General features: G+C 48.0%; 3 protein-coding genes across 4 annotated transcripts; 1 reads left to right on the plus strand and 2 right to left on the minus strand.

Annotated features, from left to right (window-relative positions):
* The first annotated feature begins 1731 nt into the window (after positions 1-1731).
* On the plus strand, positions 1732-22078 carry NEMF (nuclear export mediator factor). The gene is given in 34 exon segments (XM_030949650.1): positions 1732-1907; positions 2996-3064; positions 3421-3523; positions 4973-5098; positions 5791-5939; positions 6703-6770; positions 8405-8491; positions 9185-9261; positions 9677-9747; positions 9828-9903; positions 11107-11169; positions 11381-11458; positions 11726-11934; positions 12354-12539; positions 12828-12891; positions 13343-13431; positions 14022-14125; positions 14864-14926; positions 15047-15159; positions 16036-16093; positions 16423-16481; positions 16903-17023; positions 17387-17717; positions 18211-18253; positions 18337-18386; positions 18861-19014; positions 19270-19347; positions 19420-19614; positions 20244-20276; positions 20918-21024; positions 21100-21143; positions 21238-21305; positions 21307-21318; positions 21851-22078. Coding segments are annotated over 34 exon segments (3285 nt in total). The 5' UTR covers positions 1732-1848; the 3' UTR covers positions 21929-22078.
* Positions 22079-22380: 302 nt separating this feature from the next.
* On the minus strand, positions 22381-32407 carry KLHDC2 (kelch domain containing 2). Of its 2 annotated transcripts, none has more exons than XM_030949651.1 (14): positions 32361-32407; positions 30862-31028; positions 30020-30099; positions 29103-29220; positions 27996-28111; positions 26882-26963; positions 26650-26733; positions 25699-25779; positions 25556-25614; positions 25278-25387; positions 24785-24857; positions 24064-24151; positions 23714-23766; positions 22381-23227 (listed from the first exon to the last, which is right to left on the minus strand). In XM_030949651.1, the coding sequence occupies exons 2-14, from the start codon at positions 31015-31017 to the stop codon at positions 23104-23106; spliced, it is 1224 nt and encodes a 407-aa protein (XP_030805511.1). In that variant the 5' UTR covers positions 31018-31028; positions 32361-32407; the 3' UTR covers positions 22381-23103. The 2 variants fall into 2 exon arrangements, with proteins under 2 accessions (XP_030805511.1, XP_030805512.1); XM_030949652.1 differs by lacking the exon at positions 32361-32407 and adding an exon at positions 32159-32275.
* Positions 32408-33950: 1543 nt separating this feature from the next.
* On the minus strand, positions 33951-54366 carry KLHDC1 (kelch domain containing 1). The gene is made up of 13 exons (XM_030950100.1): positions 54097-54366; positions 51719-51789; positions 50062-50179; positions 49388-49506; positions 47832-47910; positions 46864-46947; positions 45995-46078; positions 41641-41699; positions 39866-39978; positions 39352-39424; positions 35933-36017; positions 35242-35294; positions 33951-34908 (listed from the first exon to the last, which is right to left on the minus strand). Exons 1-13 carry the CDS (start codon positions 54196-54198, stop codon positions 34734-34736), a joined length of 1215 nt encoding a protein of 404 aa, XP_030805960.1. The 5' UTR covers positions 54199-54366; the 3' UTR covers positions 33951-34733.
* Between the last annotated feature and the right edge of the window lie 1734 nt (positions 54367-56100).

A 56100-nucleotide genomic window follows, 5' to 3' on the forward strand; every position in this document is an offset into this window, starting at 1 on the left:
CCTAAATCCCACTGTGAATCTCTGGGAACAACGCCCAAACTGTGTAAGAAGTGAAGTTTGTGCTAAGGATGGGGAAGGGGAGCTCTGTCCTTGGCCTGGCTGCTTGGTCAGCAGGGAAAACTAAAGTGTGTGCTGGGGGTGAGACAGGGATGGAGGGAAAAGGGAAACAGGAAGGGAAGGGGAAGGGGAAAGGGAAAAGAGAGCGAAGAAGGAGAAGGGGTAAGGATGGGAAGAAGGTGTAAGGGAAAATGGGGAAGAAGATGAAAGCAGCAAAGGGGAAAGGGGAAGGAGGAAGGAGAGGAAGGAGAATGGGAAGGGATAAGGAAAAGAAGAAGGGGGAAGAAAGGGAATGGGAAGGGAAATGGGGAAAGAAAAGGAGGAGGAGGAGAAAGGGGGGGAAAGGAAGGAGGAATGGGAAGGGGAAAAGAAAAGGGGAAAGGGGATGGGAGGAGAAGGGGGAAAGGATAAAGGGAAGGAAGGAGAAGAAGGAGGGTGAAGAAGAGAAGGAGGAGAAGGAAATTAAGGAGCATAAGAAGGAGAAAGAGGAGGACGACAAGGCAGAGAAGAAGAAGGTGGAAGAAGAGGAGAAGGAGAAGGAGCAGTACAAACAGGAGGGAGGAGGATCAGGAGGAGGATCGGGAGGAGCAGAAGGAGGATCGGGAGGCGGAGCAGCAGCCGCAGGAGGAGGAGGAGGAGCAGGAGGAGGATCAGGAGCAGCGAGGGGCGGGTCGGGGGCGGCTCCACACAAACCGTACCGCTGTCGGAGCGGGCTGCGAGCGCCGGGCGCGGTGGCGCGTGCCTGTAATCCCAGCTGCCGGGGAGGCTGAGCCCGACGGATCGCTTGAGCCCAGGAGTTCTGGGCTGCCGTGCGCTGTGCCGAGCGGGCGTCCAAGCTAAGGCCGCCATCAATATGGTGACCCGCGGGGAGCTGCGGGACACCAGGTTGACTAAGGAGGGGTGAACCGGCCCAGGTCGGAGACGGAGCAGGTCAAAGCTCCCGTGGCGGTCAGTAGCGGGATCGCGCCTGTGAATAGCCACGCCAGCGTAGCCTGGGCAATACAGAGACACGCGGGCTCCCCTTTTGCCCCACAGCGCTAACGACAAACCCCAAACCCCCCTAAAAACCCCCTTTTTGCCCCAAATACCCACTCGCAAACACCGCCTCCTACTGGACAAACACCGCAACAACCCCGCGCCGCTCAATCACTAAATTCACAGCTCCAAGCAAATTTTGAAGCCAAATCCGCCCTGAAATAATAAATGTCGATAAACACTCATTAAAGGGGTTCCGCAGATCCCTTTGCTGCCCGACACGGGCACAGGTGGGCTCCTTTGCCTTGTTCAGCACAGAGGGACGCGAGCCCTTTCGTGCCCCCCTCACTCCGGACCCTTTTCCCACACACGGGACCCTCTCGCGCCCCTTTCTGTCCCCCTTTCGCCGCCCTCTCCTGGGGCCCGTTAGTCATACACGGACCCTTTTTTGTCACCGCCAGAGTCTTTTTTGTCACTCCCGCAGTCCTTTTTGTCATTCCTGGACCCGTTTCTGTCACTCCCGGACCCTTTTCTGCCACCGCCGCGCCCCGCTCGCCGCCCGTCCCCTCAGCGCCCCCGCGCTCACAGCGCCTCCTGCTGGTCGCGCGCGGCACCGCCCCGCTTGGTTCGGCAGCTGCGCGGCCGCGGAGCGCTGGGGATTGGCAGCGGGCGCGACCCGTAGCGCCTGTGGGCGCAGGCGCGGGGCGGCCGCGGAGCGCCGGGAGCTGTGAGGGGACCGGGAGCTGTGAGGGGACCGGGAGCTGTGAGGGGCCGGAGCCGCGATCCCTGTGGGTCTCGGCGGGCGGCGCCGCCGCCATGAAGTCCCGCTTCAGCACCGTCGACATCCGCGCGGTGCTCTCCGAGCTGCGGCAGAGGTACCGGCACTCCCCGCCCGTGCGGCTCCGAGGAGTGGGGCCCGGCCCGGTGGGACCTGGTCCTGCCCCGGGTCCCGGTCCTGGTTCTGATTCTGGTTCTGGTTTTGTTTCTGTCCCCTCTCCTTCTTCTGGCCGTGGTCCTGGTCCCGGCCGTAGTCTCAGGGCTGTGGGGGCTCTGCTCCTCCGTCGTGTCCCGCTGTCACAGCTCTGCCCCTCAGCACAGAACCCCCTCAGCCCCTCCGCCATCCCATCCCGTCCCGTCCCGTCCCGTCCCACCCCACCCCTACCATGGTCAGGGACACCTCCCACTGCCCCAGGCTGCTCCACGCCCCAATGTCCAGCCTGGCCTTGGGCACTGCCAGGGATCCAGGGGCAGCCACAGCTGCTCTGGCAATTCCAGCCCAGCCAGGAATTCCCAATTCCCAATCTCCCACCCATCCCTGCCCTCTGGCACTGGGAGCCATTCCCTGGCTCCTGTCCCTCCATCCCTTGTCCCCAGTCCCTCTCCAGCTCTCCTGGAGCCCCTTCAGATGCCCTGCCAGGGGCTCTGAGCTCTCCCTGGAGCTTCTCCTCTCCAGGGGAACATTCTCAGTTTCCCATTTGAGAAACTCCTGACACATTCCTGGTGTCCAGCCCCACTCTGAAGGGACTGACTGACACCCCCAGGCCAGTTCAGTGCTCATACTGGGATTACTGGTGCTGGCCAGGAGCTCCAGTATCACCAGTTCATTTTACATCCCTGCCACAAAGAGGAGCAGGGGCAGGAACTGGCAACTTTCTCCATTTTATCCATTGATATAAATTTCTCCATCTAATTTTCTTCCTCTCTTAACTGCTGTGTCTTAAGAGCAGTTTCTCCATCTCTCCATGGTTGTTGCTTCCAGCTCATTCCATTAATCTTCCTTTGCTGCCCTTTTGGTTACTCCTTGGTAATTTATCATAACTTGGTAATTTACATAACTTGATAATTTATATAACTTGGTAATTTATCATAACTTGCCCTTCTCTCTACTTTAACTACCACTGGGATTTTTCCAGCCAGTTGTGTTTTGGGTTCTCCGGAGCATTCCTTGTTTTCCTTTTGGCAGCTTGCTGGGAATGAGAGTGAACAATGTTTATGATGTGGATAACAAGACCTATCTCATTCGCCTGCAAAAGTAAGAGCTTTCAATGGCTGTACTTACAAATTCTTTAGGAATGCTGTGTGAACATTTTTTTTAAATTGTCTGCAGTAATTTCTGACTTGTTTCCAGTGAAATTCTGCTGGTTTTTTGGTAAAATGCAGTAATTTTTACCCAAAAAGTTCTTGGGAAATGGGGAATTCTGCAGAAACCCCTGTGCAGATGGGTGGTGGTGGGGTGGCTGCTCCTGAGCCAGTGGGATCCCAGAATGTCCTCGTTTGGAGGGGGTGCTGGGGGTTTTGGGGTGCAGCTGGGGGGTTTGGGATACAGCTGGAGGTTTTTGGGGTGCAGCTGGGGGATTTTGGGGTGTGCCTGCTCTGTTTTTCCCCCAGGCCAGAGTGCAAGGCCACGCTGCTGCTGGAGTCGGGGATCCGTATCCACCTGACGGAGTTTGAGTGGCCAAAGAACATGATGCCATCCAGCTTTGCCATGAAGGTGAGCTCTGCAGGGCTTGGGTTTTAGAAAGTGTCTGCACATCTGGAAGGAGTGCTCACCTTCCGTCCTTGGAGGCAGGAAAGCAGGGAAGGGTTATCCCAGTGAATCCTGGTCCTGCAGGTGGCTGAGGACAAGGGAAGAGCAAACGTGGGCTTGGGGTCACATCACTGTGTTCAGTGCCTGAAAGAGTGAATATTTAAATTGATAAAAACTTTTCATAAACTTTATTTATAAATTCCTTCTGGAATGTTGCTCCAGTAAAATCCTTGTCATTCCAGTTGGATTGTGTGAATTTTTAGTTGCTGGATGCAGCACCCTGTGCTCCAGAGTTCTCTGTTCAGTCTGCTGAGCTCTGGGGTTCAGGCCTTGCTCCAGGCTCTTAGGCTGGGCTCCTGCAGGTGGATCCATGGGGATACAGCCTGGGATGACTCCCATGGATCTGTTTAACCTCTGGGTGCAGCCAGAAGTGTCTCAGCAGAGATTTCCAGGAAGGCTTTCCACAGCAGAGATGGATGCAGGGATAATCCCCATTTTCTTTACAAATAAACTCTTAGAATTTGAACCAGCTGCTCCCTCGAGCTAAACAAACAACATGGAAAAAATATCTTAATGTTAAGATTTGGGCTCAATTATATTTATAATTATAAAAATGAAGGTGTTACTTTGGTGAGCACCAACATTTTCGCTCTTGTGGTATTTGAGTGAAATGGGAAGTGGTTGGTGCCACAGGAGGGCTCTATAGCCAAGCCATTCCCAGGTTTTTTCAGATGTTTCCCAGACATTTTCCCCACCCCTGTGATGCTGCAGAGGCTGCCTAGAGCAGAGGCTGGACAGAGTTAAAGGATGAAGGGGAGTATTTATTGAAAGGCCTTCAAAGGGCACACCCTGGGCATGCAGGAGTCCTGCAGGGGCCACACCCAGGTGAGACAGCAATCACGGGGTTTTCAGACAGATGAAAGTTTGGTCCATTTGCATATCAGAGGTTAATTGTCCAATTATAACTTCAGGTAATGAAGTCACTTACTCCAGGTTTGCCCCCTGTCCTGGTTTAGGGCAAATCTGGGACAGAACCTCCCCAAGGTTTCTCTAGAAAGCAGATTCAATTGCAGATTCAAAAAGGAGATTCGATTCAACCCAAGTGGTTCAGGAAAAATACTTCCTTGGAGAAAACTGGAAAAAGCTGTTTATTTCACAGGCAAAGCATTCACCTGCACAAAAAAAAGAACAATATCAAACAACAAAATAATTCACTGGTTGTTATTAATTCACTGTTGGTTACATTTTTCGAGCTCTGAGCCAGTGAGGCGTGCTTGAGTTTCAGGCCTAGAGAGGAATTATTTTATCTGCATAAAACAGGAGGGAACAGCAGCTGACAGAGTTTTAGAGTTCCCCCCTGAGGCAGCCCTGATTTGAAAAGCATAAAAGCTCCAAGCTGAGCCTCCCCTGCAGTGCCGGAAGCACCTGAGGACGCGGCGCCTGGTGAGCGTGCGGCAGCTGGGCGTGGATCGCATCGTGGACCTGCAGTTCGGCAGCGAGCAGGCTGCCTACCACCTGATCCTGGAGCTCTATGACAGGGTGAGCCAGCCTGCTCTCGGCCTCTCTGGGCTCAGGAGTCTTCTGTTCTGGTTCTCAAGGTTATTTTCTGTTGTCTGTAACGTTCTTTCCCTGGCCTGCTGAGGTCCGTTCAGCAGGTCAGTCAGTGGCACGCTCCCCGCCCTTTGGGTGGTGTTGTCTTTTTATACTAAAAACTACTGAAAACTACTACTTTTTATACTAAAACGACTACTTTTTATACTAAAACTACTACTTTTTATACTAAAACTACTACTTTTTATACTAAAAACTAGGTGTACTTTATTTGCAATAATTTCCCAATACCTATGACCTATGTCAGACAGTCTGTCTCTACCCTAAACCAATCCAGAAGTGCCACCATCACCCAGAAGATGGAGGCTAGGAAGAAGGAGAAAGGACAAGGCACACCCAAATTCCTCCGTCTTGGAACCCCGATCCCCCATTCTAAAAACCCAAAAAATGTACTTCTCACTCTGTGACAAACTAACTATCAATCCACTTAAAACTTTGGTGGCTTGTAAATCTTTATATAAGGTTGGTAATTTTTTCCAAGGGCTAAATCAAAGGCACGGAGGTCTGGGGCTCGAGTCCTCCAGGGCAGCCAGAGGAATGTGCTGGGTTCCCACAGGCTGCCAGTGTCCCCTGGGGCAGGGACACCGTGCTGGCCTCGCTCAGGGTCCCTGTGCTCACAGGGCAACGTCGTCCTCACTGACCACGAGTACCTGATCCTCAACATCCTGAGGTTCCGCACTGACGGCGCCGACGACGTCCGGTTCGCTGTGAGGGAGCGGTACCCGGTGGAGAGCGCCAAAGCTGCCGTGCCCCTGCCCACCTTGGACAGGTAATTCCAATTACTGTTGGAATCTGAAATGCAGGGAATTCTCAGAGCTTTGGGCCTGTAAGGCAAAGTTTAGAATTAAACCCAGGATTTGATCTGAGACCTTGGAAAAGGCTTCCAAACTGAGGTGCTGGAAGTGAGAATGTGGATTTGTAGCAGAGACACATTAAGAAGAAGAAAGTTTAGAGTTTTAGAGTTTAAGATAGAGAAATAAAAGTAGTTCCAGAGGTAAACAAGGAGTTTAGAATGCAGCACTGTGGGTTTGTGTGCCATAACATGAGTGGCTAAGAAAGCTCTCACTGTAGCATGGGTCCATGAGATGAAATATTTAAGGATTGGGTTAAAAACATAAATATCCTTGTTGGCTGTGTATTATTGGTCAATAAATCCTTAAAAAGTCTTGTAACTGAGGGTCTTGTGACCTTCTGAGCCATGCAGTGAAGATGTGAGCCCAACTCAGCCTTCCTGTTGATGTAGAAGATAAGAAAATAAACAGCATCATCTGAAAAACTCAGAGGTCCCATCCCTAACTCATTCAAAACTCCTTCAGAAGTCCCCATGAATTTCAGAGCTCATAAGTGGTGTATTTATTGGGACAAACCCAGATTTGTCAGAGCTGTGAAAATCTTTGGGTAGTTTATTCCAGGCCATTTTTAATTTCATTTTTTAAAGGCTGGAAATGTTTTGTAGCTTCTAAGCAATGCAGTGTTGTTTTAAAACACATTATTCTTTGGAATTGCAACTTTTTGTTTTCTCCTTCCTGCAGGTTAACTGAAATCATATCAAATGCACCCAAAGGGGAGCAGCTGAAGAGGGTTCTCAACCCACTCCTTCGTAAGTGATTTGCCTTTGTCAGGAGATGCAGTGAGGTCACTCAGTGTGTGCTCTGTCATGCTGGAAAATTGGAATAACTGTCTCAGTTTGGAAAGCCAGGAGTCTGCTAAGGAAGGCAGGAGTCTCCCTGAAATGGAGAATGTGACCCCCCCCCCCCGCCCCCAGTTGCTATAAATTTTAAATTAAGGGGCTCTCAGGCAAAAATATGGGAGCAGGAATAACAGTTCTTTAATAGGGAAGAAAATAAAAGGATAAAATAAACAATGCAGTGAACTAAACCAACACTGCCAGAGTCAGAACCCAAGCTGACACCCTGTGGGTCAGGGTGCTGGCAGCAGTGCCATTGGAATTGTGGCTCAGCCCTCCTGCAGTGCCAGGGGTGGTTCTGCTGGAGCAGGGATCCTGGAGAAGGGTGCAGTCTCTGCCTCTGAAGATCCAGGGGAAGGAGAGGCAGCTGCTGTTCCTCTGGGAAATCCAGTGGAGAAGCCGTGCTGGTGTTCCAGAATCTCCAGATTATATCCAGGTAGGAATGCTTGGCTCCTCCCTCTGGGCTCACATCTCCCAGTGGGAGGCTGTAGTTCTTATCAGCCATGCAGGGACATTCCATGGCTGTTATCAGCAGGTGTCTCCCTGAGGGAGGAGTGGGTGTGGAAGAGATAAGGAAAACAGAAGATAACTGCCATACAGCTGGCAAATAGAATACATCTTGCCTTGCAATCTCAGACAATAACATATCACAGAACCCTGGAGTGGTTTGGATTGGGGTTTGGAACCTTAAATCCCATCTCATCCCTCCCCCTGCCTTGGGCAGGAACACCTTCCACCCTGCCAGGCTGCCTTGGGAAACAGGGATTTGGTGATTCCCAGGCATCTGCACATAGCTGAGCCTGCCCCTGGTGCAGCAGTGATGAGCCCTGGCAGTGGCTCTGCTGGAGCTCTGCCTTGGGGCATTTTGTACCATCCTGGTACCAGATAGGAGCTGTAAGTGCAAAGTTAGGTTTTCCTGAGCACAGAACCAAATTTGTCACGTTTGAGGTCATCAGAACAAAATTGTTTTTCCTCCTGACCTGCCAATGCTGCTCAAGCAGAGAATTTCCTGAGCTCAAGCTGAGAATTTCCAGCTCAAATCACACCTGAGCATGACTTTCCCCATCTCTTGATTTTCTTTTTCACCACCCTTTTCTCTCTCTTTCTCTACCCTGCTCTCTTAAATAATAATAATAAAACAATATTATAATAATAATAACAATAATAATAATAATAATAACAATGATGTTGTTGTTGTACAATTGCTCATTATTGTGCCCCACTGATCCCAGTTGTGCTGTACCATGCTGGAATTTGGTGTTTCTGATCCTGTCATGTAGGAAACCTTGGCCTCACCCGGTGTTACTGATCCAGTCACCAGGCACAGCTGCTCCTCTCTAAAATCCCCAGCATTTTTCCCTTTTTGGCAATTTTGGCTGTTCCTCACCCCCTCCTCCTCACACAGCCATCCCTCCTGCCCCTTCCCTGAGTTTTGGCACTTCTCCCTCTTCTCACACTCTTGTATCCAGTTTTGTTGAGTTTTTTTAAGGCAAATTGTGAATATTTTCTGTAGATGATCCTTCACTATTTCTTTTTTTTTTTCACAGCTTATGGGGCCACTCTCATTGAGCACTGCCTTATAGAAGCTGGATTTTCTGGAGCTGTCAAAGTAGATCAACATCTGGAAAAAAAAGGTGTAATATTTTAAAGGCTGGGCCACAAACATGGGGATTTTTATGTCTCTTTAGTGTTTTTTTTTCCCAAAGAGATGAGTGAACTTGTGGTTCTGACCATGTGGTTTTATTTTTTAATGTTTTTAGCTTGGGGACCATTCTTGTTTGCATTAAAACTCTTGATTTGTGCATCAATTGGAGATAAAATGTCAGATTGTTCCTGTAGTCTAAATAATTTTATACTGACACCACCTCACCCATGAGGTGAGTTCTGGTTGTTTGACAAGAAGAATTAACATCCAAGTCTTTATTTGTAGCAAACACTGGGGATTTGGTAAAGCAGCAGCTTTACATTTACTGGGAAATTAAAGATTTGGGTAATAAAATCAGAAAATATTTTCCTGCACTCTTATTTTCCTTGTGTGTTTTATATTTGCCATAACTCCAGAGGATTTTTTCCTTCCTACTCCATTATGGTGCAGTAAAAAAATAACTTCTCACAGCTTCTGGTTTATGCTTTACCTCTGCAGCTTTAATTTCATAAAGTGCTGGTATTTGTGGGGTCTTTTTTTTCTCCTGAAACTTGAATAATTATGTGCTAAAACGCATCTAAATACATTTTTATATCAAAAATTTCCCAGATGTAAACTTAGACTCTTGTTTAAGATGAGCAATAATTGCAGGGATGAAATATTTTTGCTGTTTTCACTTCAGAAAACCTTGAAAAGGTTCTTTCAGCTCTAGAGAAAGCAGAAGAATACATGGCCCTCACTGAGAACTTCAGTGGAAAGGTGGGTCTGGGTGGGTTATCAGGGATTTGGAATTGCAGAGTCAAACTGGCAAGCAGGGATTCCTCAGGAATTCCCAATTCCTGCTCTTCCCAGCTCTGGGTTTTATTCCTGGGTGTCAGGTGCTGATGTGGAATAAAAATTGCTTCTTTCCACAAGCTGGGCAGCAATGAAATAATGCACAGGCAGATTGTGTGAATGCTGGGAGATTTGCACTTGGGGTTTAATAGGTTCTGTAATAAATCCTGCACAGAAACTCTGCATTTATGGGATAGTCCTGGGGGCTGGAAGAAGTTCACTTCTTTTTCCACAAGGAATTGGAGCCAAACCAGTGGGTCAGGCACAAGGTTCCCTGCTGGAATTATTTGTTGATACCTAAACCTTTCCACAGACAAATGATATTTTTGTTTTCTTGCAGGGTTATGTTATCCAGAAAAGGGAGAAAAAGCCAAGTCTGGAACCAGACAAACCAGCAGAAGATATCTACACGTAAATATTTGAAGTATTCCTACTAGTCTGCATAACAGAAATTAGTTTTCAGGTGATAATATCAAATGTGTATTTTACAGATATGAGGAATTTCATCCTTTCTTGTTTTCTCAACATTCAAAATGTCCCTACTTGGAATTTGACTCATTCAATAAGGTACAGTGCATTTGCTGATGCTGTACTTAAGTGCTTGAATTGATTGCTGCTAAAAAGAGTAATTAAAACATCGTGCAGGGATTGTTAATGAAAGCAGAGACCTTGGAAGGGATGAATCATTTTATGGATGAATGTTTGGTGAGAAAAAGCCAATCCCAGCAGGGCCTTTGGGCTGCAGCTGGGCAGTGCTGGCTCCTGAGCTCAGATCTGCAGTGGGGGAGGTGGAAGCTCCAGTCAGAGAATCCCAAATGTTTTGTTCTGCAGAGCTGGAACCTGAGTTGTGCTGGAGTAACAGTTGTGGCAGAAATCACATTTACTCTTCTGTTCCTGCTCTGAAAGCCTCAGGCCTCTTATTTGGTGTTTCCTTGGGTATTGTCCTTTCTGCTCCTCCACTCATTAACATCTGGAGTCATTAATTGGCCTCTTGTTCTTGAGCTTGATCTCCAGAATTCCCACTCCACACTCCTGCCCTGCTTCCTGCCTCAATTTCTGTCATCTCCCTCACTGATCACAGAGCCCCAGAGTGGTTTGGGCTGGAAGGGACTCAGAACCCCCCCAGTGCCACCCCAGCCATGGCAGGGACACTCCCACTGCCCCAGGCTGCTCCAAGCCCAGTGTCCAACCTGGGATCCAGGGGCAGCCCCAGCTGCTCTGGCAATTCCAGCCCAGCCAGGAATTCCCAATTCCCAATCTCCCACCCATCCCTGCCCTCTGGCACTGGGAGCCATTCCCTGGTCCTGTCCCTCCATCCCTTGTCCCCAGTCCCTCTGATGATCTAAACAGCCCCAAACCTTCTTCACCTTGTGCTTTAAGCACAGCTGGAACACCAGGAGCAGTTTTTGGGCACTCTGGGTCTTTGTGCTTGTTTAACTGACCAGAGAAGCAGCAGGGATTCAGGGCAGGCAGATCTGGCTTTGCAACCATTTAATCTGAACCAAATCAGCTTCTTTTCCATCATTTCTTAGCAAAAAAAGGTGAGCCATTGCTTGGCCACTTTTTCCTTCTGTGTTTGCAGTGGGACTCAGCCCTGAGTGTCCTGCTGGACTCATTTAATGGGAAGGGAAATGGGGAAAGCTCCTGGAGGTTGTCTCAGCCTCTGTCACCTCTTTTAGTGCTTTGCAGCCTTTTCTCTGCAGGGCCCCTCCTGTTCCTGCCCTGAGTCAGGCCAGCCTGGGGATTCTCCAGCCTCACTCTCTCCTGCAGGCTACAGATGAGTTCTACTCCAAGCTGGAGGGGCAGAAGATTGATCTGAAGGCCTTGCAGCAGGTGAGTCCTGATCCATGTGGATGGCTCCCACATCTCCAGAGGCTTCTCTTGCTTCTTGCAGTGATTACCTGATGCCATTTGGCAAAGGCATCAGATAATCACTGCAAGATTAAATATAAATATAAATATAACCATAACATACCTATAAATAGAAATGTATTTTTAATATAAAGTATTTTTATTTATATTTTTGACATCTTGTATTTCAAAGGAAAAACAAGCATTGAAGAAACTTGAAAACGTCCGTAGGGACCATGAGCACAGACTGGAAGCTCTCCAGCAGGCTCAGGTAAGGCAGATTTTGGGTTTTAATTAAAAAAGTGCATAATCACACCACCAGGGGATGGTTTGGTTGGGAGGGAACTTCAGTCCCACCCAGCTGCAGGGGCAGGGACTCCTTCCACCACCCCAGGGCTTGGCAGCACCGGGGTTGGATCTTCTCCCGTGCCACCCCTTCAATCCATCCTTGCATTTCTTCACCACTGCTTCCATTTCTCTAACACCTCCTGCTGAGCACGTGCTTGGCTGCACTGCTCCAAGTTCCTCCTTTCCCAAGGAAGCTGATAAGCTGAAGGGGGAGCTGATAGAGATGAACCTGGAGGTGGTGGACAGGGCCATCCAGGTGGTGCGCAGCGCCCTGGCCAACCAGATCGACTGGAGCGAGATCGGCGCCATCGTCAAGGAGGCCCAGGCCCACGGCGACCCCGTGGCCACGGCAATCAAAGAGTTAAAGCTGCAGACAAACCACATCACCATGCTGCTGAGGTGAGTGCACTGCAGCAGCAGCTCAGAGATTTAAAAATACCCCAAAATAGCTTTTCTGTACCCAGAAGTTTTGGTGTAAAAGTTGGGATGTGGCAAAGTAAATTAGTGAATTTTTGGTTATCTCGCTTTCAGAAGTGGCACTTTATAGAATAAACTTGCTTTCAGTCAGTTCCTTGGATTGGAAAAATTGGGCTTTTTATTTTCTGCTTTTGTTTTCTTTTTTCCCCCCAAATTTGGCTGACTCCAGGACAAAAAAGGGTTGGCACACGAAGCTTCCTGTGTCTCCAATTGTGAATGGTTTAGAGGCTCCTTGGGCCATTTCTAAACCTCTGAGAGAATGAAATTAAGAGCACATTGCACCAAGGATTAAAAATTAACCAGTTCTCTTATCTCAGTTTTATGGTCTCATGTGTTTTTAGGAACCCCTATGTGTTATCTGAAGAGGAAGAGGAGGAGGATGATGCTGACATAGAGAAGGAAGAAACAGAAGAACCAAAGGGAAAAAAGAAAAAGAATAAAACCAAACAGTTGAAGAAACCTCAGAAAAACAAACCCTTATTGATTGATGTTGATCTCAATTTGTCTGCCTATGCCAATGCCAAAAAGTAAGATTTTTCAGTAAATATTTAGTGTGTTTTTGTAGGATCAATTTCTCTGGGTGTGCAGGAGGAAGGGTTTTGGGATATCTTGTTAAAAATAAGAGTTAAAAGTTGAAACAGCAGCTTGTCCTGAGCTCTGGGATGGGAATTCCCTGGTGCAGAGCAGCTGCTCTGTGGCTCCCACAGGTTGAATTTTCCAGTTCTGCCCATGGAACAAAAGGCAGAGGCCTGGGATGAGTGGGGGGATGAAGGAGTGGATCTGCTGGGATTTCAGAACACACTTGTCTTTCACAGGTACTATGATCACAAAAGACATGCAGCCAAGAAAACCCAGAAGACAGTGGAAGCTGCAGAAAAGGTTTTTTTTCTCTTGTATTTTAGAAGATATTTAAAAGGAAAATCCCTGCTACTCCTCAGTGGGAAATCCTGAGCTGATCTGAGCAGCCCTAAAACAAAACATGACAGGGAAAATCAATCACCCAGAGTTGTTTTATTCTTGGCATTTGGAGCTCAGTGGAGGATTGCAGATCCCTGATGGAGCCTCCTTTTCCAGTAGCATTGGGAACACTCAGAGCAGGTGGAGGCACTGACAGACCTGGACTTAGAGGGGAAAATCAGTGGAAATCCTTCCAGTCCAGTCCTCCCTGATCATTTCAGGGAGCAGCTCTCCAGGGTGGGGGTTTAAGAGCAGGGCTGGGTGGAGCCTGCACTGTGATCAAGTCCAGGCCACTTCCTCCCAACGTTCCCAGTGTTCAGTGGGGAATTCTGTGATTCCTGCTGGATGCTGATGGTGCTTTCTGTCCAAACAGGCTTTTAAATCAGCTGAGAAGAAGACAAAGCAAACCCTGAGGGAAGTTCAGACTGTCACCACCATCCAGAAGGCCAGAAAGGTCTATTGGCAAGTACAGCTCCATTGTCCTTCTCCCATGTGTCAGGATGGATCTTCCCTGGCTTAGGAGTGCAGCTCCTTGGGATTTCTGAGCTCTGCACTTTGCATGGAGTCTCCTTAAAGAGTCAGAGAATCCCAGAATGGTTCCCAGGGACAGCAGCCCAGAGCAGCTGTGGCTGCCACGTCCCTGGAAGTGTCCAAGGCCAGGCTGGATGGGGCTTGGAGCAGCCTGGGACACTGGAAGGTGTTGTCCAGGGGAATTAGATGATCTTTAAGGTCCCTTCCAAACCAGACCATTCTGGGCTTCTGTGCTTTAAAAAGCAACAAACAAATGAAACCAAATCTCAAAGATTTTAATTATTAAAATAAAAATAAACAGTAGGACTGTGCTTCTTGTTCCATCTCCAAATCTCCCTGCCAGGAATGCTGTAGTTGTCCCATGCCTTGTTTTTATGTCCCAGGCCTGTGGATGGAAGTAAAAAGATTTTCAGTCTCATGAATTGTAGGTGCTGAGGTGGATATTCTGAGTTTGGTATCAAAACCCACCTGTGCAATGTCCTGTTAGTTACTGACACTGTGGATTTGCTGGAATTTGGCAGGTTTGAGAAGTTCCTGTGGTTCATCAGCTCTGAGAATTACCTGGTGATTGCTGGCAGGGATCAGCAGCAGAACGAGCTGATCGTGAAGCGCTACCTCAAACCAGGTGAGCCCACGGAGGCCATGTGGGGCTTTTGTCCTCTTTCCCACTTCTGTCAGTGTCCAGGAGTGACAGGGGAAGGTCCCTCTGCTTTCTCCTTGAGCTGGGCCTTGGATCCAAGGGAATTTTGGTGGTGGGAGTTCCTCTGGTGCCACGGGGCGAGAGCAGCTTGGATGGGCTCCCCTCAGGAGCAGAGGAGCTGATTCTCCCTGGGACAGGGATGGGCTGCAAGGCTTCTGTGGGGTGGTGTTCACAGGGGTCCCAGGACGAGGGAAGAGATGAGAACCTTGACTCCATGTTTCAGAAGGCTGATTTATTATTTTATGATAGATATTATATTAAAAGAAAATGCTATATTAAAACTATACTAGAAGAATAGAAGAAAGGATTCATCAGAAGGCTTGCAAGGAATGGAAAGGAATGATAATAAAATCTTGTGACTGACCAGAGAGTCTGAGACAGCTGACTGTGATTGGCCATTAATTAGAAACAACCCCATGAGACCAATCACAGATGCACCTGTTGCATTCCACAGCAGCAGATAATTATTGCTTTTCTTTTCCTCTGAGGCTTCTCAGCTTCTCAGGAGAAAAATCCTGGCAAAGGGATTTTTCAGAAAATATCGTGGCTACACTTCTGTGTCCCCACCCTGCCCCTTGCAGCCAGACCAGGCATTTCCATCTGACAGGAGAGATTCCCTGGCTGCAGGGATGTGTGGGTCTGAGGGCACTCTCTGTTTCCCAGGGGACATCTACGTGCACGCAGATCTGCACGGAGCCACCAGCTGCGTCATCAAGAACCCTTCAGGTACCTGTGGAGCCCTGGGGACAGGAGCTGGCAGTGCCTCCCCTTGGGATGGGGATCAGTCCTTGCTGGGAGGCTGCCAGGCTGGCTCAGGGCAGGATCTGAAGGCTCTGGGTGTTGCAGGTGAGCCCGTCCCGCCGCGGACGCTGACGGAGGCGGGGACCATGGCCCTGTGCTACAGCGCTGCCTGGGACGCCCGCGTGGTCACCAGCGCCTGGTGGGTGTCCCACAGCCAGGTGAGCACTGCAGGCACAGAGCCCAGGGGGCTGGCAGGGGACCCCAGACACGAGCCCATGGCTGGGGGTCAGACTTCTGTGTGAGGGTGTGGAGATCACACCAAAGCTGTGGTGGTTTTGTTCATGCCTCAGGTTCAGCTTTTCTGTTTTCACATTCTGTGCTGCTTCAGTGTGTGGGTCTGGGCTCCATATCAGGGCATGGTTCTGATCATGTGCAGTTCTGAGCTCTGAGCACAGAGCAGGGAGACAAAACAATTCCTGCTCCAGCTGGGCACCAAGGACAAATGACCCAAATCTCAGCCCAAGAGCACAAACACCGTGGGCTGGAGAGAGAAAAACAAGCAGGGTGGGACTGCCGGGGCTAAAGCTGGAATGGGACAATGAACTGCAAGGTGCAAATGGAGCAGAACTGATCCCAGGGACAGACCCTGTGCCCGGCCGTGCATTTTGGGGCCATTTTGGTTCATCTTGGGTGCAGCCCTGGCTGGGCTCTGGTGCTGCCCAAGGTGGATCCATGGAGGAGATGCTTTGAATAAATCCCTGCTTTATTCTGGAACTCCATCCAGCCTCTGCTCTAGGGCAGCCTGCACAAGGCATCACTATTCCCTGAATGCTCTTGAGTAGACCCTGGGTTTGTTTCCTGAGTTACTCACCCAGGACTCCTAAAACTCAGTGCTGGTGGGGTGTGATTGGATTGGAACATCCCTTAGGAAAATTCCCTGCAAAGGAGAGGAAGAGCCCCTTGGATATGGAGCCCTGCAGAGCTGTCCCAGGAGTTCAGCTCCTGTTGAGCCAGTCTTTCTCTTGGTGCTGTTGTCACCTGATGTTGGCCTTCTGTCACAGGGATTTTTTACAGTTTTTGTGGTTTTCTTTTAGGTTTCTAAAACTGCCCCCACAGGAGAATATCTCACCACTGGCAGCTTCATGATCCGAGGTGAGGCACAGGGGAGCAGTGGCAGTGGGATGTTTTCTCAAAGGTGCTGGGCTGTCCTGCAGTGGCAGCAGATCCCACTCTTCTCCCAGAAATCTGTTGGGAATGGCTCAGTCTGAATATCAGGCAGCTGCAGCAGCAGTTTGAGCTGAGCCCTGGGCAGAAGTTCATTAACTCAGCTGCTTTTGAGCTCTCCTGTTCTCATCCCAGAGATAAAAAAGCCCCAGTGTAATTTTTGGTAGCCTAAAGCCTCTAATAAAAATGAATTTTGGAAGTACATCCTGCAGCGTGGCTGCTAAACCCCCTCATGAGACTCTCCCTTTGTTTTTCAGGGAAAAAGAATTTCCTTCCACCTTCCTATCTGATGATGGGCTTCAGCTTCTTGTTTAAGGTACAGCTTTTCCCATGCAGCCCCTGCTGGCTTTTGTAATTTGCTTTGAGCTGCAGGAGGTTTATTTTCTGCATCTTGCTTATCAGTGTATTCCAAATTACTTCTTTTCCCACTGGGAAAAATCCCATAAAGAGCTTCTTGCTGATAATGGCTCTGGGCTGAGATGGAAATGGAAGCAGTGTGCTCTGTGTGCATTCCAGACAGACTCTGCACCTTCCTGCCTCTGCCAGGCCTGCTCTCCCAGCTCTCTTTGGAATCTGAACATTTCTGGGTGCCACCCTGACTTGTGGGCTTGGCACACTTGGGTCTGGTTTCATTTTCCTGCCTTTTGATGGCAGGAAGTGTTAAAGAGGGAAGGAAAAGCTGAGCGAGGTGGTGTGTGAGCATTGCCAGGCCTGACCCAGAGGCTCCTCATTTCCAGGTGGATGAGAGCTGTGTGTGGAGGCACCGTGAGGACAGGAAGGTCAAGGTCCAGGATGAGGAGCTGGACACGGTTTCCAGCAGTGCCAGTGAGCTGGTGGCTGAGGAGGTGGAGCTCTTAGGTACAGGGGGACACTGGGGAGCTGCTAGGGGTCCCTCAGGATCTGGGGGATCCCAGTTTGGGTCACTGGTAGGACAAAGGGGAATGGTCTCACACTGACACAGGGCAGGGATGGATGGGATATTGGGGTGGAGTTCCTGGCTGGGAGGGTGGTGGGGCCCTGGCACAGGGTGCCCAGAGCAGCTGTGGCTGCCCCTGGATCCCTGGCAGTGCTCAAGGCCAGGCTGGACAGGGCTTGGAGCACCTGGGACAGTGGGAGGTGTGGGTGGCACTGGATGGGCTTTAATGTCCCTTCCAACCCAAACCATGCTGGGATGATGGATCAGTTTGGTGTTCCTGTGTTTTCCTGCCCTGGGTGCCTCAGACGGAGGAGACAGCAGCAGTGAGGAGGAAAAAGCTGAGGCTGAGGCAGCTCCAGGGGCTGAGGAAGCTGCAGAAGGTGAGGAAGCTCCAGAGGATGTGGAAGCTCCAGAGGGTGAGGAAGCTGCAGAGGATGTGGAAGCCACAGCTGAGAGCACCCACGAGGAGGGCAGTGCTGAGCAGGGAGGAGGGAACACTCCTGCTCCAGAGGCTGACTCCGAGGAGGACGATGGAGAGTCTGAGGAGGAACATCCAGAGCCCAAGAGGGAAGTGAAGGAGGAAGAGGTGAATTATCCAGACACCACCATCGATCTGTCACATCTTCAGCCCCAGAGGTGAGAGAGGCAGCAGCTGGGGCACCTGAGGGTCTCCTAAAACACTGCCAGGACAGGGCTGGGATGTGTTGCCATTCCTTCCTTCCATGCTCAGCAGTGGGAATGCTGAGAAGCTGAGCCCTGAGCTGCCTCTGCTCTGCTCAGGCTGTGGATGAGCTCAGCTCCCTGCAGTCCCTGGGACTCCTTGGAGGCTGCAGGGAGCAGGGATTGGGTGGGTGCTCATGGGAAGCTGCACCTTGGGGCTCCCTCGGTGGCCAGGCTGTTTGTTACTTGTGTGAGAGGGGAGCCGGCAGAGAGCCAAGATTCTCTTCTAAAGTGAATCCCAGTGTTCTGCCTTTTCCAGTCACCAAAGCTGGGGTTGCCAAGCTCTGGAAAAGCTGAAAGTTAGAGCCAGGCTGCTGAAGTCTGGGCTGTGGTTGGTGTGTCCTGGTTGGTGTGTCCATGGTGAGCTGCCCTGCATCTGCTGATGAGCTCCTTTTGCATCTCCCCACAGATCCCTGCAGAAAATCATCCCCAAAGAGGAAGAGCCCAGCTTGGTAAGGTCCCAGCTGCCGTGGGTGGCCCAGAGCAGTGGGAGCTGCTGGGCAGGATCTGCCCTGAACTGCCTTTGCCTCCTCAGGGTGACAGCAGGGCCCAGGGCCGGAGGCATCTCTCTGCCAAGGAGAGGAGGTGAGAGCCAGTGGCTGTTGCAGGGAATCCCAGCATGGTTTGGCTTGGAAGGGGCCTTAAAGCCCATCCCATTCCACCCCTGCCATGGCAGGGACACCTCCCACTGGCCCAGCCTGCTCCAAGCTCTGTCCAGCCTGGCCTTGGTCTCTGCCAGGGATCCAGGGGCAGCCCCAGCTGCTCTGGGGAAATGCTTCTTCCCCATTCCCTCCCCATGCCCTGGGCACATCTGGACCCACTCCAGTCCCTGCCCATCGTCCATCCTGCATTTCCAGGGGAGCTGCTGCTCCTGGCCTTTGGCAGTGCTGGCTGGGAACAGTTTTGCTGCTGGGCTGGAGAGGTTTTTCTGAGGAGGGGCTGTGTGCAGTGTTGCTCTGGGTCCCTGTGGCAGGGAAGCAGGCTGGGAATGCTATCAGAGAGCAGCAGCCTCTCCTCTCCCATCACAACAAATGAGGGTGTTGGGATTGTTCTCCTTAGGGAAATGAAGAAAAAGAAGCAGCAGAACAACTCTGAGAGCTCGGAGCTGTCTGAAGAGAAGCAGAAGGAGGCAGAGACAGAGACCCAACCTGTGGCTGCTCCCAGCTGCCCCAAGGCAGCTCCAGCCCCTCAGCCCATCAAGAGGGGCCAGAAGGTGGGCAGGGACCAGGGGCCATGGAAACAGGGACAGTAATGCCAGGTGTCCCAGACACCCGTGGCTGCCTGGTGGTGCTTTGAGGGGTCTCAGCTGATGGTGCTGGGGGTTGGCACAGAGCTCACTGGAACCAGTGCCTTGCTTACTGCTGACCTGCTCTGAAAGTTTGGGATACTGGGAAGGAAGGAGCATCTGTGGTTGCAATACTCTGCTAAGATTTGTCATTTCTGAAGCTGTTGGTGTTTCCTCCTGCAGAGTAAAATGAAGAAGATGAAGGAGAAGTACAGGGACCAGGACGAGGAGGACAGGGAGCTCATCATGAAGCTGCTGGGGGTGAGGAGGGAGCTCTGCCTTCCCCGGGGTGGGGGCTCTGCTCACCAGCCCTGACCAGCTGTGTCACCACAGTCTGCAGGCTCCAGCAGGGAGGACAAAGGGAAAAAAGGGAAGAAGGGGAAGACGAAAGAAGAGGCAGCAAAGAAGCAGCAGCAGAAACCCAAACCCCAGCGTCGTGCAGCAGGAGGGGGCAAGGAGAGCCTGCCAGCAGGAACTGTGCTGCACGAGGCACAGGAGCCAGGCCTGGATGAGCTGCAGGAGGACAAGGTGAGGAGGGGGATGGGAAGTGGGATGGTGGAGCAGGAGGATGGGAAGGTGAGGAACAGGGTGAGAAGGTGAGCAGCTCTCTCCTCTCCTCACCTGCCCATGTGTCTGTCCTGGCTCTGTGCAGCTCTCCCACCCGGGAGGCTGAGCAGCTCCCCTTGGATTTTGGGCACTGTGGAGAGCTCTGTGTCTGCTGCCAGGGCTCAGGGAGCCCACAGGATTCCCAGAGCAGCCCAAAGCCCTGCAGCAATCCCTGTGCTCATCCTGTTGCCAGCTCAGGCAGAACTGGGGCTCGGAGCAGTCCCGAGGCTCGGGTTCACCCAGCACCTCCCCCTCAGCTGGGCGTGCCCCAGCTCCCAGCCCTGCTGCTGGGATTTGCTATCTCTGAGCCCCATCTCCCATCCCAGCTCGGCGTGTGCCAGGCAAACGAGAGGTTGGAAAGAAACCTCCACCCTCCCACCCACGGCAGTGCAGTGCTGCTCTCACCTTGGTTGTGAAACCAGCTCAGTTCTCTTTGCAGGGACAATGGGGCTTTCTGGGGCTGCTCCTTAAAGAATTTCTTGGGGCCAGGGGAGGCAGGAGCAGCTCTGTGGTTTCTGCAGGCCTGATGTGTTCTCTGTTTGTGTGTGCAGGAGGAGCAGGACCAGGAGCAGCCAGGACTGGAGGTGAATGCTCAGTTCTGTAAGGGCTGAGGTGGGGCTGTGCTCCTGCTGGGACTGGGACAGGGGGGAGCCCTCCAGGACTGTTTGAACCCACTTTAATGGTATTTTTCAAAATTAACCTCCTTAAAATTAACCTCCATGCCTGCCCTGCTCATCTCCACATCCCCCATAAACCCAGAGCTGGCTCCATGGATGTTTGCCCTTGGTTTTTGCCTTGGTGGCTCTGGGCTGGAGAATCACACAGTGAGCAGTGCAGGTTCTCCTTTAGTTTGAAGTTTATTTACATATCAAATTGCTTCAAACTTTTCTGTAATTACTTTTGTGTAATTACAGGCTGTGGGTGTTGCCCAGGGCTGGGAATAAGTGAATTCCTTTAAGTCCTCCATGGAGGAGGATAAGGGTATCTGCTGTGGGAGCTTTGGGTGACCCTTGGCCCAAAACCAAGATCCAGCCAAGGATTTGATTTTAGTGATGAAACAGATCAGTCACAAATCCTGGCTTGGGAATTCTGTGCCGGTTCCATGCTCATGGAGCCATGGAAGGGTTTGGCTTGGCAGGGCCCTTCAAGGCTGCCTGTCCCCACCCCTGCCCCGTGGCTCCAGGAGGGCTGAGCACAGGTCCCAGTGGAGCTCTCTGTGTCCCAGGAGAGCCAGGCCCTGCTGGACTCCCTGACAGGGCAGCCCCACCCCGAGGACATCCTGCTCTTTGCTGTCCCCATCTGTGCTCCCTACACAGCCATGACCAACTACAAGTGAGTGGCAGCCCCTTCCTGGGAGGGCACGTGCTGAGTTTTTGTTTTACTGACAGAAGCCTTTCCTTTGGGCAGGTACAAAGTCAAGCTCACTCCGGGCACCCAGAAGAAGGGCAAAGGTACGGTGTGAGAGCCCCGAGTCCCCTCCTGGGCTCTGCCTGCTGCAGGCTGGGTGCTTTCCAGGCTGTTTCACTCTTCCCTGGGTTTTTCCAGCTGCCAAGATTGCATTGCACAATTTCATGCAGTCCAAGGAGGCCAGTGCCCGAGAGAAGGATCTGTTCCCGCAGCGTCAAGGTGAGCCCGGCCCTGCAGGGTCTCCAATGGCCACAGGAGCCATTTTGGGAGGAAATGCTGCCAGACTGAGGCTGCTGTTGGGTTTTGTTAGCAGTGGAGTTTGTCTGTACTCCTAGGGAAGGCCAGAGAGTCCTGCAGTGGTTTGGGGTGGAAAGGATCTTAAAAATCCATGGGCAGGGACACTTCCCACTGTCCCAGGCTGCTGCAGGCCCCATCCAGCCTGGCCTTGGACACTGCCCAGCCCCTCTGGGACAGCTCTGCTGCCCAGGCTGGGAGGGACCGTGAGAACCTGAGCCTCAGTGGGAGCACTGGGCCTTCTGTTCCTGCATTGTGTCACTGTCTGACAACAGCAGCATCTCCCAGGGAACCCTCTGGGTTTGGGAGTGGGAATTCCTGGAGCAGGGGCAGGAGCTGGCACTGGGACTTGAGGCTGGAGATGTCCTGGTGCTCCCAGGGCCAAGGACAGGATCATCCCAGTGCTCCAGAAAGGCTTTCCTGCTGTGGTCACCTTCTCCTCTCCCCTGTGCCCTAGGACACAGATCTGTCAAGAAATATTCCTGGGAAGGTCAAAGTGTCTGCACCTCACCTCCAGAACATGAAGAAGAAGTGATTCCATGCTGGGGCTCTGGCCCCACACCGGACCTGGGGCTGGGACAGACGGACACAGACCCACGACCAGGACTCAATCCCTACACCCAGGGCCTGCATTCCTGGTGGTTTAGCTGGACTCTGATACAAATGGCAGATAAATATGGAATTAAATTGCTGGCACTTGGTCAGGAATGTGCTCCCCTGCTGCTGCTTCTCTGTCCAAGCGCTGGGCAAAGGCTCTGGAGTTTGGGGCAGGAAAACTCCGGGGGGGTTCAGTTCCAGAGCCTCCAGGAGGGCAGTGCCAGGGAGAACGCTTCCTTTGGGAGGGGGGAATTGTGATCCTCCCCAAACATTCCCTGGCTGTGGAGAGAGGAAGGTGCAGGCCCAGTTTCCCCAGCCCAGTGGAGGAAGAGCAGGGCTGGGAGTCAGGAAAAACCCCCGGGATCTCTCAGGAATTACAGCACAGGAATTGTTCTACAAGTCAACGTTTTTAATTAGTTTTTGAAGACAGCTTAAAACATGATCCCCTTCCTTCCCCACAGCAGCACAGCCTGGCCCTGTGCCCTGTGTCCCCTCTCCATGTCCCTGCAGCCAGGGGACATCCCTGGGGCTGCTCCAGGGGCAGGGGAGCTCCACAGGGCTGGGAACAGGCACAAACACTCTCAGTTACACTCGCAGGGCAGAATATCTGCTACCTAAGGTTCACAACTGAAGTTCCACAACATAAAAATTCAAAAAAAAACAACCAAAACCAAACTACAGCCAAGCAGAAAGTAGTGGTGCTTTAACATCTCAAGGTTTATGACAGTTTATTGACCGACAATGGGACAACTTCCACATCCTGCTCCTAACTTCCACATCCTGCTTCTCTCACCTTAAGCATCTGTGGCAAAACGTGAAGCTGTGGACTAAACACCACTACAGCAACACTCCAGAGCTGTGGTGTGCTCAGCATTCCCAGCTCTGCCCCCATGGACATCCCCCTCTCTCGGGGTCAGCCTCACCCCCTCGGGGTGCACAACCCCACAGCTGGTCACAGCTGAAGCTCAGGCTCATCTCCTCTGGCATCAAATACATTTATTGGAACATCTCACACAAAAATAGGTTCTCTCTAGGCCATTCACATGCACGGGAGGGCGAGAAGCAACTACCTACACACAGAGGGTGGAGCACACACTGTGCCGGTGCCTGGGCTCAGGAGCCCGAGGTGTTGTTGCTGCCGAAGCGCTGGTTCACGCTGTGCAGCAGGTGCTTGGGCAGGCAGTGCCACGAGCTGGCCAACAGCTCCTTGAAGCAAATCACGGCCTCCAGGCACAGCCTGCAACACAGGGCTCTGTCAGCAGGGACAGGCTGCACGGGGAGCTCCAGCACAGGGCTCTGTCAGCAGGGACAGGCTGCACGGGGAGCTCCAGCACAGGGCTCTGTCAGCAGGGACAGCCTGCACTGGGAGCCCGTGCCAGAGGTGCTGAGGGAGGGGAATGCTGCATCCTCAGCCCTGGCTGCTGCTCTGGCAGCGTTTGGTCGAGGCAGAAATGGTTTCCAGTATTTTAGGAACATGAACAGGTCTAATGGTAACTCTGCCCCACTTGTCTTAGAATCCCAGAAAGTTTTGGGTTGGAAGGACCTTAAATCCCATCCCCTTCCACCCTTTTTCTATGGGCAGGGACACCTTCCACCATCCCAGTGCTCCAAGGCCTGGCCTTGGGCACTTCCAGGGATGCAGGGGCAGCCACAGCCATTCCCCACCCTCCCAGGAATTTCCCCCGGGACACGACAGTTCCATGCTGAACTTTTGCTTTCTTACCTTACAAGAGATCTTGGCTGGAGGGAGAACACCAGGATTTCATTACTGTGAGCCTGGAGGGGGGCAGAGACAGAGAATCGGTTCTGTGGGATCTCAGCAGGAGCCAGAGCAGCCCAGGGAGCACAACCAAAGAATCCCAGAATGGTTGGGCTGGAAGGAGCTTAAAGCTCATCCCATTCCAGCCTGCCCTGGGCAGGGACACTGGAGGAAGCCTTCAGGGTTCCCAGCCTTGAGGGGCTTTGGGAAGGAGCAAAGCATTTCCCCCTCAGGCTTTGTGTGTGCACCTTTGTGATCCCCACGAGATCAGCACTGCAGATCCCACGGGAAGGGGAAGCTCAAAACCAACTCACAGCTTTGGAATGGGCCAGAAGGTTGTTGGCACAGCCCCCAAAGATGATCACCTCGCCCTCCTCGCTGGCACAGGCCGTGTGCCACAGCCTGGGAACAGAGAACAGCACTGCATTAACCCAAACCCCAGCTCTGGGAAGGTCCCTCCTCATCCCAGCCTGGCCAGAGGCAGAAAACCAGGAAGCAGCAGTGCTTTAACTCCTTAACCTGGCTCAGGTTAAGGAGCCTGGCACTCCCCTAAGCAGAGGGAGGAAGACTCGTGTTTCCCATGCCACGCTGGTGCATCACAGAGGCTGTGGGGCTTTAAATTGCAGGTCAGCAACTCCTATTTCCTCAGCAGGAAGCCAAAAACAGCCCTGGGTGTGCACAGGATGAGCCTCTGGTGACACCAGCCGTGCCTGGGTGGTGGCAGAGCAAGGACACTGGTTCCAGTTAACTCTGCTGCTGGCACTCGCAGCTCAGAGTCCTGTGCAGCCAAATCAAACCCTAAATCCCAGAACCAAACCCTAAATCCCAGAACCAAACCCTAAATCCCGAGATCAAACCCTAAATTCTGTGCATCCTGCAGTTTCACAGGCTGCCTGCCCTGTGTGGCCCTGCCCTGGAATTCTGGGAGCACACAACCACTGCACCTCTGGGACACGGGGTCCTCTCTCTGACAGCCACCACCAGGTGCTTCCACACCCCTTCTGCACCCCATTTCCAGGGAATTGTCTGCCATACCTTGGCTTTTCAGAGTAGTTATGCTCAAACTGTACCCACTCGTTCTTGCTGATACAATAAATCCAGGCATCACCTGAAAACAAGCAAAATCCCAGATAAAATCAGGATTCTGTCAGCTCTGTAAGCTGCTGCAATATACAAATACTCTGGTGTAGCACATCACATTTCTGTTCTTAGATAAATCAAATATTTTAGGAAAATCCTTATAAAACATTGGCTCCTGTTTGACAACAGGTGTTTAATGTAACAGAGATTTATGGGGGTGAAGGTGGAGAATTGTAAAGCTGTCACCAATTGCAATCTGCACTTTTAGATGCATTTTTAGAGCAGATCAGTTGCTGGAAGTTCTGGTGTCCCACACCCTCAGCAGCTCCTGCTCTGTGGAATGAGGAGTTGGAGGAATTTAAAAGGAATTCAAGGCAATCACTAAAGCTCCTGTGCAGAGCTGTTCCAGAGCACAAAGCCACCACCAAATCCCTCTGGAATGACTTACTCAGGGGCTGCTTGTTCGTGGTGAAACCTCCAAAGAGGAAGAGGTGATCCGAGGAAATCGGTGTTAAGGAATGCCACGATCGGCCCACGGGGCAGATGCCTTGGGTGAGTCTGGATTGCAAGAAAAACACCCCAAATCACCATCAGGGACAGCAAAATCCCTCTCTTTCCCCTGCCCTGATTATTTCTCAGCTGTCTGCCGGACACTGCAGTGACCCAAGGACAATGTGAATTTCTTTAGGCACAAGAATTTTAAGCAGATCAAGTCTGAGCACCCACATTTCGCTCCACTCCCACGTGTCCAGGTTCAGGTAGTAGAAGTCGTTCATTCTGGACTCCTGCAAGAGAGCAGAGCGCGGCTCAAATCTCCAATTCCTGCTCGGCTCTGGGTTTCAGCATGGCTGAAGCAGGGCTGGCCTTACCCTGTATCTGCCTCCAAACACGTAGCCCCTGTTCCCAACCGTGGCGCAGGCGTGGGCAGCTCGAGGGGACGGGGTCTTCCCCTGGCAGGGGACAGGGACAGCACAGATCAGGCACCAGAGGACAAGAGAGCCTCAGCTCAACTCAGATTTAAAGCCAGCAAGGATCAGAGTGAAAAAACACAGCCAGTAAATCACCCTGTGTGCAGTTTTCTGATGGATGGAAGGTCAGAGAACTCATTAAAAATGGGGTTTATTTCTTCCCTCTTGAAGTGCATAAATTTTGCTTTTAGCCACAGAAGACAGACTGTAAATGAGACAGTGACATAATAAATCCTTCAATTCATAAATCAAGTGTCCAAGGCTAGGTTGGACAGTCTGGAGTGACCTGGGCTACTGGAAGGTGTCCCTGCCCATGGCAGGGGTGGGACTGGATGAGTTTTAAGGTCCCTTCCCACCCAAGCCATTCTGGGATTCCAATAAACACCATTTCCACTTTTCTTGCGTTTCTGAACCACTTGAGACCCGTATGAAGCAATCAGAGCAATTCTTTGGCAATCTGGAGCTCCTTGTCTCACATTTCACTTCCTCCAACCCTGCGGCAACCCCAGCCCATTTCCCTGTTCCTGCACACCCCAAATGTGTGCATTTGCAATTAGCAGTGTTTAATTATCTCCTGAGCACAATTCAGCTCCCCAGGGACAGGAACCAAGCATGCCCTGGCACTGAGGGTGACAGCAAACCCCACTGCCCTGCAGCACCAACCAAAGCAAGTCACAGGAAAAAATGGATGAAGACAGATCAAAAGAAAAGGCAAATGTTCTCTTCTTGCAGAGTGGATCTGTCTAAATGAATGGTTTAAATTCATTTAGACAGATCTACTGTCTAAATGAACACTCCTAAATACCATTACTGAGCTGTGACTTAATTAAATGACAGCAAACCATTAATTACCGTAGTTATGGGCTGGCTCCAAGTGAAAGTTTCAAGGTCCAGAACGTGCACGTGGTCGTTCCACCCTCTAGGAAGACCTGAATTCTTAAAAAAAAAACAACACACAAACATAAAGAAGCAACAAGTTTTAACAGGCACTGATGAAATATTAAAAGGTGAAGATTAAATTATGTTATATAAATTAGAAGTTGAATATTAAATTATTGAAGAAATGGCTTCCAGGGTTACTTACCCAAAAAGAAGTTTCATCGAATTCAAATGTTCCACGTTGCTTCCCTTCAGGAAAATAGCCATAGCCTCCAAAAAATATCAGCCTGCAGGAAAACATGGAGCAAGAGCTGTGAGAAATTCTGTTATTATAAATATAAATATAATATAAACTATAAATATAAATGCTGTGCTCAGGAAACCAGGGAAGCCCCTTTGTTTTTCCAGGAGAGGGCTCTGTGTGTTGCCCCACTGACCCCCCACACACTGAATCCCCCTGGAGCAGTTTCCAGCCTCAGGCTCCCAAGCTCTGCTCCACTTGCAGATCTGAGGCTGTCAGGATGTGCAGCCTGGTCACTGCACTTTGGCCTTTACCACGTTGTTCTCCTGGGGCTGGAGTGGGAATTACCCCCAGGTTTTAGTTTTGGGGTTTAGGCTGTGTTAGGAACTGGCAGGGCTTTGCCAGGAATTCCTACAGGATTATGGAGTGCCAGAGAACCTGCAGCACCTCATGAACCACCCACAGGTGCAGCCCTGCACAGATGCACATCTCAGCTGATGCTATCAGCTGTGCTAATGAGGAGCTCACTCCCCACATCAAGGAGCTGCAAAAGCAGCACTGAGGGCAATGCCACAGAACACGGAGCATCCCCAGCTGAAGGGACACACAAGGGGCTCCCACCTCTCCTGAGACCCTGCAGCAGATCCCACAGCAAATCTCCTAACTGGGAGCACTCTAATGGAGTGGCCAAGGCAGCACAAGAGTTAAACTCCAAAATCCCAGCATGGTTTGGGTGGAAGGGACCCTAAATCCCACCCAGTGCTACCCCAGCCATGGCAGGGACACCTCCCACTGTCCCAGGGTGCCCCAATGTCCATCTTGGCCTTGGGCACTGCCAGGGATCCAGGGGCAGCCACAGCTGCTCTGGCAATTCCCAATCTCCCATCCATCCCTGCCCTCTGGCACTGGGAGCCATTCCTTGGCTCCTGTCCCTCCATGCCTTGTCCCCAGTCCCTCCCCAGCTCTCCTGGAGCCTTCTCCTCTCCAGGGGAACATTCCCAGCCAGCCCCAGGGTGAGGGAGGAGGAGGAGGAGGAGGAGGGAGAAGCCAAGAGAGCAGGGCCTCTCTGGGGCCTCACCTGTTCTTGTGCACCCACACCCCCAGCTTGTCCTTGGACGAGGGGGGCACCCCCTGGCACTCCACTCTCACCCACTGCAGCACTTTGTCCGTGCATCTGGCATTTAACATGTAGAACTGGGGAAATAAAGAGATTTTTTAAACTCACATCGTCAGCTTAAAGCTTAAATCTGCTGTTAAAACAGCAGCTTTAAATTAACATGTGTTGGTACAGAAATAGTAATAAATGAAAAGTTCTTTTCCTAGCTGAAAAGTAGAGCACTGAAAATATTTGCAACAAAAGATGGATTCACAAATCAAAAAGTTCTGACCTTTTTCAGACTCAAACACCTTTTACAGCACTAACAGGGCTCTGGGCACTGAGCTTCAGCATCCAAAAGCTGATACAATTGTGGGATACAGGTGTGTACAGAGCACAATTGTCTTACAACTAAAAAATGGTTCAGAAGTTTGCAAAGTGACATTTTTTACAGGATTACCCCTCCTCTGCATTTATATAATTGCACAGGAAGAGAAGCAGCTGCTACACTTACATACAGGAACTGAAATGAAAGAATGCCACAGCAGGAAGGGAGGAAATCACACCTTACAAATGAGGTGTGTTTCAAACTGTCTGCAAAAACTCCTTCTAGTTCATATTTACATAAGAAATATATGATCTTATATTTAAATAGATAAACTACATATTTATATAGACCAAAACAATTTAATTTAAATCATTTTGCCAGACTATCAGAAAATATAATTCTGGTTGAAGGGGTGCTGATGGCTCAGTGATCTTGGAGGACTTTTCCCACCTCAATGATTTTGGGATTCTGGGATTGCCACAGACTCCAGGGAACAGAAACACTTCAAGCCACCCCACACCAGTTCCAGATCAGTTCCTGATATTATTCAGGCAACTCTGGCAACTCCCATCGTTTAAAATCAGCAAACTCAGAGGCAGGGACACAATCCAGCTGCTGAGGGGAATTGCACAAGGACAGAATTGGTGCCAGCTCGGGGTGTTCCTGCAGTGCTGTGAAGCTTCCAGGGCACAACCCCATGGGAAAGGATTCTATTTTATTATTCTATTATTCTATGATTCTATTAGAAGGGCATTGCTGACCTTGTTGGTGTTGCCCCGGGCGTGGTGCCCCCCGAAGAGGTAAAGCACTCTGTCCACACACACGGCACAGCTGCCAGACATGGAGGGGGGAACGTCTCCCTCAGTCTTGCTCTTCTTCCTGCAAAACCAGGCTGGGATCTTTCACCTGCCCCCAGTCAGCAGGGATGGCCTTATCTGGAGGGTTTGCATCACCACAGTGGATATTCAAGTCTGTTCTTCCCACCTTTTCAGATGTAACAATTCACAAAATGACTCTGTTATGATGGAGGGGTGGGGAAGAGGCACTTTAGTTAATACACGGGGTTTTTTGGGGGGTAGGAATCCCATCTGCCCAGCTCAGGAGTTTGGAATGCTCAGAATCCTCAGGCAGAGAGGATTCACCTGTGCAAACTGCAGGTTTCCACTTTGCTCCTGGATTTTTCCTGTTGGTAAATACCATCGCCACAGAGAGGAGACTGCAGCCCGTGCCCCACCCCAGGGAGGGCTGGGAGCACACCTGAAATCCCATTTCCTGCACAGCACTGAGCAGCTCCTTCGGCTGCATCAGCCTTGAAAAACAACTCCTGACAAGGCCAAGAACTCAACAGGGATTCCCTGACCACCACTGGCATCAAAAGCCGTGCAAGCACAAATTCCAGCTGCTCTGTCCTGTCCCAGGAATCCCAAAACACCTCACACTGGTGCTCACACACTCCTATCCAGGCTGCCTGTCCCAGCTGCCTCTCCTACTTCATCCTGGAAAAACATTTTGGAGGCTTTCAGAGGAAAAAAAAAAACCCCAAACCTGAAATATTCGACCCACTTTTGCAAGAGTTTGATAGGTGGGAGCAAAGAGATCAAGGAATTCTCTCCCTGCTCAGTCCCTTTCCACACCAATTCAAGGATTTATCAGATTTCCCCCCAAATTAATGATTTACCATCTGCCAGTTTCCATGTTGTAGATCCATATTTCATCCCTAGGCAGGTAGAAGTCATAAAACCCCCGGACCTGGGCATTCTGCAGAAGGAAAAGCAGGGTTAGAAGGGTGCTTGGCACAGGAATTTCAGACTCCTGGGAATGTGTTCAGCCCCTCTGGGACCTAATCCCAGCGCAGATCACAGCAGGAGCAGTGCTGTACTTCCCACACTCCTGTGCCTCCCACCTGCACAGAGAGCAGCCATCAGCCCAATTTAGCACCTGCTGAGGACAATCAGCTCCCAGCAGAGGCAGACAGGGCTAAATGGAAGTTAAACCTCTGGTTTACAGCCTGAGCCAGGGAGCAGAAATGAGCCAAGAGCTCCTTTCTCCTTCCCCCACCCCCTCCATGACAGGAGTTTATTTACTGAGTTCACTTTGTCACTGAAATGATTTTGTGGTGCTGCACCCCCCAGTGTGGCAACAACAAACCTGGCATCCTTACCACCCCAAAAAATTATTACCACCCAAAATTACAAACTACAATTACAAAACATAATTACAAATTACCAATAACCGCCCAAAAACACAGTTGTGCAAATAAAATCACCACTCCCAGGGTGCACAGCTCCAATCAGACAATACTCCCTTCACCTTTTGCCAAAGGCAAACGACACCCCAAAAATCCGTGTTATCTGCCAAGCTTTTAACACCCGTGATTTATCCCAGCGTTGCAAAACACCCCTGAGGGCCGTGTTACAAATTTGCTCGCTGGAGCTGCTGCGTTCCGAGGGAGGAATAATTCCCCAGAGTCCCGCCCGGATGGATGGATGGGACACGGCTCCCAGGCGGGGGCAGCTGTACCTTATATCCTCCCCAGACGTACATGCAGCGCCCGTCGGTGACGGCCACGTGCCCGCTGCGCTCGGCGGGGCTGTCGTTCTCCAGCTGCTCAAAGCCCTCCTCGGCCGGCGCCGGCAGCTCCTCGTCCGCCGGCAGCTCCTCGTTCTCATCGGCCATGTCGGGACGTGCTGCGGGCACAGGGACACGCGATTCCCTCAGCGGGATCAGCCAGGGCCCGGCACAGACCCCAACAATCCCACCCTGCGCATCCCTGGCAGCCTCGGGCTGCGCCCATTCCCCGGGGAGCCTGGGCAGTGCCAGCACCCTCTGGAATAGCGGGACATTTCCCTGAAATCCTGACCCTCCCGTGACATAGTGTGGGGCATGGAAAAGCCAGGATGAGCTACACACGGCTGGAGTAAAAAATGTTCCAGGTAGGGACTCCTCAGCGGTGCACGGTTTGTAATGGTTACAGTTGCCAACGTGACTCAAAGGGTCCGTTTTAAAAAACATTTTAAATCTTGTCTATAAATACTTTGATTGGTTTGCCCAGAGAAGCTGTGGCTACCCCTGGATCCCTGGAAGTGTCCAAGGCCAGCTTGGCGCAGCCTGGGACAGTGGAAGGTGTCCCTGCCCATGGACAAGATGAGCATTAAGGTCCCTTCCAACCCACACCACATCAAAAAAACTCAAGATGTCAAAAAAAACAATCCAAAGGGGAATAAATTTGACAGCTTTGCCCACCACAGCAGCAAATCCTGGAGCATTTCAGCGTCTTCTCACAGGACAATGTCACCCATCCTACACAATACCCCACAGAGCCAATGTCCCTGCTCCAAACCCCAGACAGTGCTGGGAAAACACAGATCCAAAGCTCAGGGAAGCCAAAGAGCCCAAATTTGTGCACCCAAATCCAGGGGAAAGGACCTCAGTGGGACAATCACACCCTGCACTCCAGGCTGGATACTCTGCCGTTCCCACACACCGCTCCTGAGGGGTTTTTTTTGCTGTTTAATTTTAATCGCTCCCGCTACGGAGACGCTGCACCACCTCCGGGGGGTTATCTGTGAGCTTTAATTACGATTTCTAATTTAGATTAGCAAGCCTTGCCCACAGCCCCGTGAAACCTGCCTGCTTCGAGCTAGAGTCGTCTTCACCGCCTCGGAGAAATAACACCGATATAATATTTATCTATAATAGATATGCACAATATTCTGTTATTCATTTTGCCCCTCAGACACGCTGGGCCGTGTCCCTTCAGCCATTTCCCCCTCAGCTCCCCGCAGCCCTGCGCGCTCTGCTCACCCCCCTCACACACCGCAGCCGGGGGCTCCTCACGACACCTTCTCCTGTCGCGACATGCCTGAGCGCAGGGTGGGCCCGGCGGGCTCCTCACGACACGCTCAACTGTCGCGACATCGCGGCCGCCCGAGCGCCGCCCGCCGCCGTTACCGGCCCGGCCCGAGCCCGCCCCGCGTCCCTCAGAGCCCCCCGAGCCCCCGGGCCCGTCCCGCTCCTACCGCGGCCCCGCCGCTGCCGCTGCCGCTCCGCCGGCCCGGCCTCCCTCCCTCCCTCAGCCGCGGCCGCGCCGCAACATCCGCCGGGCGGGCGGCACCTTCCGGCGGCAGCGCGCAGGCTCCGGCACCGGCACCCTGGACTCGGCCGGGATTAACAGTGCGAGTGTCTGAACTGGCCCCAAATTCCCCCTGAGAGAATCTGAAATACCCCCGAATTCAGCCCGGGGGCACCGGGCACCCCGGGATTAACACTGCGAGCGTGTGAGGTGCCCCTCACTTCACCCTGAGATCATCTGAAATACCCCAGAATTCACCCTGAGGGTAGCGGGCACCCGGAATTAACACTGGCAGCGTCTGAGGTGCCCACAATTCACCCTGAGGGCACCGGGCACTCAGGATTCACATTGCGAGTTTCTGAAATGCTCCAAAATTCACTCTGAGAGCATCTGAAATATCCCCGAACTCACGCCGGGGGCACCCAGGCACCCCAAAATTAACACTGGGAACGTCTGAACTGCCCCAAAATTAACACTGGAGCACCCGGGCACGCTGAAATTCACCCTGAGGGCACCCGAACCGCCCCACAATTCACCCTGAGGGCACCGGCACCCCCAAATTCACCCCGGGGGTACCGGGGCACCCCAAAGTTAACACTGGGAGCACCCGAACTGCCCCAAAATTAACACTGGGAGCATCTGAAGTACCCCACAATTCACCCTGAGGACATCTGGGCACCTCAAATTTACACTGGGAGCATCTGAACTGCCCCAAAATTAACCCTGGGAGCATCTGAAATCCCCCAGAATTCACCCTGGGGGCACCAGGCACCCCGAAGTTAACACTGAAGCACCTGGGCATGCCAGAATTCACCCTGAGGGCACCTGAACCACTCCAAAAATCACCCTGAGGGCACCTGAATAACCCCAAAATTAACCCTGAGGGCACCTGAATAACCCCAGAATTCACCCTGAGGGCACCTGAATAACCCCAAAATTGACATCACGGCACCCAAACCACCCTAAATTTACACTGGGGACATCTGAACCTCCCAAAATCAACACTGGGAGCAAAACTAACCCTGAGGGCAGATGGAGCCCCCAAATTCACACTGGGAGCACCTGAACCTCCCCAAATTAACCATGAGGGCACCTGAACAACCCCAAAAATTTACCTTGGGGCATCAAAACCACCCCAAAATTAACTTCAGGGGCACTTGAACCTTGTAAATTCCCACTGGGGGCACCTGAACCCAAAATTCCCACTGGGGACATCTAAAACCCCCAAATTAACCACGGGGGACACCTCAGCCCTCCCAGAATGAACCTTGGGGGCACTTGAAGCCAACAAAATGAACCCTGGAGGCACCTGAGCCCCCCAAAATCAAACCCTGGGGTTCAGGGGGGCATCTGAACTCTCCCTCCCCCAAAAGGAGGAGGAGGAGGAGGAGTTTGTGATTGTTAAAATAACCAATCACAAAACTTCCTTTCTGAAACATATTTGCTCCCCCCAAAGCTCTTTTCCCCAAATAAGTAATTCTACAGACTTTAAAACCAAAGATGTGTCCAATCAAAGATGTGTCCAAATGCCTCTTGCTTCAACTCTCTATAAAATTTTAATGACTGTGCTCCTGTTAAGTAAATATTTGAAACAGAAAAATAACCAGTACTACATTTGCTTTTTTTTTAAAACAATAAATAAACAACTTTGTTGTTGTTGTTTTTTAACAAGAATGAAATACAAACTTTGCACATCCAAAATACAATATACAACTTATTTCCAAAAGGATTTCCTGATGGCAGAAACAGTAAAACCAGGTGATGAACTGAAGTTGTCCTATAGAGACCAGGTGGTGTTGCAGCTTTTTCTTCCAAGTTCCACAATTCCCAGGTGGATTTTCCTACTTGAAGTGGGAGATGTGAGGCTCCAGGGTTGGGTTTTGGTCAGTGCCAGGTGGAACCAACATTTGGGGGGTGGTAAATTTGTTACCTTTAAGACTGACAAGGTGTGAATGTCCCCAAGACACCGAGGTGAATTTATCTTTTTGGGAAGGCTGATGGGGGTAAGGCCAAGGAGGGTTTTTAAACTCAAACCATATTTTATCCAGCTGAATTGGATCCTTCCAAAAGAACAAAATGTCCCCTTCCAAAAGAACAAAAGGTTGTGAGGGCTGTGTGGTCAAAACCACGAGAGCAGAGGTGAACAATTATCTAGAAATGAAGTTGGATCAGTTTTCCATAACGCAGGAAACGAGAGATTCCCATCAAAAGGATTTGTTGTCAAACTTCCCTCAGGAATCCAGCAGAGCACAGAGCTGCAGGGCAGAGCACAGAGCTCTGGACAAGCCCTGGCAGGTGTCCCACAGCTCCCTGCCCTGCCTCATGTGCACTGCAGCTGGCTTTGTCTCTCAGTCTCAGCTTTCCTCTCCTGCCTGTGGGTCATGGCAGCCCAAAATGTGATTTTTTTCAGCACTTCCTGCACAAGTTTGGGTGGCAAACAGGGAATTTGCTTCTCCAGGAGAGCTGCGTTCTTCCCAATGCAGTCAAGACACAGCCTGAGGAAGGGAAATAGGAAAAAAAGAAAAAAACCATGAAGTAAATGGTTTCTATTCTAACAAATGATACCTAGCAAAAGCTGATGTGCATTAATTACAGGTGTTAATTACAGGTACAGGAATTACACAGTACCAGTGATTCAACTGCTGTGCAGCATCACACACTGAAGGGTTCAGGTATTTCCTGAGCAGGAAATTGGGAATTTCACCCAATTTCTGCAGGAGCAGGGGGCTGAAACAACACCTGGGGTAGGGGGAGGTGTCCTGCCCATGGAGCACGATGGGATTTCAGCCCAGCCTAAACCATTCTGGGATTCTGTAACTCCAACTCACCTGAGCAGGGAGTAAGGCTGAGTCTGAAATATCAACAAGTCACTGCAGTGACCCTGAGCAAGAGAAGAAAAGAACCATTAGAATGGCAAACAACTTATCCCCCTCAGCAGTTCTCTACAGTAATGTCACATTTATTACCATGAGCATCATTTAGAAATATTCTCCTTGACCCACGATTTACAAGGAACCTGAATTACAAATTCCTTTTTATTCTGTCAGTCAAGAAAGCCTCAGGTGGGGATTCCTCACTGGTGTGAAAATTATAATTAATTTATAATCTGAGGTATGTAAATTGTAATAATTTCCTCAGTGATTTGTAATTTGTAATGGTTTCAGTTACCAATTTGAGCAAATTGTTTGAGCCAAACTCAATCTGATTTGGGATTTTTAAAAAAATTAATTAAAATTATTCAATTAATATATTTATACACTGAAGTTTTCCTATAGAGACCAGGTGATGTTGCAGCTTTTTCTTCCAAGTTCAACTAATTTTCTTTAATTAATATATTTATTAATATATTTTATTTATTTATTTGCTCCGAGGTTTTGGACTCCCCATCTGTTGCAGTGTCCAAGGCCAGGCTGGGGTGGATTAAATGGACTTTAAGGCCCCTCCCAACTGAAACCATTCCATGATTTGATATTAATTATAATTATCCCAGGGATGGGATTTACTGTTCAGTTTACTGACCGTGTCCATAAAAAGCAAATCATCTTTGCTGCCCCCAAACACCATCACTTCTCCCTCCTGCCCAAGGCAGGCTGTGTGCCACAATCTGCAAATCAAACACAAACACAGTGAGTGCCCAAGGAACAAGGACTTGGCTGTTAGCAGCAAGGCAAAACCATTATTTCAGAGGTAAAAAAGAACACCTTAAAATTTATTACTTGTTTGTTTAATAATATCAAATAAGAGAGCAATGTAACTCCCCAGCTCATGAGAGTTATTTTCATACAGACCAATATATTTTGTCATTATTTGACTTTTCTGTATTCTGGGTATATCAACTTTGTCTTATTTATCACCACAGTGGAAAATTTTTTTGGCAACTCTACAAACCAAGCTTTTGCCAAGCTTTTCCTTTTGCAATTTTCCACGTTCTTTGGCTCACAAGTACAATTTTCTCGTGGCCTTCAGCCTGGGGGGTCTCAGTGCTGACACTTGGATCTCCAGTTCTCCTGTTCCAGTGTTACCCTTCCCCCAGAGATTCCTGGGGTCACTTGCTGTGAGTCAGTAACTTCCAGCACACCAAGGAAGTTTCATCATAAAGGCCCCACAAAAGCAAATCCTGACTTTAGAACTTTCAGAAAGATCCTGCCCCTTCAGCAGCCACCCCTGGTGGGGATTTTATTTTTCATGATTAGATTTTTCTGCTCTATCACCACTGCTGATGGACTTTAGAGCCACTGAAGCAAAATCAAACACACCACTGCAGTTTCATGCAAAAAAACAACGTCCCCACTTTCTCTCATGAGTCCTTAGCAGGTTCCTCACCTTTTCCCTTCCTCATACCTGTGCCAGATCAGTCTCTGCCTGCTCTGCATTAGGGAAATCTGGGCTTGGTCACGGAGAACACGGGGAAGCCTTTCCTGCCTGGGCTCTGCTGACATCCTAGCTTGAAACCTGAGGCTTTTCCTACTGCCTGAGAGCTCCTGGCCTCCCATGGGCTGCTCTAACTTATCACCTAAACATTCTAACAAAGCACGTTATTCAATCACACAGGGCTCTTCCAGCACAGCAACAGCATCACATGGCAATGAGAACATTGGCAACCCAGGGGTTAAACACTTGGGGCTCTATTCAACCCAGCATGCAAAACTGAAATTCATGGACAGAGAGAGAAACAGGATTTTCTGCCAATCATGGGAATGAAAACATTGGGAATTCAGGGGTTAAACACTTTGTTCTCTATTCAACCCAGCATGCAAAACTAAAAGTGATGGACAGAGGGAGGAACAGGATTTTCTACCAATCATGCCAAAGAAAACATTGGGAATACACGGCTTAAAATTTGTATTTGATTTCAACCCAGCATGCAAAACTAAAATTGATTGACAGAGGGAGGAACAGGATTTTCTACAATTTTGGGAATGAAAACAGGGGGAATCCAGGGGCTAAAATTTGTATTTTATTTCAACCCAGCATGCAAAATGTTGGCTGAATAAAACTGATGGACAGAAAAAGGAACAGTGTTTTCTACCAGTTTTGGGAATGAACACATTGGGAATCCAGGGGTTAAAATTTGTTCTTTATTTCAACCCAGCATGCAAAACTAAAATTGATGGACAGAGGGAGGAACAGGATTTTCTACCAGTTATGGGAAGGAATCCAAGGGTTAAACAGTTTGTTCTCTAGTTCAACCCAGCATGCAAAACTGAAATTGATGGACAGAGGGAGGAATGGTATTTTCCACAATTTTGGGAATGAAAACATTGGGAATCCAGGAGATAAAATTTGTATTTTATTTCAACCCAGCATGCAAAACTAAAATTGATGGACAGAAAAAGGAACAGTGTTTTCTACCAATTATGTGAAGGAATCCAGGGGTTAATCAACCCAGCAATCAAAACTAAAATTGACAGACAGAGGGAGGAACAGGATTTTCTACCAATTCAGGATCACCTGAGAAGGCAATTCTTTAGAAATTGCTAAAAGTGGAGGTTGAAGGAAATTATTCTCTACAGAATTTAGGGAGGGAGTCAGAGTTGCAGAAGCATCAGGAAGACACTAATAAATTTCATTACAAAGTAAAAGAAATAAATTAAAGAAGTACACAGAGATGTATTACTGCTCTGCATTTGAAGAGCAGCTGAACTGATTTAAAGCTTTTCTAGCTGCAAAAAATAAAATTCTGGTACAAATACTTGACACTTTAAGCAGTTCAGTGTGTGGAGAGGCTTTTGGTGTGGTTCTTTTTACCCACACATCCCAGTGTCACCTGCTGCAGGTGACACTGGCAGGGGGCTGAACTGGGGGATCTCCAGAGGTCCCTTCCCACCCTAACAATTCTGGGAAATGGAAAAATCCATGGTTTCCTGGAAAAATCCAGGAGGTTTTGCTTGAAGGAGGGGAGGTCCTTTAGTTCTAGGCAGATTTAGGTCCAGGGAAGCTCCTCAGCCCTAAAACCCAAACCCCAAATCCAAAACCCCCCGGGCTCAGGGGTCCCTGATTCTCCCAGCACAGAATGGAACATTCCAGCACATCCCAGGGAAAATGCCAGCACAGGGAAGGTTTGGGAGACTCAAGAGCTGAGCCCAGAGCCCTGGCTGCTCCTGCTGTGCTGTGATTAAAGACTCCTCAGTGCTGAAATAGCATAAAAATATCACAGATCATAAACTGAATATTTGGTGAGGCTGAGGGCTGAGTTTATGTGGGCTTGGAAGAGTTTGAGGGGTAAAAGGCAGAACAGTTGGTTTAGTTGTGGCTGTTGTGTTTAAGAGACAGCCCAGAACAGGATAAAACAGGAAGAAAATGAATTAATTACTTCAGTAACAAGGCAGGGAGCAGAGCAGAACTGAATATTTTTGTATCAGAAAAAAAAAAAAAAAAATTGTGATATGATATAAATATTGTAATTAAAAAAAACCCTTGTGATAGATATTATGATATAAAATTGTGCTGGGAGTTCCTGGCTGAACGCAGGGAATTAATTCAATGAAAATCTGAATATTTACTATCCAGAGCAAATCAGTTCAATAGTTTTTAACTTAGAAACACAGATCATGCTTCAATAACACTCAATTTTGCTTTTGAACACTGAAAGAGGAATCAAGTTTTTCATGGTCTCTCCTCCCCTGTTTCTAATAATTTATAAATATTAAAGAGCTTTTATTATTCTCCTTGGTTATTTATTCCTCCAATTTTTTATGGTTTGTTTATAGAGAAATAATTTGGCTACAGAGTACCAGGTCAGCTGGACACCCATATCCTTCACCACAAAATAAGAAAATAAGCATCAAATACAGAAATTAAAATGAGGTATAAAGGCAAAAAAGGTGTTAAAGCAAACTATTCAACCACACGGCATTAATATTTTAAAATATTCTTTAAAAATACTGTTCAAGAATTTCAAAACTGGTTCATTTTGAAGAAGGATTCTGTTTCTGTACCTGGGCCTGCTCTTGGGCAGGTGGGTGAGCTGCTTCCACCCGTTTGTTGCAATGCTGTGGATCCAACCATCACCTGCAATGGGAGAATTATTATAATAATTATTATAAAGCTCATTAGTGGGGTTTTTGGGATAAAAAATTAGCCTTTTATTCACACAAGCAGCTCCAAGAGCATGTTTATTTAGGTAGCAGGAACATCAGCACTTCATGAAGCTGCCTCTTTTCACTCCTTGTGATTTAATGTTGTCCCAGAACCCTCCCTGCACTGAAATCTGGAATTAAAACACACCCAATCCCTTTCTTTTGGGCAAATTGAGGAAATCATCTCCTCCCAGTGGATTTATCTGTGAAATTATTATTTATCTTCAAATTACTTTTGCTAATTTCAGGTTTTTTCATGGAAACAAGCTACCTTTTCTACAAAAGCAACTCCTGTCAATCATCCCATCCCCTGTCAGTGTGATCTGAAATGCACAAGAGAATTACAATTACTTTTTTAGTCTCCATTACTCACTCAAAGGAACATTATCAGAGCTTAGTCCTCCAAAAAGGAAAAGTCTGTCCTCCCCTATGGGGGTCAGCGTGTGCCAGGAGCGATCTCTGGGCTTCTCTCCACTGATATTAATCCTGGGGAAACAAAGAAACAAACCCCCCAAATCTTCAAACAATGCTGAAATTGTTTAATTCTTTAATTTAAATTTATTTGGCAGAAAATTTCAGTTTGTCCTAGAGCCACCTTGGGTGTTTTCCCAGTGAAGAAAGAGATTAAATATCCAAATAAATTCTATGTACACATAAGGGAACAGTTAATTGAGATCAAATTGATGAATCCCGAGGGCCTCCAGGCTCTTCACTCCAAGGAAAATGATTTTAAATGACTCAAGGATTTGTGGTTTTACCTCTGATCCAAAAGGTACCACCTCTTCAAGCTGGGCTCACCCAGACTTGGAAATAAATATGAGTAAAGAGGGGAATTCCTAAGTACAGAACAGATGGAGGTTTCTTATTGATAAAATCTCATTTGAAATCTATTTCAGCTGAGCTGTATTAAAATTTATTTTAGTTTAGTTGGGTTTGCTTGAGAATGTGAACAGTAAAGATGCTGATATGCCAAAAACCAGTTTATCAGAGATAATTAAAAGGGATTGAAGAAGTGCCCTGCTCACTTTGGCACTCAGGGCCAAGCTGCAATATTTGTTTGAATCCAAGTGAAGAAAAGAGGCTTCTAAAATTGGCCAAGGGGCAGCCTGGGCTTTGATGGTTAAAAAAAGTATCAAACAGATACTGATAATTGATAAAATTTCAATTTTTATGCACAAGAAATGATGCCAGTACCAGAAATAATCAAATATTGAATGAGTTGAGTAGAGCTCAAGGCAGGGAAAGCAACTTCTGGGCAGTGGCAGCTGAAATGAATTTTGCAATCTCCTGCTGGATGCTAATGCTGGGTTAGCAGGTTCCTATTGGGCAATTCCTTAGGAAAGCTGAGCAGAGCTGGGTAAGAAAAACCAACTTGACTGTTTAGTAAATAAAATCATTATTTATTAATAAATAATTATTAGATCCTTTTGTGATCAGAGGAATAAATAATAACAAATAAATACAAAGGTTTTATCTCCTGTGAGGTGCCAACAGCAGCATATACTGAAAACTCTTTTTTCCCATCAATATCTTAATTTTTTTTTCTTTTTTCAGTCTTAAAGATTCTGCAGAGGTGCTGCAAGAGCTGAACAGAAGATTCCTAAATTTACAGTGATCCAATATATAAGTATATAAATATTTCTATATTAATATATAAATTTACAGCAATCCAATATAAAAATATATACATATTTGGATCATGGATAAATATTATGAGCTTTTCTTGGATCACAATATGGAAATAACTTGAATTTTGGAAAAATCTTCATTTTTTAAGGATTTCATGGCCTTTTATGGAAGAGACCTTTTCCCAATCTGTGCTGTAACTACAGACATTAAACCCAGCATTCAAAAAGCCCTAAAAACCTGGAATTCCATCTGGATAAATGGAGCCAGGCTGCAAATGAGGGTGTTAAATCACTCCATGCTGTGCTTTAAACAGCACCACCAAAGCTCTGGTGCAGAGCAGGAAAAGCTCAGTAACCACTATCAAAATTCAATTCCGTTGAAATCACAAGGCAGCAGCTGTTAGGAGTCCCCAAACCCTCATTCTCCTCTTGGAAAAGCTGCAGGAATAGCTCTGGAACTATTTAACAATATGTTTCCATCTTCTAAATTCAGTTTTAAGTGTTACAAAAGCAAACTTACCTTCCAGACCAAGTCCAAGTGTCTAAATTCAGGCAGTGCAAATCATTCATTCTGGTTTGCTACAACAAAGAAATAAAATCCCACTCGGGTTATTTTAAGCAAACAATAAACAAAATATTTCAGTGAGGCCTTCCTGGGACAGAATATTCCAAGTACCAATAGTTTGAAGAAATCTGTACCCACTTGCCTTAACATAAATCTGAATTATGTGGCAGATGAAAAGCTTTTCTCCTCACAAAAAACCATGCAACACTCAGGAAAGTGCCTGGCAGAAATATTTCCAGTCATGCAACAGCACTATGGGGCCAATTTTAGCTTCTAAAAGTGAAGAACTTTGTGGGATTTTATCCAGTTCCTGCAAATGTTTTTAATTTCCATCCACAGAACTCCTGGCAGGGCAGTGCAGAAGGTGTTTTACTCTCCTATTGTTGCCTGCTGTTACTTTCCTTGGCTTTGTGATCAGAAGTTTGGATGCTCCTGTCTGGTCACTACTCCTTGGAGTATCCTGGTAGTGCTGTACTCTGGCTATTCCCAGAAATGTCCATCATTTGTGCTTTTCCCTCTTTTCCTTTCACAAAGTGACCACCAGCAAGGTTTTATTTAGGACCTTTTAGCATGTGCCACCAAATCAAATAGAAAATCTTTCCTCTTGCTCATCTGCCTGGGGTTTGAGATGGAGAAGTCTCTGCCTGCCTGGGGGAGGGTGGAGAAGGTGATAACAGGATTTCTTTGCTTGCCTGGGAGCTGTGATTCCCCTGGGAACTACAAAAACCAGTTGGGAAGTAGGGAAATGTTTCTTGCCTTACCTTCCAACTCCTTTTCTCCCTGGGCAGTCCATAGATCTATTAGAAAAAGAGGCTTTTTCTCCAGGTGGCAGATCCTGAGGCAGAGCTAGGCTGAAAGGAGGGCTGGTACCCAGCAGGGAGGCTGAGGGACCCCCAGAGCTGCCCAGCACAGCTCTGGGAAGTCTCTCAGGGATTTCAGGGAAATCTTTCAGGGATTTCAGGAATGCCACAACCTCCTCTGCCAAGCACTGCTAACCCTGCTGGGCTGGGAGGGCAATGGGAAGAGCCTTTTGGGGAGGGACACAGGATAAACACAAGCAGATTGTGAGGGTTTGGGGCATTGCCTAAAAACAACCCAAAAACAACCAAGTGTGGTCCAGCTGCCAGCCAGGGGAACAGATCTGTCTTCCATGACTCCTCTCTCCAGTTTCCTACTCCTTCCTTTGAAATCATGAGGGGATCAAATCATCCAAGCTGAAAGCAAAGTGCAGTTGGGATCTTCTGTACATTTGGGGCAAACCCAACATCCTGGCCTCTACAACTGGAAATAATCATGTTGGAGTAAACCAATTTGATATAAAGGATATCTATCAGAGAAAGTTGCTGTTATGGTGAAAATTAAGGTTTCAAGAGGATCCTGTTCAAGACCTCCTTGCTGACTTTCCTTTCCTGGGCATTAGGCAGAAGATGGAGAAATTCTCTTTCCTGCTCCCTGGGAAATCAAAAAATCTTTGCATTCTCATGGTTCAACAGCTGGGCAGATGCAGAATTACAGCAAGCTCATTTTGAATTCAAAACACCACCAACTGTCCAAGACTGAGGCCCTTAGCAAATAAAAGCTCCTTTCTGCCCAAGCCCTCTCTGGGAAGCTGGAAGCACTCAGGTTTACAGGAGCATCACTTGCCACAGCTCTCCTGCAGCTTCTCATGGACTTCTCTTTGCTGCTCTATTTCATCATTCTGCTGCCAATCCTAAAATGATTTTTAATTGGCTAAAAAGCACCAAGCCTCCTAAGAGGGCTGGAATTTCCCTTGGAGCTCCAAGGGCTCCTGAGACACTCTGCTTATCTCTGCAAGTTGATTTCTTTGAGCCCAGTGCAGGTTAGGCAGGAGCTGCCTGGTCTCAGGATTAGCACCAAGAGAGGCTGTAAGGGTGACATTATTCCCAGGAATTCTGCAGCTCTCCCTCCTGGATTTACAACCAAAAGCTATTCCAGCTCCAAGCTCTGCCAAGAGAAGGACTGCAGCTCCATGGATCTTCTGAGCTTAGCTGACAGGAAATACAAACATGCTTACATTAAGGCACCAGATGTGTGAAGAGCTGCTGCAAAGACCTTGGTTTATTTACTTCATTCTCAACATGAAACTTTTCCACTTAAATCAAATATAAGACTCACATCAACTTCTGCACTAACTCTCCTTCCTTCCCACTTTCTCCCATTTCTGTTTTTCCAGGGGCTTACCTGAAGGAACTGAGTCCACATAACACTTCTGAGCCTGTTTTCAAATGATTCCTGGTACAACTGATTCTCATCATCATCATCATCATCATCATCATCATCTTCTTTTACCAGTTCTAGCTCCAAGTTTGGAAAAAGGTGCCCTTTCCTCCCAGAAAGATGAATAGGAGAAGCCTCATGACACTTCCTGGCCCTTTCTGGTTCCTTGCAGAGCCTTTTCCCTGGGAAGATTTGTATTATGGTGAACTAGAAGGAGAAGGAGGAGCAGAGCAACCCTGTGTTTGCTCCTCAATTTCTGGAGAAAAGCAAAACTTCATCCTTTGGGGAGGAATTATTCCTGGTGTCAGAAAATTGAGTGGTTTTCTGCTGTCTTTAGCTTTTTCTTTTCATGACTTACATTAACTCCTCAAGCCCCACTGAATGTTCCCTCACCTTTTTTATGTTTCCTTCCATTTATTTCTAGGACAGAAAATGGATCAATAATGAAAATTACACTTGCTGCTCTCCTACAGAATTAAACACAGCTTTCCACAATTTCACTCTTCTCTGACACGGCTTCCCAAGTGGTTTCACTGAAATTTAGCACGTTTTTAAGGAAGCTGAAGAGAAAAACCTTTTAAGATCAGAATGCTGTAGTCAGAGTTAACCAGAAGCCTGAGGGCAAATCCTCTGAGGGCAGTGCAGGAATGACAGGTGAGCTGCAGCTAAATGAGAATTTCAGTGGCAGAGGCTGCATGGACCCCAGCTGGGGTTGGAGAGCAGTTCAGGAGTGCAGCAAGGCTGGGGTGGGCACAGAGCCCTGGGGAAGGAGCTCTGTGTGCTCAGGAGCTGCCAGGGCAGCACCAAACCATCCAAGGGACCTTTACACCCCCACATTTGGGGTTTTTGTCCCTCTCAGCTCCCTGAGGGAGGAGCAGGACTTGGCTGTGGTCAGCTGTGAGCACACAGCACAGGGCACAGGGCTCACTCAGGGCATGGGTAACTCTGATTTTTCACTCTCCTCAAATCTCTAGATTTCCTTCAGTTATCTGCAAACCCACTTTGGCCAACCCCACAGCTCTGGGAGGTGCTGAGTGCAGCTCTCTCAGGCTTGGGGAACAATTCCAGAGATCCTGAATCAAAGGCCACATCATGGCAGGAACAAACAGGATCCATTTGAATTCTTTTCTGTTTGCTCTGGAAAGGCACTTAAATAAAAACTTCCTGCAGGTGGGGAAGTGGCTGGACATGGTGTGGTCACTTTACACTGCTTTGTTTGCCAGGATTTGGGAATACAGGGCTGAGACTGTGGCAGCTTTCCAAGGTGGAGCTGGAATATGTTCATTCCCAAACTAATTCCTTCTCTTTTTTAGACCACAACTACAGGAACACAGCACTGGGGGCTCTCAGAAGCTTCTTCACTGTCAATTTTGGAGATAGAAAACATCCAGGCTCATCCTCTAGCTGAGTAGGATTAAAGGATCTAAATCAGCTGTAGTGAAAAGAGCTAAAAACTTCAATTAAAATAAAACACAAGAGTGCACAGTCACTGAAATTGGGAGGGTTTTAACTTGCCTTACAGGATCTGTTTCTCACATCAACGCTTCAGCAGAGAGGAACTGAGTAGAAAATCTCCTTTAATGAGCACTGGAGAAATTCCAAGTGTTGCTGAGAGGTTTGAGTATCTCCCTGCTTTAATCAGGGGGGTGGTGCCTGTGGCTTTTCTCAGTTAAAAAGAGTCAGGAAGAGTAAAAATTACACAGCCACAATCCAATCCTGAATTATTTATGCACAGATTGCATCCTTTTGTCTATGACCTCTTCCAGACATCTGTATTTCCATCACTTATGTGCAAAAAGTGGCAAAATTCAATTAGAAAGCCAACTCAAATCTGTTATTTACCACACAGTCATCTGTGTTTTACCTTTTTTGGGACAATCATTAATATTACAGACTGAAATATTCTTTTTGTAGAGGGTGATGACAAGCAGCATCCTGGATACAGAGCCCTGAACATCCAGGTTAGGCCAAAAACATTTGGGAATTTTTTTTTCTTACTACAAAATGACAAGAAAAAGGAAAAAAAAACTGCCAAGAGAATAATATGACTGCTAAGAAAATACTGAATTACCAGCACTCGTCCTCCAAAGATGTAACCTTTATTTCCCAGCACAGCACAGGTGTGAGCTGCTCGAGGCTGAGGTGGATCTCCACCCTGAAAGAAGCAAAATAATCCTTCAGAACACCAGAAAATCTCCTGGACAGTTTTACTTTCTGATCTATAAACCATCAGGAACTGCTACTGAAACCCCTGGAAATCACATCTTAAAATTTGATGTTATATCCACATGCCAGAAAATCCTCCCTGTGTAAATCAGAACTGAAGGTGGCAAAAGTGGCTTTTACTTTGCAATGGGAATTTTACATTTTGCATTTATTGGGATTTTAGAACATCTTGTAAAGACCATAAAAAGCTGCCAGACACTCTTTAAAATATACAACTTCTGCTGAGTTCTGACATAAACTCACCTGGGTTTTATGAACTTTAGAGAATACCTTAATCTCAATAAGGCAGAGCTCTCCTGTGAGAGGTTTTCCATGGGAATTATACACGGATGCAGATTTGCAATTTCCCTCTGCTGGGAGAGCTGGGAATGTTCCCCTGGAGAGGAGAAGCTCCAGGGAGAGCTCAGAGCCCCTGGCAGGGCCTGAAGGGGCTCCAGGAGAGCTGGAGAGGGACTGGGGACAAGGGATGGAGGGACAGGAGCCAGGGAATGGCTCCCAGTGCCAGAGGGCAGGGATGGGTGGGAGATTGGGAATTGGGAATTCCCAGACTTCCTGTGGCTGCCCCTGGATCCCTGGCAGTGCCCAAGGCCAGGCTGGACAGGGCTTGGAGCAATCTGGGACAGTGGGAGGTGTCCCCAGTTTCTAGAGCACAATCATGATTTAAAAGTCAGTAAAATCCCAACTGTGTCAAGGTGTGAGATTAAAACCACTCACTCGAATTGTTGGCTGAGACCAAGTCTGTGTGGTTGTATCAAAAACATGAACATCATTGTGCCATCCCCAGAATATCTGTCCTTCCTAAAAAAAAAGAAGACATTAAAAAAAATATATATATTTTATTTTAAAATCTTGCTGCTTAGTGAAGGACACAAACCTGGAAGGGATCTGTCCAAACAGAAAATACACTAAAATAGGCAATTTCATGAAAATGTGGGGTGATATTTTTAAGAATGCTGCAGCAGCTTAGATTCACTTGAAGGTCAGCAGCACCCAGGGGTGTTCAGGCTGTGACACCTGAAAATTGGCTTTGGGCCCCAACATCAGATACTGAAGCAAATTTCACCTTCTAAATTTCATTGTAACACATTGAGAAATTAAGAGATTGTAAAAAAACAATTCTTGGGTCTTTAACATCTAATGTCAGGAGCTTCCTGTCAATGCTCTGCTCAGTCATCTTTGTATTAATTATAAGAAATTACTGTAGGAAAGTTGATAATCCAGGCATCTTTCTGGAAAATAAACTCAATAAATTAACTCAGAGTATTTGCCACCTAGACTTGGGAAGCTATAAATTCCCTAATGTTACTTCAAAGAAATAAATTATAAAAATTATTACATTTAATTATAAAAATTATTTCCATTTTCTGGGATTTTCAGCTTTAAAATATGCCTTCAGATTAAAATCCAGCTTTGACAGCATTTAATTCACTGCATTCCAAGGCCAGCACTGGGAACTTGGAATATGTGGAACAACCACCACTCCCAACGTGCAGCATCTGGAATTTCAAACCTAAATTTCCAATTTCAAATGGAATTTCAAATCTAAAAAAGAGTCCAAATTTGCACTTCTGCTGATGCTACAAATAAAAGAAAAATCAGATTTTCATGCTCATCAAGGATGATAAGAAGGATCTTTTTTTTTTTTGAATCAGAAATCAGTGGGAATGAGGGAAATCTCTTACCCAAAATGCATCGTGGACATCGAAACAGTCACTGAGCTCGTTGTGCTTCCTGCAGCCATAACCTCCAAAATAAATCAGCCTGAAAGAACAAAACCAGCTCATTCTTTTGTAAATAAGATGAAAATGAATCAGCTGCAATAATGAGTATTTTGGGTTGTGCTGCACTGGCAGTGATACAAACAAAGAGAATATTTTGTGTTGCACCTGCTGGTGCAAACCCAAGCAAGGTGAAGGTCACAGCCCTCAGCAAACCTGACTGAAACCCACACAAGGAAATGATTCAAGACACCTCCAAGTCTCTGTTCCTCTCCCCAAAAGTTTATTTCCAGTGCTGTTCTCAGGTAAAAATGGGAAAAAAAACCCAGGACAGTGAAATGCCGCCTTCTCTGCCCTTCCCTAGTGAAGTTCCTGTGCTCCTGCTGCATTTTTTACCTTCTGTGTCTGATTTTTGGCAAGAAATGTTCCCAAGCTTTGTCCCACAGGACACAAAAAGTCTCTTTTTGGCTGAAAATGAAATTTTTCAACCAAGCACTACTGAAGGATGCTCACACACCTCCCAGCCCAATATTCCACCCAGGAAAGGGCCATTCATAAAGAATCTTTTTTTACATCCAAAGGTTCCACTCTATCATCTAAACCAGGTGATTTTCTCAGCGTGCAGGTGACACAATACTTTGAATAAATGCATTTAGTTTTGAATAATCTTGTGTTAACAGCTAAGGAGTTGTTCAATATCTCTATTTTCCTATCTCTGCAGTTAAATTAGAATTACAAAGCCAAGATCTGGCACCCAGGGGCATTGCACAGTTATGCAAAACCTCTTTGGATGTGGAGTCCAGAAAGAAATCATTTCCATCTGATAATGTGCACTATAAATCACATTCTGACCTGTTTGTAACACATTTAATAATAAAGCACTGACAGGGCACCTGCTTGTGATCACTTCTGCCTCATTATCCAGACATTTTCCATAACAGACAGAAAATCTGGAGTATTTCTGTTTTCTAAACACACTCAGTCACTTTCCCAACACAAATGTCCAGGCTGACTCAGTCCTTACAAGATAAAGATAATCCCTGAAATGCCTCTGCAAGTGCCAGCTCTTAAAATCCTTGGGAATCCACCACATGGATTTATTGCAGGTAAATTTAATGCTTAAAATAATGAATATTGCAGAGAAAGTAATTTTATACTTTTTTTTTAAATATACTTTTTAATATACTTCTTTTATAATTTTATACTTTTTTAATGTGTTAAAAACATCTAATAGAAGCATGATTGCCTTCTAAAGTGTAAAACATCCCACAAATTTACCCCAAATCTCCCAGCCCTCTCCTGAAGTGGGGTTTTATTTACCATTAGTTCAGCTCACTATTTATTTGCCATTGGTTCATGTGAGCAAACTCTGGTACAAAGTTGTTACAAAATCCCCCAGCAAGTCAAACTAAAAATCAGAGTTTCCTCCATCCCAACCCTGAGTTCTCTTCACTTTTTAACCCTTTCTCTCTGCCATGAACACAAATTAAATCTTTTTAATATTTTCAATATTTTTGTACCTGTTTTTGTACACCCAGCAGGAAAGTTTGTCCCGAGGTGTGGGAGGTTGACCTTTAAAATTTGTGATTTTTTTCCACCTGTAGGTTCCGGTTTTTGTTCTCAAATTGACATAATACAGCTGGAAAGGAAAGAAAAATGACAATGTTTTCAGAAAAAACCACAAATCAACACCAGAAAAAACAACCCACCAGAAGCCTGGAAGTAAAAGAGGAACTGGCAGTGAGTTTAAAATGGGAAATACACCACAAAAAATAAAGTTAAAGTGGAAGAATGGGCAGAAAGTTTCACCAGAGGCTCCATTTCACTGTTTTCTAGTCAGGAGTCAACTCTGATTTTATTATATTCAATGATAAAACAACTGATTCGATCTCTTTTGTTAATTCAGTTTTCAGTTCTAAGGAAAGCTGGTGGCTCTATTTTAACCTTAATTATTACCTGATCATTTAAAGCAGTGAATTGCTACCAAAGAGCAAAAAGAAAAGTGATATTCAGAGATTAGTCTCAATTAAGCTTGTCAGAATATTTTTAAAAACTCAATTGGGAAAGCAGTGGCATAAATATAGAAGGTTTAAAGAAATAGAAATTTCTCTTTAATTCAAATAAAAATTCACCAGATAAACAGTATTAGTACTTATTAAAATACAATGTTATGGGGGAAAAAAGACTACAATACCCTATTGCTGTATCCTTTATCATCAAATCCCCCAAAAATGTACAGCTTCCCATTGATGCTGGCCCCACAGCTGCCTGACATGGAGGTGGGTAACTCCCCTTCCATCAGGTGCATTGTCCTGCAATTAAATAAAAAAATACATTAAACCCCTTCCAACCTGCCAAAATGTAACAATCCCAAAGAGATTTATTCAGAATTTTTAGACCTAAAGGTGAAAATACAGTTTGGGCCATAAGTAGGAGCTGCAGGTGGAGCTGGGCTTCTGTGGTGGAAGAGAACTCCCAGGTGGATATTGGGTGTTTCTAAACTATTTGATTTTTCTGGAGGTGAGATTCACATTAGGAGAGCTTCAGTAGAGCTGAAATATTAATTATCCAGAATCTGGAAACATTATTAACTCCAGGAACTCCTGAAATGAGAATCTGGCAGTGCTGGGATGTCAGAAATGGAAAACTGAGGAGAGCTCAGGCAGGCCAGGAGCAGATCCTGGTTGAACAGAACCTGGAAAATTCTGTTTAACCCTGATCCCTCTCCTGGTCCCTGGGAGCACAGAAAGGAAAAGCAAGGAATGTGAAAGGTTTTGGGCAGCCCTTCCCACAAAATGGGACAGCAAATCGTGGTCACAGGGGGAAAGAAATGGGGAGGGGAATAGGGCAAGAGAGAAAAAGGGGAAAAATGGGGCAAGAGAGAGAAAGGGGAAAAATGGGGCAAGAGAATGGGGGGAAAGGGCAGGAGAGGAAAGGGGCAAAAGGAGAGAGAAGATGAAGAGGAGAGGAGAAAGGGGAAAAGGGGAAGAGAAGAGGGAAACAAACAGAAGAAGGAAACAAACAGAAGAAGGAAACAAACAGAAGAAGGAAACAAACAGAAGAAGGAAACAAACAGAAGAAGGAAACAAACAGAAGAGGGAAACAAACAGAAGAAGGAAACAAACAGAAGGAAACAAAAAGAAGGAAACAAAAAGAAAGAGGAAGAAGGAAACAAAAAGAAGGGGGAAGAAGGAAACAAAAAAAGGGGGGGATGAAGGAAACAAAAAGAAGGAGGGGAAGAAGGAAACAAAAAAAGGAGGGGGAATGAAGGAAACAAAAAGAAGGAGGGGGAAGAAGGAAACAAAAAAAGGAGGGGGAAGAAGGAAACAAAAAAAGGGGGGGAAGAAGGAAAGTGGAAGGAAAGAGAAAAAAGGCAGGAATAAAAGTAGAAGGAAAAAGGGCAACTTCTGAGTTATTTTTGGGAGGAAAAAAGAAAGTGGAAGGAAAGAGAAAAGGGGCAAGTTGTGAGTTATTTTTGAGTTGCAATGTACATGGAATTAAGAGCAAAAATAATAAATGTATAACTGTAACTGGATCAAGAGTCCAAGTAGCCAGTGTTTAACTGCTCTAACATAAAAGTGAATGTAAAAAACCTAAGCCTAAATAAACTGGCAGGTAAATGCAGCTGTGCTAACAGAGCCTGGAGCCACCATTCCCTTGCACACAATAATTAATCAGCCTTCAGCAGGGTTTTGTTTCCTGGAGTTCATTTGCCAGCCCAGCTCTGTCCCTCAGTGCTGACATTAAACACCTGCTGTTTAACATGACCAATGTCCCCGAAGGCTTTTCCCTGCACATCAGTGACAAAAATCAGCTTTAGGTGGTAATTTCATACCAATGGTGCCACTCACCACAGCCCACTGTCCATGTCATAGATCCAGAGCTCATCACTGGGCAGATAAACTTCATTTTCTTCAATGGACTGAAAGGGGAACATTCAAATGTTCAATCAGTTCTGCTTTTTGTGTTTGCACATGAAATGCCAAGCCAGGTTACTCAGCAACACTGAATGACCTCAAGGAAATCAGAAGTCACACCCCAGTGTTACTGCTCTGATCAGAAAATGAATTTATTTTAAAAAGAAACAACTCATTCCTCCTCAGGACCTCTCAATAAAGGCACAGATTGAGCAACTTCATTTTGCCAAGAAAAGATGTGTAACAACATCAACCAGATGTGAAACTCCTGAATTAGAACTCATTTAGGTACTTTTTATCAGGAGCTGTTTCCATTGGCATAGTGGAAAAATAAAAAATAGAATATAAAAATGGACTGGAAACAGAAAAAGTTACCTGCAGCAGTAACTTGAAAGACCAAGGTGTTAAATATAAAGGAGAAAATTAATTCTTCTGTGGAAAAAAAGATTTATGAAGCGTCCTGAATTGAGGTCATTAAGAAAGAAAAATAATTTGGGAAATAATCACGAGGAAAAACAACAAACAAGAGAGGAAGCCCAAAAAAAATGCAGTACTGGTGGTGAGTAACAACTACAGCATTAATTACTGCCTTGGCAGCAGGAAGAAATGGAAGCCTGGCAGTGAGTAAGCAGCCAGAGTCAGTAAACAAATAAAAACTGGCTCAAAATGAAACAAATGTGAGGAAGTTAAATACAAAACTGAAATTTAATTAGTGCCAATCCAGTTACTGATATTGATGACTTGCCTTCACATGAGGTTTTATTATGAATTTCTCACTGTGAAAGGTGCCAGGCAGGCAGGTTCATCCTGTTTTTGGTAATTTATTCTGCCAGGCACCTCTGCTCTGCTGTCACACAGCCCTGGCAGCCTCTGCAAGGAGCTCAAGTTGTCTCTATTTCATCTGGAGATGCCAGAGGTCGAGCACCTGCTCCTGAACCAGCTCTGAGCAAACACCCTGATGCCAAAAATAAAGTTTGTTGGGCAGGAGTCCAGCAGCAACACGTGAAAGATGATTTATCTGTGCAAAGGGCTGCCTACAGAGCAACAGTTTTCATAATATTTTCAACAGATAAATACGGAAAACTACTAAGAACACTTGCAAAGTTTGTCTGCTAAACTTCATATACTTTGTCTGTTCTGAATGTACCACGAACCCACAATTTTTTATTAGAAAACCTTTGAAAACATTGTGCTCATTAGTTCAACCTCAGTTTTAAAGATTTAGAGCATAAAAACTACTAAAAATTACCAGTGATTATGGGGATATTTAGTTCTACAGAGTATTATGGAGTTTCAATCCAGGAGCTTCCCACTGGAGTTCTTTGCTTGAGTACAGAAGGACAAGATTTGAACACTTTAAAGTTACCTTAGACCATGAAATATATATATATATAGACTATTTTATATAGAATAGATATATAAAAGATTATAGAACATATATATACAGAATATGAACTATTCTCTCTCTATGTATATATATTCTATATACATGAAGAATATATAGAATATGCACTATCATTATAGAAATAACAGTTTTCACCTGATCAAGACCAGGAATTACACCAAGCACAGGTATTTGCAATTTTATGGCCAATGTGCACAGACAGACAAGATGAACAGATAAACAGAAAAATAAAAGGTAAAACTAAGTGGATGTATTTGATGTAGTTGGGTTGTAGTCATAGAGTTAAAAGACACAAGGACATCCTTATGATAGAACCAGAGGGAAAAAAAAAACCAAACTAAATTGTGGGTGGGTTTCAGCCTGCCACCAGCTTGTTTTCGAGGCGACAGCAGCGCTTTCTACGGGAGGAAAACGCGCTGTAAGCACCACACAACTACCAACAAACAAAAAACACGGGGACTCAGCAGCGAGAACGCGAATGACACCCTGGAAAAGCTGAGCCACAAATTACAGCGTCAAGGTTTGAAGGGAGACGCGCTGAGGAGCGAAGGAAGGGCGGCTTGGAAGTAGCGAACCGGCTCCACCAGCCCGGCCCCACACGTGCGAGCGGGGCAGGAGGAGGGCGCTGATCGCGCAGGGAAAGGCTGGAGGGATAAGGCGACGGAGTGGCCCCGCCATTCCCTCAGCGCCGTCCCCCCAGCGTCGTCCCCTCAGCGCCTCCCGCCGCCATTCGAACGGCGCGCGGCCGCCGCAGCCAATCAGCGCCCGCGCCACAGCCCCAGCGCCCGCCGAGGGCTGAGGGCCGGCGGGGGGACCCCCTGCCCCTGCCCTGCCCCGCCCGGGACTCCGCACCCCGCGCCCCGAGCCCGCTGCCGCCGCTCCTTGCCGGCTCCCCCGCCCGCCTTACCACGTATCCTCCCCACACGTAGAGAAAGTTGCCGTCCACCACGGCGCAGTGGCCGCTGCGCTCCTCGGCCACGCAGAACTGATCCGCGGGGTCCGCCGCCATCTTGGGGGGGAGGAAGAGGAGGAGGAGGAGGGAGGAGGAGGAAGCGGCTCGGCCGCCTCAGGACTCGCGTCCCGCCACCGCCTCCTCCGGGTGAAGCTGCGGCTCCGCCGCCGGTCGCTCCCCTGGGGCGGACGGGAAGCGAGGAGGGTCCAAAGTGTGGGGCGGCACCCGGCGCGCGTCGGGGTGGGAGCGGACGGGGAGAGCGCGCTGGCCCCGGTGCCGGGCAGCGGTGCCGGGCAGCAGTGCCGGGCTGAGGCGTGAGGCGGAATAAACCGTGCGGGAGGATGTGAATAATGCGGGAGGATGTGAATAATGGGCGCGAGAGGAGGAACGAAGCACCGGGAATAGGAGAGCTAAACGCAAATCACAGGGCGAGAAGGGAAGGAGGAGCTGGGTCCCAAAGCGGGACGGGGTTTAAGGCTCCGGGCAAGGGCACGGGGTGATGGACCAGGGGGAATGGCTTCCAGTGCCAGAGGGCAGGGATGGGTGGGAGATTGGGAATTGGGAATTCCTGGCTGGGCTGGAATTGCCAGAGCAGCTGTGGCTGCCCCTGGATCCCTGGCAGTGCCCAGGGCCAGGCTGGACACTGGAGCTTGGAGCACCTGGGACAGTGGGAGGTGTCCCTGCCATGGCTGGGGTGGAATGAAATCGACTTTAATGTCCCTTCTAGCCCAAACCATTCCGTGATCCTGTGGATTCTGTGATAAGGCAAGCATAGCAGAACTCCCTGTCTCTCTGAAGGTGAGACAAGCCAGAAACAGCAGCTATGAAATACTAGCTGATATTCATTAAACAGCTGGACAGTTCCAGTTCTTACTCTGTTTTATCAACAACTGAGTCAGTTCCAGCTGAACTCTGTGTCCAGCTGGAATTAATGGAATTCAAAATAAAACAGGTACAGCTCTTCAGAGATAGTAGAGTGGAACTTGGGAGAAATGTGCACTTTAGCATCTTATAAAAGGGCATCGGAAAATAATTGTCAAGATTTTCTTGTGACAGCAGGACATACACTTCCTCTGTTGGATCTAGGAGGGAAGATGTTAATTGTTCACGTTGATAAACTGGTAATATTAATCACAGTCTCTCCTGAATTGGAAGGGACCCACAGGGATCATCCAGGGCAGCTCCTGGCCCTGCCCAGACCCCCAACAATCCCACCCTGGGCATCCCTGGCAGCTCCTGCAGCTCTGGGGCTGTGCCCATTCCCTGGGGAGCCTGGGCAGTGCCAGCACCCTCTGGGGGAAGAACCTTTCCTGAGATCCAACCCAAACCTCCCCTGGCACAGCTCCAGCTGCTCCCTCAGTGGTGACACAGGGATCAGGACCTGTCCTGAGCTCCTAAAATGAGGCAAGGTACTGTTGGTGTGTTGGGATGGTGGGTAAAATGCAGGAATCAGCATTTGGAAGAGATAAAAAAGCCATGGGAAGCAGACAAACTCTATCCATAGATCTCTAGGCCAGGTAGAGCTGCCATGTGCTGTCTCAGGAGATGGGATTCTGTCAGTGGAGCAGTGACAGACATGAGAACGAGCTGTTTGTCAGTGTAACAAAACAATTCCATGGATCCAGGCAGATCCACACTGGCTGATCCTGGAGCACTGGGCTCTCCAGTCCCTCTCCAGCTGCTGTGATGTCCAGCAAAGCCACAGAAGGTGACAAAGATTTGGGCATGGCTTGCAGAGCTGCAGATGGCTCAGTGGAACACAAGGCTGCAGCTCACGCTGGAATACTTTTATATCTCTGGTGGGAGGCTCCAGGCAAGCAAAGAGAGCCCCCAAATCCAGCAGGATGCTGTAGGAGTGTGCTTTGCATTCCCTGGTTGGTCATAGCTTCAGAGAAAACTATTTTTGGACAAGGGGCACATCCCTTCTCCAGGTGCACCTTCCTTCATGTGGCGAGACAG

Source organism: Camarhynchus parvulus, chromosome 5 (assembly GCF_901933205.1).
Source record: "Camarhynchus parvulus chromosome 5, STF_HiC, whole genome shotgun sequence".
Lineage (NCBI taxonomy): Eukaryota > Metazoa > Chordata > Aves > Passeriformes > Thraupidae > Camarhynchus > Camarhynchus parvulus.

Bases quoted from the DNA above. Each gene is read 5' to 3' on its own strand.
- KLHDC2 (XM_030949651.1), bottom strand. From the start codon at position 31,017: ATGGCCGATGAGAACGAGGAGCTGCCGGCGGACGAGGAGCTGCCGGCG. The intron at 25,780-26,649 runs GTAATTAATGGT...GTCCCCTGCCAG, and splicing joins GGAGCCAGCCCATAACTACG to GGGAAGACCCCGTCCCCTCG. The intron at 25,615-25,698 runs GTAAGGCCAGCC...GCTCTCTTGCAG, and splicing joins TGTTTGGAGGCAGATACAGG to GAGTCCAGAATGAACGACTT.
- KLHDC1 (XM_030950100.1), bottom strand. From the start codon at position 54,198: ATGGCGGCGGACCCCGCGGATCAGTTCTGCGTGGCCGAGGAGCGCAGC. The intron at 51,790-54,096 runs GTAAGGCGGGCG...TTCCCCTTTCAG, and splicing joins ACGTGTGGGGAGGATACGTG to TCCATTGAAGAAAATGAAGT. The intron at 47,911-49,387 runs GTACAAAAATAT...TTGTTCTTTCAG, and splicing joins TGCTGGGTGTACAAAAACAG to GCTGATTTATTTTGGAGGTT.